At 45.7% G+C, this 72,089-nt stretch overlaps 1 pseudogene across 1 annotated transcript; it reads left to right on the top strand.

Annotated features, from left to right (window-relative positions):
• The first annotated feature begins 31,804 nt into the window (after window positions 1-31,804).
• On the top strand, window positions 31,805-44,452 carry LOC143808031 (receptor-transporting protein 4-like; annotated as a pseudogene). The gene is made up of 3 exons (XR_013221862.1): window positions 31,805-31,932; window positions 40,909-41,082; window positions 42,930-44,452. The product of XR_013221862.1 is annotated as a receptor-transporting protein 4-like (transcript).
• The last annotated feature ends 27,637 nt before the right edge of the window (window positions 44,453-72,089 follow it).

Below are 72,089 nucleotides of genomic sequence, written 5' to 3' on the forward strand. Positions count from 1 at the left end.
CCCACTGTTTTTTTATGTATTTTTTGTTTTTTAAGGGAGACTTTAGAAACCCAATAATATTTAAAAAAATAAATAAATAGGCTTTCTATGGCCCACTGAATGAGAGAGAGAGGTGGCACACCCAGGAGTCAAGACTGGCACACAAGCTGAAAGGGCAATATTACTCTCCCACTGTTTTTTTATGTATTTTTTGTTTTTTAAGGGAGACTTTAGAAACCCAATAATATTAAAAAAAAAAAAAAAAAAAAGGCTTTCTATGGCCCACTGAATGAGAGAGAGAGGTGGCACACCCAGGAGTCAAGACTGGCACACAAGCTGAAAGGGCAATATTACTCTCCCACTGTTTTTTTATTTATTTTTTTTTTCAGGGAGACTTTAGAAACCAAATAATAAGAAAAAAAAAAAATAAATAAATAGGCTTTCTATAGCCCACTGAATGAGAGATAGCACACACAGCAGTGGCACACAAGCCCTGACTGAGGCCAATATTTTTCTCCCACTGATTGATGTAGTGTTTTTGTGTTGAGGTAGAATTTAGAACACAAATCACGGAAAAAATAAATAGGCTTTCTATGGCCCACTCAGTGAGAGATGGCACACACAGGGATGGCACTGTAGCAGAAATGCCAATCTTAATCTCCCACAAAAAAAAAAAAAAAAAAAACAGGGACTGTCCTACAATTACTATCTCCCTGCAGTAATCTAAGCCAGGTATGGCAGGCAGCAATAGGAGTGGACTGATGCACAAATTAAATAAAAAGTGTGGACAAACAAAAAAGATAGCTGTGCAGAAAGGAAGGAACAAGAGGATATGTGCTTTGAAAAAAGCAGTTGGTTTCCACAGTGGCGTACACACAGCAATACAGCTATCACGGAGCCTTCTAGGGCAGCCCAATGAGCTACAGCGCTGAGGGGAAAAAAAAAAAATAGCTTCCACAGTCCCTGCACACCGAAGGTGGTGTTGGACAGTGGAAATCGCTGCAGCACAAGCGGTTTGGTGGTTAGTGGACCCTGCCTAACGCTATCCCTGCTTCTGACGAAGCGGCAGCAACCTGTCCCTAAGCTCAGATCAGCAGCAGTAAGATGGCGGTCGGCGGGAACGCCCCTTTATAGCCCCTGTGACGCCGCAGACAGCAAGCCAATCACTGCAATGCCCTTCTCTAAGATGGTGGGGACCAGGATCTATGTCATCACGCTGCCCACACTCTGCGTTCACCTTCATTGGCTGAGAAATGGCGCTTTTCGCGTCATTGAAACGCGACTTTGGCGCGAAAGTCGCGTACCGCATGGCCGACAAGCACAGGGGTCGGATCGGGTTTCATGAGACGCCGACTTAGCCAAAAGTCGGCGACTTTTGAAAATGATCGACCCGTTTCGCTCAACCCTACTGACCACAAATTTATTAAAAAATCTATTAATGAATTATGGCATATAATAAGAGAGGATAAAATACTTGGTAAACTGGTGCCACAACATCCTAAAATTATTTTTAGGAGAGCACCAAGCCTGAAAAACAAATTGGCTCCCAGCAGACTTCTTGATGAAAGAAAAAAATCATTTGTTGCACAAAAACCAGGGATTTTTAAATGTTTTCACAAAAAATGTCTATGTTGTGGTATTATAGCCCATACCAGTACAGGATTCAAACATCCTTCCTTTCCTTATTCTTTTCCAATCAGTCATGTCTTCACCTGCACCACTTCCTTTGTTATTTACATTATCACTTGTCCTTGCAACAAGATATATGTTGGTAGGACTACACAACCACTTCACCTCCGTATGAATTCACACCGACACAATATTAAAACAGGTTATCTAAAACATGGTCTTTCTAGACATTTCAATATCGCACATAATTGTAATCCTTTATTATTTCGTGTTCACCCCATTGATCACGTTCCTGCACATGTTTCTAATCGTACACAGTCACTTAATAGGAAAGAAATTTTTTGGATATATACCTTGAATTCCCTTGAACCTGAAGGGCTAAATGTAATAGCAGACATCCTCTAACCTATCAGGAACCGGTGGCACAATGACTTGAGGAGCTTAAATAATAGAATTACCATACAAGGGTCCCCGGTTCGAATACTTGTTGTGCTACCTGAGATCCCTGCCTTTTATACTCAGCTCCCAGTTTATTTTTTATTTATTTTAATAATTTTTTTTTCATCTTTTCATGTTTCTGTTTGTCTTTTTAATAAATTTTCGTTTTAGGTTATTGATATCAATGTGTATTGCCTTTGTATTACCATATATATATGTTTTTAACTAGTTCAAGTACTATAATATAGGGGCATTGTCGCCCCTCCCCTTCCTTTCTTTTCTATAAATATACTCCATATTGTGTTATGTATTACATGCCCTGAGGAAGAGAGCAGGAACGCTCTTGAAACGCGTAGGCTAAAATATACCATTTTAAATATATCCCGTGAGCGCGGTCTTCATTTTGCCTAAGACTACTGAAGCCTAATTGGAGCAAGTTTAATTTCTGAAGTTGAGTGAGTTTGGAGGGAGCAGGAGCAATTGCCGCACACACAGCAGGGGAGCAGCTGGCGTTACTCAACCCCACTAACACAGGAGCTAGTGTTTTTCTCTGTGCAGACAGCACTTCCGGGCAGCAACTGGTGGTGTTGGAGCCCAGGGATTGCAGGAGGAGCAGACTGGAAGTATTGCCACACACACAGCAGGGGAGCAGCTGGTGTTACTGAACCCCAATAACACAGCAGCAAGTGTTGACTGTGCAGACAGCACTTCCGAGCAGCAACTGGCAGTGTTGGAGCCCAGGGAATGCAGGAGAAGCAGAGTGTAGGCTGAGGCCTAATTGGAGCAAGTTTAACCCCCCACAGGCAATTGTAACTGAGCCACCTTGTGCAGCACTAATGCCGCACAAGTAAAAGGTGGCTCTTTTATTTATGCTCCTTGCAAACGCAAAACTAAACACTTATAAAATGTGTCCCCTCATACCATGAAACCGTCCCGGAGGTGGGACTTTCCTTCGTAATGAGACGCAACACAGCCGTCATTCCTCCCCCTTGGTGCCGGTCGCCACCTCTTCAGCGTTGTTTGAATCTGTCCCGGAGCCTGCGCTGTTATGTTAAACCTTTGGCATGCGCACTGAGCGCTGCCCATCTTCTGACATCATTTGGTGTCAGGCTGACTGCACCTGTGCGGCCGCGCTTACCGAGAACCCGCCTCGCAGTGTCTTCTGATTTATTCACACTGCAGGGCTGGGATTCCTGGGCATACACAGTGCATCTCTTCGCCTCTCACTCATCTCCTTCCGCCTTCTTCAGACTGTGTGGTGTCATGGCCATGGCATGCGAATAGGGATCAGCTGACAGCACACAGTTTGAAGAAGGCGGAGGGAGATGAGTGAGAGCCTGAGGTGAAGATATGCACTGCACATGCCCATGAATCACAGCCCCGCAGTGTGAATACATCATAAGACACTGCGAGGTGGGATCTCGGTCAGCGCGGCCACACAGGCGCAGTCAGCCTGACACCAAATGATGTCAGAAGACGGGCAGCGCTCACTGCGCATGCCCAAGGTTTAACATAACAGCGCAGGCTCCGGGACAGATTCAAACTACGCTGAGGATGAGGCGCACGGCACCGAGGGGGGAGGAATGATGGCTGTGTTGTGTCTCATTTCAAAGGAAAGTCCCACCTCTGCGACGGTTTCACGGTATGAGGGGACACATGTTTTAAGTGTTAAGTTCAGCGTGTGCAAGGAGCATGACTAAAAGAGCCACCTTTTCCTTGTGCAGCATTACTGCTGGACAAGATGGCTCTTTCAGTTACAAATGCCTGGGGGGATAGGTTCCCTTTAATATCTGTTGTAGTGTCAGCGTGGAGGTAGCAGGACACATTGCCGGATACACAGCAGGAGATCAGCTGACGTTACTGAAACCCTATATCACTGGGTCATGTGTTGACTGTGCAGACGGCACTTCTGAGCAGCAACTGGCAGTGTTGGAGCCCAGGGATTGCAGTTCAGGTGGTAGAAACATGAACACAACAGGAGACCTGGATACTGTTGCCAACCAATTATTTAATCTGGAAGAGGAGTGTCAAAGTCCTGCGAGATCCAGGCCTTGTTAATTTTCAGAAAAGTAAGCCGGTCAACGTTATCGGAGAATAGTCGCATGCCACGGTCCGTTAGTACACCACCTGCGGCACTAAAGACGCGTTCCGATAATACACTAGCAGCAGGGCAAGCCAGCACCTCCAATGCATACTGGCTAAGCTATGGCCATGTATCCAGCTTAGAGACCCAAAACTTGAAGGGGGAAGAGCCGTCTGGGAGTACACTGAGAGGGCAAGACATGTAGTCTGTCACCATCTGATGGAAACGTTGCCTCCTGCTAAATGGAGCTGTCTGTGATGGTGTAGACATTTGTGGCGGGCACACAGAACTTTGCCACATTTGGGCCATACTAGTCTTCCCTTGTGCTGAGGCGCTGCTTCTGCTCTGCACTGAGCTGCTTTGTAAATCACTAGCAGCACTGCTCTTGGTTGGACTGGCGAAGATGATGGACTGCACCAGTGTGTCTTGGTACTCCCGCATTTTACACTCCCGGTTCAACGGTGTTATGAGGCTTTGACATTTGTCCCGGTAGCGAGGATCTAGGAGGGTGTACACCCAATAATCAGCCGTGTTGATAATGTGGGCAATGCGGCGGTCGTTTCTCAGGCACTGCAGCATGAAATCAACCATGTGCTGCAGACTGCCAACTGGCCAAGAAACGCTGTCTCCTGCTTGAGGCGTGATCTCGGCCTGCTCTGCATCATCCCACCCTCGCTCTACATACTGACTACCGGAGATTTGTGTAACTACCTCCTCTGGACAGATGTCTTCCTCCTCCATTGTCTCCTCCTCATGCTCCTCACAAAGTGTCCCCTGCCTAGCCTTGTGAGGAAACACGTTGCGCAGACTGTTCAGAAGCAGATGGCATTTGTTACTCCTCATCCTCCACCTCTTCCACAACCTCCTCCCTTAGTGCTTGCAGTGTTCTTTCAAGCAAGCAGATAAGGGGGATAGTCATGCTGACTAGTGCATCATCTGCACTCGCTATCCGCGTGGAATCATCGAAGGCACGCAAAACCTGGCAGATGTCCTTCATAGTGGCCCACTCAGTGGTTGTTTGTGAAGTCTGAACGGTGCGCAGTGTGGCTTCTTTGCGCCTGATGCAGCTGGTACTCCATTACTGCTGGCTGCTGCTGCTCACAAAACTGCTCCAACATATGTAACGTAGAATTCCACCTGGTGGGTAGGTCACATATGATTCGATGTTCCGGAAGGCGGAATCGGTGCTGCAGAGCTGCAATGCGCGATCTTGCCATGCTGGAACTCCGCAAGTGAGCACACTCTAGTCGGACCTTGTGCAGCAGTGCATCAAGATCTGGATAGTCCCTCAAAAAACTCAGCACGACCAAGTTGAGCACATGTGCCAGACATGGGATGTGAGTGAGGTTGCCTAGGGCCAGAGCTGCCACCAGATTTCGGCCATTGTCACACACTACCATGCCTGGCTGGAGATTCGCTGGCACAAACCACACGTCGCTCTCCTGCTTGATGGCATTCCAGAGATCCTGCGCTGTGTGGCTTCAATTCCCCAAAGAAATTAATTTCAAGACAGCCTGTTGACGTTTCGCCACGGCTGTGCTCATATCGGTCATAACAGGTAAACATTCACGGGTCCATGTGGAGGTGGACTGTGACGGCTCCTGCAGCGATGATTCTGAGGAACTTGTGTATGAGGAGGAGTCAATGCATACAGACTGGATTCCTGCAATCCTTGGAGTGGGCAGGACACGTCCTGCGCCACTTGCACGATCTGTACCCGGCTCAACAACATTAACCCAATGGGCAGTGAGGGAAAGGTATCGCCCCTGTCCATGGTGACTGGTCCACACATCGGTGGTGAGGTTGACCTTGCTACTGACGGCGTTCAGTAGCGCGTGTTTTATGTGTCCCTCCACATGCTTGTGCAGGGCAGAGATGGCTTGCCTGCTGAAATAAAAGCGGCTGGGCACATTTTACTGTGGGACTGCCAATGCCATCTGTGGTGAATTCCGTTCTCGGGCTCCCTCCTGTGGTCATGAGTGGTACTTTGTGAGTTCTGTTCATGGGCTCCCTCTGGTGGCTTTGAGTTTTACGGCTGGTCTGTAGCTGGACCCCAGCTGCCTCGTTTCCAGCTAGGCTTGCTGCCTATTTAACTCCATCTGGACCTTTACTTGTTGCCTACTGTTGTTGTATTCAGTACTGGTTCAGATCTCTCTGGGACTTCCCTTGTGACCTGTCTCCTCGTAGAGAAGCTAAGTTCATGCTAGTCCATTTTTGTTCATTGCTTTCTGAAAATGTATCTCAGTATATGATGAGTTCAGTCCAGCTTGCTTATATGCTACTTGATTGCTAGCTGGAAGCTCTGGGGTGCGGAGTTGCGCCCCTCACATCGTGAGTCGGTGTGGGGGTCTTTTTGTATTCTCTGCGTGGATAATTTTTGTAGTATTTTATACTGACCGCACAGATTCCTTGCTATCTTCTGACTATTTAGTTATTAGCGGGCCTCATTTGCTAAAACCTGTTTTCACTTCTATGTTTGTGTTTTCCCCTTATCTCACCGTTATTATTTGTGGGGGGCTGCTCTCACTTTGGGGAAAATTTCTCTGAGGCAAGTGAGGCTTTGTTTCTCTTTAGGGGTAGCTAGTTTCTCAGGCTGTGAAGAGGCGTCTAGGCCGAGTCAGGTACGCTCCACGGCTGCCTATAGTGTGTGTTTGATAGGATCAGGATTGCGGTCAGTAAAGTTCCCTCATTCCCAGAGCTTGTCCTTATTTTTGGTTTACTTATCTGGTCAGTTCATGTGTTCCTAACCACCAGAACCATAACAGCCATCAAGTTACGGAAGCTGTCAGTCTCCACCAGCCTGAATGACAACATTTCAAGGGACAGTAGTTTTGCAATGCCAGCATTCAGAGCCTGTGTTCGGGGGTGGTTTGCCGAGAATGGACGCCTTTTCTCCCATGCCTATGCTACTGATGGCTGTAGTAGACTGGGCTGGGAGTGTGAGGATGACTGGGAATGTGGTGCTGCGGGTGGAATTACTGTGGGTCTCTGGACAACAGTGCCAGAGGTTCTTCCATGGCGATCCTGGGAGGAAGCCGCACCAGCTGTGTGTGAGCTGGAGGAAGAGGCAATGCGAGCTGAAGAGGTGGTAGCTGCCGCTGTTGGTTTTCCTACGTCTTCAGTGTGTTTTTGTAACTCCACCGCGTGCCTGGTCCGCACATGTTTCCACATATTTGTGGTATTGAGGTTGCTGACATTTCTTCCTCTTTTGACTTTCTGATGACACAGTTTGCATTTGACAAAGCAAATGCAAATGTCATCTGCAAACCTGTCGAAAAAGGACCAGGCACTGCAAGTCTTGGGAGCGCCCGTTTTGGCTTTTGGAAGAGGCGTGCTCCTAACGGGTGCCAAAGTGGAGGCTACAGGCTGCGCAGTCTTCCCCCTCCCTCTCCCTCTTTGACCCGTTCTTGGAATCTCTTCCTCAGAGCTGCTCCCACCACCTTCCTGTACCTCACGCCACGATGGGTCAAGGACCTCATCATCTACACTACCCTCTGCCACCAACTGCTCCTCCTCGGTAGTCTCGGCAGCACAGTACGCACCAGAAAGTGGCACCTGAGTGTCATCATCAGATGCGTACTGCGGTGTGGTGACCGGAGGCACTGGCCCACCTGCCTCTTCAGAGTCAGAGAGACAAAGCTGTTGGGCATCACTGCACACTGCCTCTTCTTCCATTTCTCCAATGCTGCTTGGCTGGCCCCTTGTTTCCAAGCCAAGAGATTCAGAGAACAGAAGTAGAGATGGCTCCTGTTCTGGGCTCTCTGACTGCCTGGGCAATTTGGCAGGTGGTGAAGAGACAGATGGTTGCTCTCCAGTGCTGTTTGCCTGAGATGATGTGGCACTAATTGAAGTCGATGCGTTAGCTGCCATCCATCCGAAAATGGCTTCAATTTGTTCTTCACGCAGCAGCGGTGTACGGCGATCTCCTACAAAGCTGCGCATGAAGGACTGTTCCCTGCTGAAACTGGGTGATGATGAGTCGCCGATTCCCCCCAGCAGGCACAGAATCCCCACGTCCTCTCCCTGCTCTGTGCCCACGCCCACGCCCACGTGCCTTACTCCCTGCCTTCTTCAACTTGGTTGACTGATAAAGATAAGCAGAAAAGTACAAAGAGCTTAGTGTGGTTATTCCTGAACAGCTCCTAACAGGTATAAGAAACACTAATTTTCTAAAGTGTGGACTAGACTTTAATATGAGCTAATGTGGCCTACACAACTGTAAGGTGGTGTGTTTGTGAACTTTATTATTATTGTTTTTTTTTGCAGAACTGACTATAGAGTGAGCTGCACTGACACAGAGACCGTGCAGACAGCCGTAAACGGCGCTGCAAGGCCAAAAAAAGCTCCTCTATGTAATCCTATATAGTGTTTTTCCACAATTTAGCTGGATACGGGTGGAAAGCCACTAATAGGAAATATTTGAAAAAATGTGCAGCAGCCTGCACTAATAGCAAAAAAGGACAATGGATAGAACGGTATGAGGCAGTGACGCACCCTGAGCTGAATACAACCAGCTGTGGGTGCACACAGACTACAGAACGATGTGCACTCACACGGAGACCGTGCAGACAGCCGTAAACGGCGCTGCAAGGCCAGAAAAAGCTCCTCTATGTAATCCTATGTAGTGTTTTTCCACAATTTAGCCGGATACGGGTGGAAAGACACTAATAGGAAATATTTGAAAAAATGTGCAGCAGCCTGCACTAACAGCAAAAAAGGACAATGGATAGAACGGTATGAGGCAGTGACGCACCCTGAGCTGAATACAACCAGCTGTGGGTGCACACAGACTACAGAACGATGTGCACTCACACGGAGACCGTGCAGACAGCCGTAAACGGCGCTGCAAGGCCAAAATAAGCTCCTCTATGTAATCCTATGTAGTGTTTTTTAACAATTTAGCTGGATACGGGTGGAAAGCCACTAATAGGAAATATTTGAAAAAATGTGCAGCAACCTGCACTAATAGCAAAAAAGGACAATGGATAGAACGGTATGAGGCAGTGACGCACCCTGAGCTGAATACAACCGGCTGTGGCAGCACACAGAGCGATGTGCACTCACACACACACAGAGACCTTGCAGACAGCTGTGAACAGCGCTGCAAGGCAAAAGCAAGGTTCTCACACAGCGGTTGCTAAATTAGCCTGGGTAAAGCACAATGAAGCAAGTCGCTATCTCTATACTGGCCCTCAGTCAGAACACAGCGTCCTGTCTCTAACTGAATTCCCAGCAGAGTGAGCCCTAAGTGGCGGCAGCGACTTTTATAGTGCATCATGACATCATTTCAGCAGCCAATCACAGCCATGCCAGTACTTCCATGCCCACCATGCAGAACAGGATTTCTAATCAGTCCTCATTGGCTGAATTCGGGCAGTTTGAATTCTGGGAACTTCCAATTCCGGTATCCGATATACGGAAAATATGGGAACTCGGTATCGGAATTCTGCCGATACCCGATACTTGCGGTATCGGAATGCTCAACAATAGTGATAAATGAAAGTGAACAAAATGTGAAGTTGGTTTTTGTCAAAGGTCAATGTATGTAAAGGAGATTGCCTCAGGGTATATTCTGGGAGAATAGTGAAATAAAAAATGTGCTGAATTGCAGCAATGCAAAATCCCACTTATAATATATAAACCACCAATTTAATGTGTAATAAATTTGACAATTGTGTGACAAATATCATGCAAGTATGCCGTATACCCAGTGATTACATAGAACCCTATAAGGGAGCGCAAGTCCGTAACATCCAGTCTACTAAGAACTTCAAAAAGTATTATCGATAGCACAAAGTCAATTATTAGGAATATAATTAATAAGAATGCTCTCCTAATAACGTTCTATCTAGAAAGGAGGAGGACCTGTGCTTCTAGCTCCTCCCTCCTGCCATCTTCATAGAATCTCATCAGTAGCAGCTGCCATCTCCTTTCTCAGTAATTGGAAAGTGTTCACTGAATACAGATTTTACCTCAGAATTGAGAATCGTGATAATGCAAAGCAAATTTCTCGAATGAGATATATTAGCTTATTTTTCATATGTTCTGTGATTTACTAAATAAAAATTAAAACAATGGTTATTCTTTAACCCCTTCATGACCGTGGGATTTTTCGTTTTTCCGTGTTCGTTTTTCGCTCTCCTCCTTCCCAGAGCCATAACTTTTATATTTTGCTGTCAATTTGGCCAGGTGAGGGCTTATTTTTTGTGGGACGAGTTGTACTTTTGAATGACATCATTGGTTTTACCATGTCGTGTACTAGAAAACGGGAAAAAAATTCCAAGTGCAGTGAAATTGCAAAAAAAAGTGCAGTCCCACACTGGTTTTTTGTTTGGCTTTTTTGCTAGGTTCACTAAATGCTAAAAGTGACCTGCCAATATGATTCTCCAGGTCAGTACGAGTTCATAGACACCTAACATGACTAGGTTATTTTTCACCTAAGTGGTGAAAAAAAATTCCAAACTTTGCAAAAAAAAAATAAAAATTGCGCCATTTTCCGATACTCGTAGCGTCTCCATTGTTCGTGATCTGGGGTCAGGTGAGGGCTTATTTCTTGCGTGCCGAGCTGGCGTTTTTAATGATAGCATTTTGGTGCAGATACATTCTTTTGATCGCCCGTTATTGCATTTTAAATCAATATTGCGGCGACCAAAAAAACGTAATTCTGGCGTTTCGAATTTTTTTCTCGTTACGCTGTTTAGCAATCAGGTTAATGCTTTTCTTTTATTGATAGATCGGGCAATTCTGAACGCGGCGATACCAAATATGTGTAGGTTTGATTTTTTTTTTATTGATTTATTTTGATTGGGGCGAAAGGGGGGTGATTTAAACTTTTATGTTTTTTTTATTTTTTTCACATTTTTTTTTACTTTTTTTTTTAACTTTTGCCATGCTTCAATAGCCTCCATGGGAGGCTAGAAGCAGGCACAACGCGATCGCCTCTGCTATATGCTATATAACGCGATCAGCTCTGCAGCAGAAATGTAGGTGTGCTGTGAGCGCCGACCACAGGGTGGCGCTCACAGCTACTGAGGATCAGTAACCATAGAGGTCTCAAGGACCTCTATGGTTACCATTCAGAAGCATGGTGACGGGGGTCGGCGATGACGTCATTTCCAGCCGCCTGGCTGGATGCGGTAGTTAAATGCCGCTGTCTCCGTTTGACAGCGGCATTTAACTAGTTAATGGGCGCGGGTAGATCGCGATTCTGCCCGCGCCTATTGCGGGCACATGTCAGCTGTTCCTAACAGCTGACATGTCCCGGCTTTGATGCGGGCTCACCGCGGAGCCCTGCATCAAAGCAGGGGAGCCGACATCGGGCGGTATAGTACGTCCGATGTCGGTAAGGGGTTAAGGCTAAATAGGTTAACTCCTATAAATACCAGCCAGAAGCTGGCATTCACAGAAATACTTTCATGACAGACAAGGGAGTCTTCAGCAGATCGCCGTCTGTCATAGCAACCCATCGGTGCTCACTGGTTGTGTCATGGGGTTCGTTGATGTTAATGACGATGGCATCCAACAGCCTAAGGCTAGGGTCACATTGCGTTAGGGCAGTCCGTTTAGCGCATAGCGCTAAGGACTGCGCTAACGCAATGTCCCAAAAGGGATCGCATTAGCCGATCCCGCTAGCGCAGATCCCCGAATGACGGCACATCGCTAGCGCACGCCCAATGTGGGCGTGCACTAGCAATGCGTTCGCCATTACAGGCAATGGCGGCATTAACGGACTACGTTAACACCGCGTTATGCCACGGTGTAACGTAGTCCGTTAAACGCGGTCACATAACGCAATGTGACCCTAGCCTAACAGCGACTTTTAAATGCAGAAGATGGCTGATTGACACAACCATAATCTGCAGCATTATCTGCCGGGAATGGAGTGGGATCAGCTCCTGAGCTCTCTCCAGTCTCCATTCATCATCTGCTGACTAGCCAGAGCAGGTTGTTAAAGGGTTAACATACAGATGGTGCCAGCTATCTTGTTCTTTTTTATATCACTGGTGTATTTATTTAGTGACACACCTCAGTGAAAATTGCTGACAAATATTACTGCATGTGAAGGAAGCTGCTGAGTCTTCATGAGCCTTTGAGTCAAACTTTCTTGAATTCATGAGGGTGATATTCTCTCCTGGAAGAAATCTTTGCACAATAAGGCTGCCGTCACACTAGCAGTACTTAGCCAGTATTTTACATCAGTATTTATAAGCCAAAACCAGGAGTGGGTGATAAATGCAGAAGTGGTGACGTGTTTCTATTATACTTTTCCTCTATTTGTTGCACTCCTGGTTTTGGCTTACAAATACTGATGTAAAATGCTGACCAAATACTGATAGTGTGACAGCAGCCTAAGGGCTTGTTCACACGATCCTTTTTTCACTGCGGATTTTTCAGGTCCTTTTTCGGGAAAATCGGCAGTGAAAAACGGCGGTGCTTTTCCCTGCGGATTTGTGTCCTTTTTCTACTGAGGATTCCACTGCGGGTTTCCAACTGCAGTTTCCTATTGGTGCTGTTGGAAACCCGCAGCGGAATCCGCAGAAAGAATTGACATGGTACTTCTTTTTTTCTGCAGGCAAATCCGCGCGGATTTGCCTGTGGAAAAAAGGATCGTCGGCACAGCGGGTTTTGTTTTCCATTGGGTTACATTATACTGTAACCTGCATGGAAAAAGGATGCGGATCCGCAGCTGCAATTCCGCTGCGGATCCGCAGCAAAAACCGCACCGTGTGAACATAGCCTAAGTCTTTTTCATGTACTGTATGTGGAGTGCCCGCTAGAACGTGGGGTACTCGATACCGGGTTGGTTTTTAAAGGGATGTGTCATGTTGGCAGCGACCCAGTCTGTGACCCTGGGCATCCAAGTTAAAGGGAATATCTTTAAAGGGGTTGTGGTGAATAAAGAATAAAGTTTGTTCGTGACGCCACCTGTGGTATTCGGTCAGGGATGACTGATGCTGCATAAAGGGGTCCACTGGGGATGATGTTATTGCAGCAGGGATGGTATGGCTTCCCACCGGTGAAGCATAGTTCCCAGGGCTCCCGTAGTAGGCAAAGATGACAGTCGGTGTAGTGCCGGAAAGAACTGGAGGACACAAGGTTGCAGTCTCTTTACCTTTTACTGGTGGTATGCAGCCACAGTCCAGGGTATGGATCACAGGTAGTGTTGAGCATTCCGATACCGCAAGTATCGGGTATCGGGAGATATTTGCGGTATCGGAATTCCGATACCGAGATCCGATACTTGCCGCGTATCGGATACCGGAATCGGATGTTCCCAGGATTCAAACTGCACGAATTCAGCCAATGAGTAATGATTACAAGTGTGGGCACATCCTGTTCAGCATGGTGGGCATGTAACTACTGGCAAGGCTGTGATTGGCTGCTGAAATGATGTCATGATGCACTATAAAAAACGCTGCCGCCCTTTCTGGCTCACTCTGCTGTGAATTCAGTTAGGCATAGGACGCTGTGTTCTGACTGAGGGCCAGTTGAGATAGCGATTTCCTTCATTGTGCTTTTCCCAGGCTAATTTAGCAACCGCTGTGTGTTCACCTTGCTTTTGCCTTGCAGCGCTGTTTTCACAGCGATCTGCAAGGTTTTTTTTTTGTGTGTGTGTGGGTGAGTGCAGCCCAATCTGTAGTCTGTGTGAAGCCATAGCAGGTTGTATTCAGCTCAGGGTGGAACACTGACTCATACTGTTCTATCCATTTTCGTTTTTTGCAAATAGTGCAGGCTGCTGCACATTTAAAAAAAAAAATCCTATTAGTGGCTTTCCACTCGTATCCAGCTAAATTGTGGAAAAACACTACATAGGATAACGTAGAGGAGGTTTTTTGGGCCTTGCAGCGCTGTTTACGGCTGTCTGCACGGTCTTCGTGTGACTGCAGCTCGCCCTGTAGTCTGTGTGCAGACACAGCCGGTTGTATCCAGCTCAGGGTGCGTCACTGCGTCATACCGTAAAATACATTGTCTTTTTTTTGTAAATAGTGCAGGCTGCTGCACATTTTTTCAAAAAATTCCTATTAGTGGCTTTCCACCTGTATCCAGCTAAATTGTGGAAAAACACTACATAGGATAACGTAGAGGAGTTTTTTTGGGCCTTGCAGCGCCGTTTACGGCTGTCTGCACGGTCTCCGTGTGAGTGCAGCTCGCCCTGTAGTCTGTGTGCAGCCATAGCCGGTTGTATTCAGCTCAGGGTGGTTCACTGACTCATACTGTACTATCCATTTTCCTTTTTTGCAAATAGTGCAGGCTGCTCCACATTTTTTTTAACAATTCCTATTAGTGGCTTTCCACCCGTATCCAGCTAAATTGTGGAAAAACACTACATAGGATAACATAGAGGAGGTTTTTTGGGCCTTGCAGCGCCGTTTACGGCTGTCTGCACGGTATCCGTGTGACTGCAGCTCGCCCTGTAGTCAGTTCTGCCAAAAAAAAAAAAAATAATAATAAAGTTCACCAAACACACCACTTTACAGTTGTGTAGGCCACATTAGCTCATATTAAAGTCTAGTCCACACTTTAGAAAATTAGTGTTTCTTATACCTGTTAGGAGCTGTTCAGGAATAAGCACACTAAGGCCTTAGTACTTTTCTGCTTATCTTTATCAGTCAACCAAGATGAAGAAGGCAGTGAGTAAGGCACGTGGGCGTGGGCGCGGAGCAGGGAGAGGACGTGGGGATTCTGTGCCTGCTGCGTGCACCAGCGACTCATCATCACCCAGTTTCAGCAGGGAACAGACCTTCATGCGCAGCTTTGTCGGAGAGCGCCGTACACCGCTGATGCGTGAAGACCAAATTGAAGCCGTTGTCGGATGGATGGCAGCTAACGCATTCACTTCAATTAGTGCGACATCCTCTCAGGCACAGAGCACTGGAGAGCAGCCATCTGTATCTTCACCACCTGCCAAATTCCCCAGGCAGTCAGAGAGCCCAGGACAGGAGCCATCTCTACTTCTGTTCTCTGAATCTCTTGGCTTGAAAACAAGGGGCCAGCCAAGCAGCATTGGAGAAATGGAAGAAGAGGCAGTGTGCAGTGATGCGCAACAGCTTTGTCTCCCTGACTCTGAAGAGGCGGGTGGGCCAGTGCCTCCGGTCACCACACCGCAGTACGCATTTGATGACGACACTCAGGTGCCACTTTCTGGTCGGTTGGTTGGACCTAGGCCAACCAACAGCGGCAGCTACCACCTCTTCAGCTCGTGTTGCCTCTTCCTCCAGCTCACACACAGCTGGTGCGGCTTCCTCCCAGGATCGCCATGGAAGAACCTCTGGCACTGTTGTCCAGAGACCCACTGTAATTCCACCCGCAGCACCACGTTCCCAGTCATCCTCACACTCCCAGCCCAGTCTACAGCCATCGGTAGTACAGGCATGGGAGAAAAGGCAGCCTTTCTCGGCAAACCACCCACGAGCACAGGCTCTGACTGCAGGCATTGCCAAACTTCTGTCACTGGAAATGCTGTCATTCAGGCTGGTGGAGACTGACAGCTTCCGTGACTTGATGTCATTGGCAATCCCACAGTACAATGTGCCCAGCCGCTTTTTTTTCAGCAGGCAAGCCATCCCTGCCGTGCACAAGCATGTGGAGGGACACATAAAACACGCGCTACTGAACGCCATCAGTAACAAGGTCCACCTCACCACCGATGCGTGGACCAGTCACCATGGACAGGGGCGATACCTTTCCCTCACTGCCCATTGGGTTAATGTTGTTGAGCCGGGTACAGATCGTGCGAGTGGCGCAGGACGTGTCCTGCCCACTCCAAGGATTGCAGGAATCCAGTCTGTACGCATTGACTCCTCCTCATACACAAGTTCCTCAGAATCATCGCTGCAGGAGCCATCACAGTCCACCTTCACATGGACCCGTGAACGTTTGCCTGTTATGACGGACATGAGCACAGCCGTGGCCAAACGTCAACAGGCCGTCTTGAAATTAATTTCTTTGGGGAATCGAAGCCACACAGCGCAGGAGCTCTGGAATGCCATCAAGCAGGAGAGCGATGTGTGGTTTGTGGCAGCGAATCTTCAGCCAGGCATGGTAGTGTGTGACAATGGCCGAAATCTGGTGGCAGCTCTGGGCCTCGGCAACCTCACTCACATCCCATGTCTGGCACATGTGCTCAACTTGGTCGTGCAGAGTTTTTTGAGGGACTATCTGGATCTTGATGCACTGCTGCACACAGAGAGTGTGCTCACTTGCGGCGTTCCAGCACGGCAAGATCACGCATTGCAGCTCTGCAGCGCCGATTCCACCTTCCGGAACATCGCATCATATGTGACCTACCTACCAGGTGGAATTCCACGTTACATATGTTGGAGCGGTTGTGTGAGCAGCAGCAAGCAGTAATGGAGTACCAGCTGCATCAGGCGCAAAGAAGTCGCACTCCGCGCCGTTCAGACTTCACAACCACAGAGTGGGCCACTATGAAGGACGTCTGCCAGGTTTTGCGTCCCTTCGATTATTCCACGCGGATGGCGAGTGCAGATGATGCACTAGTCAGCATGACTGTCCCCCTTATCTGCCTGCTTCAACAAACACTGCAAGTGCTAAGGGATGATGTTGTGGAAGAGGTGGAGGATGAGGAGTCACCATTTACATCAGGTTCTGGACAGTCAGCGCCACGTGGTTCCTCGCAAACGCATAGGCACGGGACACTTTGTGAGGAAGATGAGGAGGAGTCAATGGAGGAGGAAGACATCCGTCCAGAGGAGGGAGTTACACAATTGTCCAGTAGTTAGTGTGTACAGCGAGGGTGGGGTGATGAAGAGCGGGCAGAGATCACGCCTCAAGCCGGGGACAGCGTTTCTTGGACAGTTGGCAGTCTGCAGCACATGGTTGATTACATGCTGCAGTGCCTGAGAAACGACCGCCGCATTGCCCACATTCTCAACATGTCTGACTATTGGGTGTTCACCCTCCTCGATCCTCGCTACCGGGACAACGTACAAAGCCTCATCACACCGTTGAACCGGGAGCATAAATTGCGGGAGTACCAAGACACACTGGTGAATTCCATCATCTTCTCTAGTCCAACTGCGAGCAGTGCTGCTAGTGCTTTACAAAGCAGCTCAGTGCGTCGAGGCAGGGGAGGAGGCTCTACACAAAGAGGGAGCAGAAGCAGTGCCTCTGCCCAAGGCAAGACCAGTATGGCCCAACTGTGGCACAGTTTTGTGTGCCCGCCACAAATGTCTACACCATCACAGGCGCCTCCAGTCAGCAGGGGGCAGCGGTTCCGTCAGATGGTGACAGACTACATGTCTTGCCCTCTTACTGTACTCCCAGACGGCTCTTCCCCTTTCAAGTTTTGGGTCTCTAAGCTGGATACATGGCCAGAGCTAAGCCAGTATGCATTGGAGGTGCTGGCTTGCCCTGTGGCTAGTGTATTATCAGAACGTGTCTTTAGTGCCGCAGGTGGTGTACTAACAGACCGTCGCATGCGACTATCCTCCGATAACGTTGACCGGCTTACATTTCTGAAAATGAACCAGGCCTGGAACTCGCAGGAATTTTCCACTCCTCTTCCTGATAAAATAATTGGGTGACTGTCTACAGTATCCAGGTTTCCTGTTGTGTTCATCCTTCTACCACCTGAACTGTAATTCCTGGGCTCTAACACCACCAGTTGAGGCTCAGAAGTGCCGTCCGCACAGTAAAAACATACGACCCAGTGTTATTGGGTTTCAGTAACGTCAGCTGATCCCCAGCTGTGTAGCTGGCAATGTGTCTTGCGACCACCATGCTGACACAACAAATGAAACTGAAGTGAACCTATCCCCCCCAGGTGTTTGTTACTGAAAGTGACACCTTGTGCAGCAGTAATGCTGCACAAGGAAAAGGTAGCTCTTTTAGTTTTGCTCCTTGCACACGCAGAACTTAACACTAATAAAATGTGTCAACTGATACCGTAAAACAGTCCCGGAGGTGGGACTTTCCTTTGTAATTTGACGCAGCACAGCCGTCATTCCTACCCCCTTGGTGCCGTGCGCCGCCTCCTCAGCGTCGTTTGATTCTGTCCCGGAGCCTGCGCTGTTATGTTATCCCTTGGCCAGGCACACTTAGCGCTGCCCGTCTTCTGACATCATTTGATGTCAGGCTGACTTCGCCTGTGTGGCCGCGCTGCCCGAGATCCCGCCTCGCAGTGTCTTCTGATTTAATCACACTGCGGGCCTGGGATCCATGGGCATGTGCAGTGCGTATCTTCACCTCCGCCTCTCAGTCTTCTCCCTTCTTCAGACTGTGCGCCGTCAGCTGATCCCTAATAGCATGCCACGGCCGTGACGCCGCACAGTCTGAAGAAGCCGGAGGGAGGGGAGTGAGAGGCGAGGATATGCACTGCACATGCCCATGGATCCCAGGCCCACAGTGGGATTACATTAGACGACACTGCGAGGCGGGATCTCGGGCAGCGCGGCCACACAGGCACAGCCAGCCTGACACCAAATGATGTCAGAAGACTGGCAGCGCTAAGTGCGCCTGGCCAAGGGATAACATAGCGCAGGCTCCGTGACAGAATCAAACAACGCTGAGGAGGCGGTGCATGGCGCCAAGGGGGTTGGAATGATGGCTGTACTGCGTCACATTACGAAGAAAAGTCCCACCTCTGGGACGGTCTCACGGTATCAGGGGACACATTTTATAAGTGTTTAGTTCTGTGTTTGCAAGAAGCATAATTAAAAGAGCCACCTTTTCCTTTTGCATCCATAGTGCTGCACAAGATGGCTCTTTCAACTACAAACGCCTTGGGGGGGTTAAAGGTTCCCTTTCGATTTGCTCCAATCAGGCTTTGGCCTACACTGTGTTCCTGTGCTCCTCCTGCTGTCCCTGGGCTTCAACATCGCTAGTTGCTGTCCTGAAGTGCTGTCTGCACAGTTAACACTTGCTGCCGTGTTATTGCGGTTCGGTAACGTCAGCTGCTCCCCTGCTGTGTGTGCGGCAATCCCTCCGATCTGCTCCTCCTGCTGTCCCTGGGCTTTAACACCGCTAGTTGCTGTCCGGAAGTGCTGTCTGCACAGTTAACTGTTATGACCTGGTGGTTAAGAAGCAACATGGGACGAGCTCTGAGGAGGTGGTATCTGTACTGACCGCAGTTCCTGATCCTAACACCAACACTAGAAGTAGCCGTGGGATGTTCCTGTCACTCCCTAGACACCTCGTCACAGCCTGAGAACTAACTACCCCTAAAGATGGAAACAGAAAGCTATCTTGCCTCAGAGAAAATCCCCAAAGGAAAGATAGCCCCCCACAAATATTGACTGTGAGTGGAGAGGGAAATGGCATACACAGAATGAAAACAGGATTTAGCAAAGGAGGCCACGTCTAACTAGATAGACAGAACAGGAAAGAATACTGTGCGGTCAGTATTAAAAGCTAAAAAATCCACACAGAGTTTACAAAAAATCTCCACACCGACTCACGGTGTGGAGGGCAAATCTGCTTCCCCAGAGCTTCCAGCTAAGCTGAATATATCATACTGACAAGCTGGACAAGAAAAAACATAACATGAGCTGAACGATTAAGTCCACAGAAAGTGGACAACCAAAAGAACAAGCAAGGACTTATCTTTGCTGAAATGGACAGGCTATCAGAGAAATCCACGGAGAGATCTGAATCCAACCAAGAAACATTGACAGCTGGCACTGGCTGAAGACTAGAGCCAGGCTAAATAGCAGAGCCAGGACAGACGATCAGTGGAAGCAGCTGCTAATGCTAAACCCAAGGAGCAGCAGTTCCACTTAAAACCACCGGAGGGAGCCCAAGGGCAGAATTCACAAAAATGCCATTTACAACCACCGGAGGGAGCCCAAGAACAGAATTCACAACAGTACCCCCCCCTTGAGGAGGGGTCACCGAACCCTCACTAGAGCCCCCAGGCCGATCAGGACAAGCCAAGTGAAAAGCACGAACCAAATCGGCAGCATGGACATCGGAGGCAACAACCCAAGAATTATCCTCCTGGCCATAACCCTTCCACTTGACCAGATACTGAAGCTTCCGCCTCGAAAAACGATATTCCAACTCCCCCTCAACCAACACCGGAGCAGGAGGATCAACAGAGGGAACCACAGGCACCACGTATCTCCGCAACAAAGATCTATGGAAAACATTATGGATGGAAAAAGAAGCTGGAAGGGCCAAACGAAAAGATACCGGATTGATAATCTCAGAAATCTTATAAGGACCAATAAAGCGAGGCTTGAACTTAGGGGAAGAAACCTTCATAGGAACATGACGAGAAGATAACCAGACTAAATCCCCAACACGAAGCCGGGAACCAACACACCGACGACGGTTAGCAAAACGTTGAGCCTTTTCCTGAGACAATGTCAAATTGTCCACCATATGAGTCCAAATCTGCTGTAACCTGTCCACCACAGAATCCACACCAGGACAGTCAGAAGGCTCAACCTGCCCTGAAGAAAAATGAGGATGAAAACCAAAATTACAAAAAAAAGGCGAAACCAAAGTAGCCGAACTAGCCCGATTATTAAGAGCAAACTCGGCCAACGGCAAGAAGGTCACCCAATCATCCTGATCAGCAGACACAAAGCATCTCAAATAGGTTTCCAAGGTCTGATTGGTTCGCTCAGTTTCGCCATTTGTCTGAGGATGAAATGCTGAAAAAAAAGACAAATCAATGCCCATTCTAGCACAAAAGGACCGCCAAAACCTAGAAACAAACTGGGAACCTCTGTCAGACACAATATTCTCCGGAATGCCATGCAAACGAACCACACAACAAACAGTTTCCCCACTGGACAGCGGTCAGGTTTATCAGCCTGAAATTCCCGAAGCACCCGCCGAAAATCAGGGGAGATGGCAGAAAGAATCACCCCTTCCTTGAGAATACCAACCGGCTCAAGGACTCCTGGAGAATCAGGCAAAAAACTCCTAGAGAGGGCATCAGCCTTCACATTCTTAGATCCCGGAAGATACGAGACCACAAAATCAAAACGGGAGAAAAACAGGGACCATCGAGCTTGTCTAGGATTCAACCGCTTGGCAGACTCGAGGTAAATCAGATTCTTATGATCGGTCAAGACCACAACGCGATGCTTGGCTCCCTCAAGCCAATGTCGCCACTCCTCGAATGCCCACTTCATAGCCAACAACTCCCAATTGCCGACATCATAATTACGCTCCGCAGGCGAAAACTTTCTGGAGAAGAAGGCACACGGTTTCATCAAAGAACCATCAGAACTTCTCTGAGACAAAATGGCCCCTGCCCCAATCTCAGAAGCGTCAACCTCAACCTGAAAAGGAAGAGAAGCATCCGGCTGATGCAACACAAGGGCAGAAGTAAATCGACGTTTAAACTCCTGAAAGGCCTCAACAGCCGCAGAGGACCAATTCATCACATCAGCGCCTTTCTTCGTCAAATCGGTCAGGGGCTTAACCACACTGGAAAAGTTAGCAATGAAACGGCGATAAAAATTAGCAAAGCCCAAAAATTTCTGAAGGCTCTTCACAGATGTGGGTTGAATCCAATCATGAATGGCCTGGACCTTAACAGGATCCATTTCTATAGCCGAGGGAGAAAAAATGAAACCCAAAAAAGAAACCTTCTGAACTCCAAAAAGGCACTTAGACCCCTTCACAAACAAAGCATTAGCACGAAGGATCTGAAATACCATCCTGACCTGTTTTACATGAGACTCCCAATCATCGGAAAAAATCAAAATATCATCCAAATATACAATCATGAATTTATCAAGATAATTCCGTAAGATATCATGCATAAAGGACTGAAACACAGATGGAGCATTAGAGAGCCCGAATGGCATCACAAGGTATTCAAAATGGCCTTTGGGCGTATTAAATGCTGTTTTCCATTCGTCACCCTGTTTAATACGAACAAGATTATACGCCCCTCGAAGGTCAATCTTAGTGAACCAACTAGCCCCATTAATCCAAGCAAACAAATCAGAAAGCAAAGGTAAAGGGTATTGGAATTTGACCGGGATCTTATTGAGAAGGCGATAATCAATACAGGGTCTCAAGGAGCCATCCTTCTTGGCAACAAAAAAGAATCCCGCTCCCAACGGTGACGAAGACGGCCGAATATGCCCCTTCTCCAAAGACTCCTTAACATAACTCCGCATGGCGGCATGCTCTGGCACAGACAGATTGAAAAGTCGGCCCTTAGGGAACTTACAGCCCGGAATCAAGTTAATGGCACAATCACAATTCCTATGAGGAGGAAGGGAACTGGACTTGGGCTCATTAAATACATCCTGGAAATCTGACAAAAACTCAGGAACTTCAGAAGAAGGGGAAGAAGAAATTGACATCAAAGGAACATCACTATGTACACATTGACAACCCCAACTAGTCACAGACATAGATTTCCAATCCAGCACCGGATTATGTACCTGTAACCATGGAAAACCCAGCACAACAACATCATGCAAATTATGCAACACCAGAAAACAACAATCTTCCTGATGTGCTGGAGCCATGTACATGTTCAACTGTGTCCAGTACTGAGGTTTATTCTTGGCCAATGGTGTAGCATCAATCCCCCTTAAGGGAATAGGGCTCTGCAAAGGCTGCAAGGAAAAACCACAGCGTCTGGCAAACTCTAAGTCCATTAAGTTCAGGGCAGCGCCTGAATCCACAAATGCCATAACAGAAAAGGACGATAATGAGCAAATCAGGCGAACAGACAAGAGAAATTTAGGCTGTACAGTACTGATGGTAACAGACCTAGCGACCCTCTTAGTACGCTTAGAGCAATCAGAAATAACATGAGCAGAATCACCACAGTAAAAACACAGCCCATTCTGACATCTGTATCCCTGCCGTTCTGCTCTAGTCAAAATCCTATCACATTGCATAGGCTCAGGACTCTGCTCAGAGGACACTGCCATATTTTGCACAACCTTGCTCTCGCGCAGGCGCCGATCAATCTGAATGGCTAGAGACATTGATTCGCTCAAACCAGCAGGAGTGGGGAACCCCACCATAACATCTTTAAGGGCTTCAGAAAGACCCTTTCTGAAAATTGCTGCCAGGGCATACTCATTCCATTTAGTGAGCACAGACCACTTTCTAAATTTCTGGCAGTATACTTCTGCCGCTTCCTGACCCTGACACAGAGCCAGCAAGGTTTTTTCTGCCTGATCCACAGAATTAGGTTAGTCATACAGCAATCCGAGCGCTTGAAAAAATGCGTCTATATTAAGCAATGCAGGATCCCCTGACTCAAGGGAGAATGCCCAATCCTGAGGGTCTCCACGCAGCAGAGAAATGACAATCTTCACCTGCTGAATGGGGTCACCAGAGGAACGGGGTCTCAAAGCAAAAAACAATCTGCAGTTATTTTTAAAGTTCAAAAATTTGGATCTATCCCCAAAAAACAAATCAGGAGCAGGAATTCTAGGCTCTAAAGCCGGAGTGTGAACAACACAATCTTGGATACTCTGTACCCTTACAGCGAGTTGATCCACTCGAGAGAACAAACCCTGAACATCCATGTCAGCGCCAAAATCCTGAACCACCCAGAGATTAAGGGGAAAAAAAGACAAAACAAAAAAAATGGCTCAGAACTTTTTTTTTCCCTCTTTTGAGATGCATTCAACACATTGTGTGCCAGCTGTACTGTTATGACCTGGTGGTTAATGAGAAACATGGGACGAGCTCTGAGGAGGTGGTATCTGTACTGACCGCAGTTCCTGATCCTAACACCAACACTAGAAGTAGCCGTGGGATGTTCCTGTCACTCCCTAGACACCTCGTCACAGCCTGAGAACTAACTACCCCTAAAGATGGAAACAGAAAGCTATCTTGCCTCAGAGAAAATCCCCAAAGGAAAGATAGCCCCCCACAAATATTAACTGTGAGTGGAGAGGGAAATGACATACACAGAATGAAAACAGGATTTAGCAAAGGAGGCCACGTCTAACTAGATAGACAGAACAGGAAAGAATATTGTGCGGTCAGTATTAAAAGCTAAAAAATCCACACAGAGTTTACAAAAAATCTCCACACCGACTCACGGTGTGGAGGGCAAATCTGCTTCCCCAGAGCTTCCAGCTAAGCTGAATATATCATACTGACAAGCTGGACAAGAAAAAAACATAACATGTGCTGAACGATTAAGTCCACAGAAAGTGGACAACCAAAAGAACAAGCAAGGACTTATCTTTGCTGAAATGGAAAGGCTATCAGAAAAATCCAAGGAGCGATCCGAATCCAACCAAGAAACATTGACAGCTGGCACTGGCTGAAGACTAGAGCCAGGCTAAATAGCAGAGCCAGGAGAGACGATCAGTGGAAGCAGCTGCTAATGCTAAACCCAAGGAGCAGCAGTTCCACTTAAAACCACCGGAGGGAGCCCAAGGGCAGAATTCACAAAAATGCCATTTACAACCACCGGAGGGAGCCCAAGAACGGAATTCACAACAGTTAACACTTGCTGCCGTGTTATTGGGGTTCAGTAACGTCAGCTGCTCCCCTGCTGTGTGTGCGGCAATCCCTCCGATCTGCTCCTCCTGCTGTCCCTGGGCTTCAACGCCGCTAGTTGCTGTCTGGAAGTGCTGTCTGCACAGTTAACACTTGCTGCCGTGTTATTGGGGTTCAGTAACGTCAGCTGCTCCCCTGCTGTGTGTGCGGCAATCCCTCCGATCTGCTCCTCCTGCTGTCCCTTGGCTTCAACACCGCTAGTTTCTGTCTGGAAGTGCTGTCTGCACAGTTAACACTTGCTGCCGTGTTATTGGGGTTCAGTAATGTTAGCTTCTCCCCTGCTGTGTGTGCGGCAATCCCTCCGATCTGCTCCTCCTGCTGTCCCTGGGCTTCAACACCGCTAGTTGCTGTCCGGAAGTGCTGTCTGCACAGTTAACACTTGCTGCAGTGTTATTGGGGTTCAGTAACATCAGCTGCTCCCCTGCTGTGTGTGCGGCAACGTGTCATGCGACCACCACGCTGGCACACTTACAGACATTTACATGCCTCCAGTGCAGGCTTCGGCCTACACTCTGCTCCTCCTGCTGTCCCTGGGCTCAAACACCGCTGGTTGCTGCCCGGAAGTGCTGTTTGCACAGAGACAAACACCTCGCCAATGTGTTAGTGGGGTTCAGTAACGCCTGCTGCTCCCCTGCCGTATATCCGGCAACGTGTCATGCGACCGCCATGCTGGCACAACTTCTGAAATTTAAGGGAACCTGTCCCCCCCAGGCGTTTGTTACTGAAAGAGCCACCTTGTGCAGCAGTAAGGCTGCACAAGGAAAAGGTGCCTCTTTTCGTTGTGCTCCTTGCACATGCTGAACCTAACACTTATGAAATGAGTCTCCACACACCGTTAAACTGTCCCGGAGGTGGGACTTTCCTTTGTAATGGGACGCAGCACAGCCGTCATTCCTACCCCCTTGGCGCCGTGCGCCCCCTCCACAGCGTTGTTTGATTCTGGCCCGGAGCCTGCGCTGTTATGTTATCCCTTGGTCAGGCACACTTAGCGCTGCCCGTCTTCTGACATCATTTGGTGTCAGGCTTACTGCGCCTGTGCGGCCGCGCTACCCGAGATCCCGCCTCGCAGTGTCTTCTGATTTAATCACACTGCGGGCCTGGGATCCATGGGCATGTGCAGTGCGTATCTTCACCTCCGCCTCTCAGTCTTCTCCCTCTGCCTTCTTCAGACTGTGCGCCATCAGCTGATCCTTAATAGCATGCCACGGCCGTGACGCCGCACAGTCTGAAGAAGCTGGAGGGAGGGGAGTGAGAGGCGAGGATATGCACTGCACGTGCCCATGGATCCCAGGCCCGCAGTGGGATTACATTAGACGACACTGTGAGGCGGGATCATGGTGCAGCGCGGCCGCACAGGCACAGCCAAATGATGTCAGAAGATGGGCAGCGCTAAGTGCGCCTGGCCAAGGGATAACATAATAGCGCAGGCTCCGGGACAGAATCAAACTACACTGTGGAGGGGGCGCACGGTGCCAAGGGGGTAGGAATGACGGCTGTGCTGCATCCCATTACAAAGGAAAGTCCAACCTCCGGGACGGTTTTACGGTGTGAGGGGACACATTTCATAAGTGTCTAGATCAGCGTTTGCAAGGAGCATAATTAAAAGAGCCAGCTGTTCCTTTTGCAGCATTAGTGCTGTACAAGATGGCTCTTTCAGCAACAAACGCCTTGGGGGGGGGTTAAAGGTTCCCTTTAACCATGCTCCAGTGCAGGCTTCGGCCTACACTCTGCTCCTTCTGCTGTCCCAGGGCTCTATCACTGCCAGTTGGTGCCCGGAAGTGCTGGCTGCACAGAGAAAAACACCCGCCACTGTGTCAGTGGGGTTCAGCAATGCCAGCTGTTCCCCTGCTGTGTAGCCGGCATTGTGTCCTGCAAATGCCACGCAGACACAAGAACTGAAATTGAAGGGAACCTGTCCCCCCCCAGGCATTTGAATATATAACAGCCACCTTGTACAGCAGTAATGCTGCATTTGTACAAGGTGGCTCATTCAGTTATTGTCCTTGCACACGTCGAACTCAACACGTATTAAATGAGTCCCATGAGACCATTAAACCGTCCCTGAGGTGTGACTTTCCTTTGTAATGACACACTGCAACCCCCTTGGTAGCGCTTCCCGTCTTCTGACATCATTGGTTGGCTGGCTACGCCTCTGCGGCTGCCCTGGCCGACACAACGCCCCTCCGTGTCTTATTTATGTAGACTGCGAGGGTGTGATTGATGGGCATGAGCAGTGCATATCTTCGCCTGTCACTCTTCTCCTTCCGCCTTCTTCAGACTGTACGGCTTCATGGCCGTGGCATGCGATAAGGGATCAGCTGACGCCGCACAGTCTGAAGCAGGTGTAAGGACACGAGTGAGAGGCGAACATATGTACTGCGCAAGGCCATGAATCCCAGCCCTGCTGTGTGAATTAATGAAAAGACACTGCGCGGCTGGGATTCATGGGCGTCGCGAACCGCACCAGCCGACATGAAATGATGTCAGAAGACGGGCAGCGCTAACAGCGCAAGGCCAAGGGATAACACGACAGCGCAGACTCCTGTACAGCAAAATGTGACGCTCAGGAGGCCGCGCCCAGCACCAAGGTGGTATTTTTGACAGCTGTGCTGCGTCTCACTACGAAGGGAACTCCCGCCTCCAAGACAATTTGACTGTATAAGGGGCTAAATGTTATACGTGTTTCATTCAGCGTGTGCAAGGAACAAAATTAAAAGAGCAACCTTTGACTTGTGCAGCAATACTGCTGCCCAAGGTGTAGCTCTTCTAGTTTGTAACACCTGAGGGGGGGGTTAAAGGTTACCTTTAAAATTGGTTCAATTAAGCTTCAGCCTACACTCTGCCCCTCCTGCAGACCCTGGGCTCTAACACCGCCAGTTGGTGCCCGGAAGTGCTGGCTGCACAGAGCAAAACACCCGCCAATGTGTCAGTGGGGTTCAGCAACGCCAGCTGTTCACCTGCTGTGTAGCCGGCAACGTGTCCTGCAAAAGCCACGCAGACACAAAGCTGCCACCAGTGCAGGCTTCGGCCTACACTCTGCTCCCTCTGCTCCTCCTGCTGACCCTGGGCTCTAACACCGCCAGTTGGCGCCCGGAAGTGCTGGCTGCACAGAGAAAAACACCCGCCAATGTGTCAGTGGGGTTCAGCAACGCCAGCTGTTCCCCTGCTGTGTAGCCGGCATCGTGTCCTGCAAACGCCACGCAGACACAACAGACCTCCAAATGCCTCAGTGCAGGCTTCGGCCTACACTCTGCTCCCCCTGCTGACCCTTTGCTCCAACACCACTAGTTGGGGCTCTAGGAAGACAAGCTTGAATAGGTCACCATCCTGGTTCCAGTACTGTCAGCTGGTTCCGTGCAGAGCCTTTGGCTTAGGTGCCTCCTTCTGGGTATCCGAGTTCCACCAACGTCAGGTGGTCCTTGGTAGTGCTTTCAGGCATGGGTACCTCCTGCTTAGTAACCGGGTTCCAGTAACGTCAGCTGGTCCTCGGTAGTTCCATTGGCTCTTGGACCTTCGGGTAGCCATCCTAGTTCCAGTTCCATCAGCTGTTTCTCTGCATTTTCTCAGCCTTCTTGTACCTTCTGCTACATTTCCAAGTTCAAGTCCCTAAAGACGATGACCCGGAAGACCACCCCTAAGATGACGACGACACCAGAGACGACAACCACTGAGATGACGATGACCCTGGAGATGATGACCCTGAAGACCACCCCGATGACGACAACGACGACGACCCCGGAGATGACGACCCCGGAGACGACGACCCTGCAGACGACAACATGGAAGACCGAGAAGCAGAAGAACAAGAGGCTGCAGAACAAAGAGCAGAAGAACATTAAGCATAACACTAAATATCAGAGCAAAAGATATTATCTAAATTATAAGTAGAAGAGGACTAAGCAGTGTATGGGGGTGAGTCCGTTCCTCCTCATGATGCCCCTGGATAAAGCCTGATGCTGCAGGCCAAACTGAACGCGGACAAATGTAACTCTTTTGTGACAGGCAGAACGGAAGGTGTAATCTTCAAACTTTTATAGATAACAACTACGGGAATGCCTGTCACAAATAAGAATATGATGAAGAAGTTGAATATGAAGAAGAATAATAGTTAAATAAAAAGAATATGAACAATGTAGCATAAAAAAAGTAATAGGTAGAAGATGAAGAAGAAGATGAATAAGGTGAAGAAGAAGTTGATGTCAAAGATGCTGATGATGATGAAGAAGAAAGTGTGGGAGAAGTAAAAAAGAGGGTGAAGGGCGTGGAAGTAGTGAAACATCAATATCTGACAAAATAAAAAAAATCTTAACATAGTCAATATCTTTGTAACTCCGAACGTCTTAAAAAAAAAATTAAAATTCCTGCTATTCTATTTGATTGGGCTAAACCTCTATGCCTTTAATGTCTCTGCCACCTCCCCCAATACATCCTACATTATTCTTAGGAATTATTCAAGGAAAGAAAGGGTTTATTTTAATTCTGATATTTTCGTCCCATTGACTTGCATTGGTATCGGGTACCGGTATCGGCAAGATCCAATACTTTGCCGGTATCGGCCGATACTTTCCGATACCGGTACTTTCCGATATCGGAAGGTATCGCTCAACACTAATCACAGGTGATGGAGAGGTCCGGCCGGCCTGGAAGTGATTCTGAATCTCCCTAGCCAGGTGGGGCTGGAAGCCTTCCTTAATGTGCTGTGCTGTAGTCCCTTGCTGCCTAAGGCTTCACATAAGGTCCTCAATTTCTCTCTCTGTCCCTTTAAGTAGGACACTAATCTGTATGGCAGGCAACTCAAGCCTTTTTACAGGTGTCCCAGGTTACAGCCACTGAGGGCTCTATATGCTTCTGTGTCTTCGGATGTAATGGTGGACAGGCGACTTGAAATCTCCTGCCCTCCGGTTTCTGCTGTGGGGCATACAGTTACCCCCATAACCTCGGAATCCTAGCTTACGGTTACTTGCGCTGATTCTGGAGTGAGCCTGTTCGCAGCTCCACTTCCAGTATCTTTCCTCTCCTTTGCGTTTTCTCCCCTAGTAGTCTCTCACAGACTGCTCTGTCCTTCTCTTCTCTTTCCAGGAGCTGCAGAACCTTGTGTCTGCACGGCCCCAGCTTTCCATTCCTCACTCCTTACTCCTCTCTGACACTGACCCTAACTCCTCCTCCAGCCAGAATGTATAGGGAAGCCACCCAAAAACTGGATCAGAGCTCCCCCTTCTGGCCTGGATTGAGAAGAGTGTTGTGTGTACGTGCTACCTGTTAAAGGGATCCTCCTTGCTTCCAAGCATGGCATCACCCTCCACCGTGAGGAAGGCAATACCACTGTGACAACCAAACTCCTGGGGTGTCACTTTTTTTAACCCCCTCACGACATGAACTGTACATGTACGGGGCATGTCAGGTCTCCCCCTTTGACGTAGGCTCCTACCATGAGCCTGCATCTTTTCCAGCACATGTCAGCTCATTTCATCAGCTGACATGTACACCTTACAGCCGCGGGTGGAATCGCAATCCACATCCTGCTGTTAACATGGTAATTGCCACTGTAAATCTCTGAAAGTGGCATTTAACATGCACATGCCGGAGACACCTCACAAACCCCGCCCATTGGTGCCCTTGTCATGTGACTGCTGGTCGCCGATGGATTGGCATGACCACCCGGGGTCAGCAGGAGACCCCTGTGGTTTTCATAGCTGGATAGCTATGAGCGCCACCCAGCGATCGGCGCTCATAGCAGATGATCATTTTAGCTACACATAACAGGGCTGAAGCCCTGATATGTGTAGCACAGGCGATCGGATGATCACAACTTCTATTCTCCTATAGAGAGAGATAGTAAAAAGTAAAAATAAAAGTTGTTAAAATATTTTAAAAAATGTATAAAAAAGTTTACATCACCCCCAATTCTAAGTAAAATAATAAAAAAAAAACATTTGGTGTCGTCGTTTTCAGAATCACTGGATCTATCAATATATAAACACAATGAATCCAAACGGTAAACAACATTACAAGAAAAAAAATCAAAACTCCAGAATTATGTTTTTTTGGTCTCCGCAGCATTGCATTAATATGCAGTAATAGGCGATCAAAACATCTTATCTACACCAAAATGGTATCAATCAAAACGTCAACTCCACACGTAAAAAAATAAGCCATCACCCAGCCCCAGTTCCTAGAAAATGGAAACATTACGAGTCTCAGAAAATGATGCAATTTATTTTATTTTATTTTTTTTACAAATTTTGGATTTTTTTTGCATCACTTAAATAAAAAACAACCTAGACATGTTTGGTACCTTCGAACTCGTAATGACCTGGACAATCATAATGGCAGCTCAGTTTTAACATTTGGGGAACATGGTAAAAAAAACAAAAGCATTATTGTGGAATTGGCACTTCTTTCGCAATTTCACCACACATGGATTTTTTATTCCTGGTTTTCCAGTACTTTATATGGTAAAATGAATGGTGTCATTGAAAAGTATAACTTGTCCCACAAAAAACAAGCTCTCACATGGCCAAATTGACGTAAAAATAAAAAAGTTATGGCTCTGGGAAGAAGGGGAGCAAAGAAACAGAAATGCAAAAACGAAAATGGCCCTGGCTTGAAGGGGGTAAGGTATTTTTTTATGCAGGATTTTAATGGTTTTGATTGCCCTTTTATTTTGTTTTACGTTATGTACACATAAGTACTATTGAGCGATATATGGAGAAAAATACCAGACCTACAGCATGCTGTATTTTGAAGAAAAAAAAGGCAAAAAAACACCACCGATCCCTAAATAGCAGACTGATGTGTTGGTAGACTTCAATATTTTACTCTAACCTGTTGATTGACATCTTCCTGCAGCATTTTGCAAGCAAAGAAACAAAAATGCCTCCAAACACTAGATGCTGTAAGTAAAAGCGCCCTGTGTAAGCTTTTATATTTGGGGGGTTGGGTTGGGGAACATTTTTATTATAAGTCTATTAAGTTATTTTCCCCAACTTTTCCTTTGGAGGTGATTGTAGTTCACATGTGTACGGTATATGGTGACTGCACCTTCCCTTTTCTTGAAAAATATATAAAAAAAATACCTCAAACATTTTATTACATTGATTACAAAAGTCATCTACATAAAGTCTTTTTTAGATCATTCTTTTTTTTCTAGGCCAATAGATTGTCTAACTACCAGCATCATTCCTTGGGAGAACTGAAACCTGAGTAGTTTCGTTTCTGAGAAACCAGTATTATCCCAGAGGAGGAGGAGACGACGCTGCAGATATTAAGCCAAAGTCTTTCCAACGTTTCACACGAAAGAGGAAAGAAAGAAAACTCCGACATTTACAGCAAAACAGGTAAAATTATAAAGCTGCACACAACAAAACCTTTACTTCTAGCTAAATTCAAGTGAATATATAACTTGTTTTTACATATTTTGTTGTACTTCTAAGGTTTGTTCTTGTATGATGCTTTGCTATGCAAGTTCCTCTGGATTTAATACACCTTAAAATTATTTTCTTCTTTTATAAAACACAATTTACAAAAGTGAGAACACTATTTGTAATCTGGGTGCTACTTCTTTAACACTGCATGTCTTCTTTGTACCCATTCCTAATGTGCACAGTTATTCTCCTTAGGGCTCATACTCGCGAGCAAAATGGACGAGTGCAATCCGAAAAAAAAATCGTTATTCAATAGGTGACATCTCATTTGCGATTTTTTTTTCTCAGCCGAAATCGGACTGAGAAAAAAATCGCAGCATGCTGCGATTTGCTGCGAGTCTCGCCAATGCAAGTCAATGGGTGCGATAAAAAAAACTCACGGAATACGGACCATGCGTTTTCCGTCCGTTTTTTACAGATACCTTACCATTTTGTGCCATAGAACACTGTAAATGGTCCTGTAAATGATTGTATAAAAGTAGTTGCTGAGAAAAAAAAAAACATTGCATACGGATGTAAAACGGATGGTGCGATTAAAAATCGCATTGAACTCGCATGACAATCGCATAGTTTTGTACACTGCCAGCTAATAAACCCATTGGCATGTTAAAGATTTTTCTGGTCTCCTATTGTTTGGGTTCTTTACTGTACATATACCCAAGGACTCCACACCTTTAGTCCAGGGGTGATCACTTTATTCGGTGGCTTTCATGTGCAGCACATTGGATGGCCATGGTTTTCATTGTACGTTTGATGTATTGTAGTTTAATCACACTGGTTGGCATGGAACTTGAAAACCATAATGGGACTAAAAAAAATTAGATGCCAGTTTAATAAAAAAAAAAACCTCTAACCCACAAAAGAATTACATTATTTGACACACAATAAGGGTATGTTCACATACTGGGCTTTTGTTTTTCATTTTTCTCCATGTAGGGGAGGAATGGATATCATTAAAATAATTGACATGCTGTGTTTATTAAAGAGGAAAAATGCAGGACAATTTATGCAAGGGGAAAAAAATCTAAGTTTGAATGAGATGTTTTAGAAATCCCATTAATTTTGCTACTATGCAAACTCAGCTTTTTTTCTGCCTGAAAAAAAACAAATGGAAAAAACACATCTAAATGCTTTGCTAGTGTTATCACGTTCTGATTGTAAGGGTCATATGGCATATTAGACTATGTGCAGTCACTGAAATGATTTCTCTGCTGTACAATAATTACCATAAGGGCTCACTTGCATGAAATACGGCCGAGTCTCGCATGGTAACACTCGGTTCTGCCGCCGGCACTCCAGCGAGCGGCCACATAGCAATACATGGAGCCGCACGCTCCGCTCCCAAGTGTCGGCGGCAGAGCCGGGTGTTACCATGCGAGACTCGGCCGTATTTCACTCAATTGAGTATGAGCCCTAAGGCTGCCGTCACACTAGCTGTATTTGGTCGGTATTTTACATCAGTATGTGTAAGCCAAAACCAGGAGTGGAACAACTAGAGGAAAAGTATAATAGAAACCCGTCACCACTTCTGTATTTATCACCCACTCCTGGTTTTGGCTTACAAATACTGATGTAAATTACTGACCAAATACTGCTAGTGTGACGGCAGCCTTACACTGAGACAGTGGAGCGTCTGCAGAAATTGGGGATAGGTATATTGACAGCGACAGCGGAGTGTATTACTGATTAGAGGCAAGTTAGGCTGCTACAAGGACTAATGTAAGTAACATTGTTCACCCCACACTTGTGGTTAGGCTCCATTCACATGTGTTTCACATACTTGTGTTTTTCATGGCTAGAACACATAGCCATTAAAGTCTATGACTTGTTGTGAAGCACGGGGTTTTCAAAATGAAAGCCTTTTATAGATGCAAAAAAATGCCTTAGGAGTTTATTTTAAGCCACCTTTTTCCTCAGCAAAAGAAAATAACATTAAGTAAAAAATCCACATTTTGCTCAACAAAAGCCTTTTACTTCAGGCTGTTGCATATCCATTTACCATGATCACAAAATCAGACCTCACAACTATCCACACTTATTGCTGGCTATTATGGAAACTCCCACAATTCCTTGCAGTATTCACTATATAACACCAGAAGGCTCCTGGCCTGTCTGAGCAGAAATCTTGCTGTAACTAGACTAGTGCAGGTAAGGGAATGTGTTACATACATACACAATTAGATTCTGGTTTGACTTTTCCTCTAAGTCATGTGAAGAGGCTCAATAAAGGGTCAACATTGACTGTTAGGATTGCTACTTCCAATAGGTGGCACTAGAGTTCTGGTCCTCTTCCTTTCTGAAGAGACAATTTGCAAACACAATTATTTACCTGCCTGTTGTGAATTCTGCTCTTGGGTTCCCTCCGGTGGTTGTTGGTGGTAATGCAGTTGTCCCTGGGTTGCAATCTTGGTCAGGTGTCTCTGCTGATTGCAGCTCTGACTGGGATATTTAGGTGTGCAGGATTCAGTAGTCCTTGCCAGTTGTCCATTGTTCTTGGAGGTTTTGCACCTCTGTCTGGTTCCTCCTGCCCTACTGCCAAGTCAGCAAAGATAAGTGTCTGGTTTTTGTTTCTGCAGCACACATGCTGTGTGCTTTACTATTCAGTGCTTTTCATTGTTTTTTCTTGTCCAGCTTAGACTGTGTTAGGATTTTTTCAGTCAAGTTGGATTCTCAGGAAATGCAGATATACATTCCATGTCTTTAGTTAGATGGTGGAATTTTTGTATTATCTGCTGTGGATATTTTTAGGGTTTTAATACTGACCGCTTAGTATTCTGTCCTATCCTTTCCTATTTAGCTAGAGTAGCCTCTTTTGCTAAATCCTGCTTTCTGCCTGCGTGTGTCTATCCTCTCCTACTCACAGTCAATATTTGTGGGGGGCTGCCTATCCTTTGGGGTTCTGCTCTGAGGCAAGATAGAATTCCCATTTCCATCTATAGGGGTATTTAGTCCTCCGGCTGTGTCGAGGTGTCCAGGATGTGTTAGGTACACCCCACGGCTACTTCTAGTTGCGGTGTCAGTTTAGGGTTTGCGGTCAGTACAGGTTCCACCTTCTTCAGAGAAAGTCTCATGCTGCTCCTAGGTCACCGAATCACTACACCTGCCTAGACCTCCAAACAAATGCACTATTAGGAAGCAGTGGACCCATGTGGTTAAGATGGCCGCCCTCTTAACCACATGGGTCCACTGCTTCCTAATAGTGCATTTGTTTGCAGGTCTAGGCAGGTAAACATCTCTGCCTTTTTGGCTGTTTTTTCTGAATTTCTGGAGGATCTCTGAATCCTCTTTTTGTGTTTTCACTGTTTAGAAACACAATTGTTTAAAGGGAACCTGTCAGCAGGATTGTGCACAGTAACATACACAAAGTCAGGTTGGTGCCATTATACTGATTAAAATGATACCTTGGTTGATGAAATCCGTCTTGTGGTTGTTGTTTAATCTTTATTTCCAGTTTTGAGTTAATGATATGCTCGTGCTCCGGGGTGGCCTGTGGGGGGGACTTCATGTGGTGCTCTGATTAGATATTCATCTGTATGGCTTATGACCTGTCGCTGATCCCTCACTGACCTGCCCCCTAGTTTACATACTGAATATAATATGGTTTTTTTGGGAAAAAACAATTTGACCGGTGGTAGCATGATACGGGGATAATATGCATATTTTCATTTTATTTAGACATAGTTTTTGAAAAATAAATAAATTGTCTAAATAAAACACAAATATGCATATTACCCACGTATCATGCAACAGCTCTGGCACCTGCCTGCCTATTATAATATATAGGGGCAGGTCACTGAGGGATCAGTGAACTGAGAAATAGCAAAAAATGCAGAATTAAAACATAACTTTTACTCAACAATTTAAAAATAGCATAATACTAATAGAACAATTAGTAGCATAGACAACATAGACAATATGTATAAAATAGTTAAAGCCCATATCCCTGTAGAGGAAAAAATTTGATGACAGTGGTCACATAGTATAGAGGGCAAATGCATTCATTTTTCATGCATGCAAATTATATCCTTCGTAACAAGGTGGTCGTACAATGTACTCAAGTGACAACGCAAAAAAGTGGAGCAAAAACATCCATAACATCATAATTAAGAAATGTATATAAAGTTTATTTGGGAGTTAAATCAGTACAAAAATATATCCACACCATAAATGGGTGCTATATGCATGGTGCACAACAAGGAGGGCAATAAAGAGAGGACATGACAGTAACCAGGTTAACAGCAGGGAAACACAGGGTAAATCACATCAATTACATAGGTTTGTAACAGGAACCCTGTTGAGGAAGCGATCACGCGAAATGGGCGTCCAGGGGCACCAGGCCAGCCGGGGACACTTCTTTCGAATACAGAGTAATGGGTAAGCGTGACCTATGTCATGGCATATATAGTGTATGCTGTTGATGTTAATTAATGCTTGGATACCAGTTGGACCATGTTATATAGGGATCATCTGCTTACAAACCTATGTAATTGATGTGATTTACCCTGTGTTTCCCTGCTGTTAACCTGGTTACTGTCATGTCCTCTCTTTATTGCCCTCCTTGTTGTGCACCATGCATATAGCACCCATTTATGGTGTGGATATATTTTTGTACTGATTTAACTCCCAAATAAACTTTATATACATTTCTTAATTATGATGTTATGGATGTTTTTGCTCCACTTTTTTGCGTTGTTCCTTGTTCGGAGCTGTCCTGTTGTGTTGGCACCTGCTGAGTGCCTGGGGAGAGCTAACTTAGTCTGCTCTCTTTTATTCTCTACTCTAGCGCTTCATGATCCTGTTAATAAATGTACTCAAGTGGCAATAAAATTGGAACAATCTCACCAGTTTTTTTTATTTCTATCAAAATTGGCCAGTCAAGTCAATGATTCTGTGAAAGCCCCACTGCACCGATTTTTTTTTAAAATAAATGCCTTATAGGAGAAAAATAACCTTTTACATTTTTATTTAATAGAATCAGAATGGATACCAAATGTGTGGTAAAAACATAGAAAAATGTTTAGAATTCAGAGTCCTCAGTGGTTGATACCTTTTAATGGCTAACTGAAAAGATGGTAACAAATTGAAAGCTTTCAGGTGCTTCATGCCACCTGTCTTATCCATGTGTTTTTTTTTTTTGTTCTGTGCTATGTTGTGCATAAATATGTGATTCTTCAGAATTTATTTTAGTCTATGCCTGATGAAGAGACCTGTGTAGTCTTGAAAGCTTGCAATTTGTTACCATCTTTTCAGTTAGCCATTAAAGGTATCAACCACTGAGGACTCTCAATTCTAAACATTTTTCTATCTACTGGCTAACACGGTACCAAGATATATATCTTTCCTGTATCAAAATGGAGGATACCAGAATGTACCACATCTTTATGGAACTAAAACCACTTCTGAAGAAACGTGCACAAATGGACAGCGACATTTTTTTCCTATCTAAATGCAAAAAGGAGAATCTAATTCCCAAAGGACTCTGGATTACAAACCCAATTCTTCATACCTACAATACCCATTATGCACAAAACCTGTGTCACAGGACTTCTGAGAGATTAAGGAATCATCTTTTGCATGTCTGCTACAGCATAAAGTGTACAGTCCAAGGGCAATTTGAAACTCTGAGGAAAACACTTACAGAAGACGCAGAGCAAAAATTACAACAATATTACAACAAACTACGGGCCCTTCTGATTCATAACAAGGAAAAGAAACTGCACAGATTGCGCCTCAATTCAGGACTCTATGCAAACAGATACAAAACAAAGCCAAAACCTGACAACTTGGACAACCACTCCATTCCAGGCACAAAAGCATCTAACTGTGTCATTAATCTCTCAGACTATAAGCCCAACAAAGTGGAGCTGGCCGTGCTTTCCAGAGGACTCTCATTTTGTCCTACTAAGGCCCTGGATAAAACTGAACTCTGCAGTGATATGGAACATTTTTTCAGGAGACTGCGCTTGAGGGAATATTTCAATGATACAGAAGATTCAGAACCCACCTGGACTGAAGTAAAAGGGATCCTAACAACAAAGAAGAGGTCAGACTGGACACCTCAACCTGGACGCAACCCTCATTTGGATAAATATATAGACTTTTTCAGACATGTGATAAAATCCACTATCATAGACACCAACAGGAAACAAGCATCCAACATCAGTGCCCAGGAGAGAAAGGCCATACAGTCTCTGAAAACCAACAAAGAAATCATCATCAAACCTGCTGACAAGCGAGGTGCAATAGTCATGATGAACACATTAGACTATATGAAGGAAGCAAACAGACAACTTTTGGACACACGCTACTACAAAAAATTGGAGTCGGATCCTACACAGGACTACTACAAGGAACTAAACAAGTTGGTATCTTGTCTGCCCGACGAATCCATAAGAGCCAATGACCTGATACCAGAAAGTCCAAGAACAGGGACATTCTACATGCTTCCCAAAATCCTCAAATCTGGAAATCCAGGAAGACCGATTATTTCATGTGTGGGCACCCTTACTGAGCAGGTATCTGGATGAGTAGAGGGTGTTCTTAAACCCCTGGTAAAGGACACACCCAGCTTCATTCAGGACACAACTGACCTATTGAATAAACTATCAGCAATAGGTCCTCTACCAGAAGGAACCATCCTGGCCACCATGGATGTGGAATCTTTGTACTCCAATATCCCACACCAGGATGGATTAAATGCCTGCAAATTCTTCCTGGAAAACACAGGGACTGATTCAAATTCTGTGGTGAAACTTATAAAATTCATCCTCAACCACAATTACTTTGAATTTGACAAGAAGATCTATCTACAGGAGACTGGCACAGCAATGGGAAGTAAAATGGCCCCACAGTATGCAAATCTTTTCATGGCCAAGCTTGAAAGCGACTTTTTGTCCTCATGTCCCATCAGGCCTCTGGCATACTACCACTACATTGATGACATTTTAATCATCTGGACAGAGTCTGAACCACAGCTAAAGATGTTCCATGAACAGTTTAATCAATTTCAACCTACCATCAACTTGACACTCAACTACTCCTGTACTGAAACTAACTTTTTGGACACCATCATTAAGCTGCAGAACAATGAAATAGACATCCCTGTATCAGAAGCCAATCGACCGTCCAACATACCTTAAATGGGACAGTTTCCATCCAAAACACATAAAAAACTCCATTGTCTACAGCCAAGCCGTCAGATACAATCGTATATGTTCCAACCCAATGGATAGGGATGAGCACCTTGGTCGCCTCAGAAAGACCTTTTTGAATTAGGGCCACCATCCAAGAACAATTGAAAACCAGATTACAAGAGCCACCAGAATATCAAGGAATCACCTGCTACATTACAAAGCTAAAGAAGAAAATAACCGGGTGCCTCTAGTAGTTACCTACAATCCAAATCTGGAGGTGCTAAGTGGAGCTGCACGGAAATTACAACCTTTACTACAAAAAGATGCCCGCTTACGATCCATTTTTCCAGACCCCCCACTACTGTGTTTTAGACAGCCCCCAAATCTAAGAAGCATCATTGTCAAGAGCTCCCTGTCCTCTCCAACAGCTGCAGGTACCTTTCCCTGCAATCAAAAAAAATGTAAAACCTGTCCATTTATAATGACCACGGACAAGATGAAGATCCCCAACTCACATCAGGACTACAAGATACCAGGTACTTTCAGCTGCATCACTTCTAATGTGGTGTACCTAATTATTTGTACTAAATGTCCAACTGGGGGTCTGTATGTGGGGGAGACTGGGCAAAAGCTTAGAACAAAAATGAATTCTCACCGCCACACAATAAGAGAAAAAAGAATGGATCTACCTGTGGCAATACATTTCTGTCTCCCAAATCATAGCATTATGGACATGAAATTACTTGTATTGAAAGGTAACTTCAAAACACAGAGAGACAGAAGAGTCTGGGAATATAAACTGATGATGACCTTTGACACTTTCACTGCAGGAATGAATGTGTCGCATGGATTTATGTCTTTCTACATCAACTAAGGAACTTGCCCCTCAAACTATAAGGGGTCATCACAACAGAGACCCCAATCAGGACAATAAAACATTCCTTATCTAAGAACTGGCCCAACATTTATGGACATAACTGTTTATCACATATGGTAATTCTGCTTCATGTCACCTGTCTTATCCATGTGTTTTTTTTTTGTTTGTTTTTGTTCTGTGCTATATTGTGCATAAATATGTGATTCTTCAGAATTTGTATTAGTCTATGCCTGATGAAGAGACCTGTGTAGTCTCGAAAGCTTGCAATTTGTTACCATCTTTTCAGTTAGCCATTAAAAGGTATCAACCACTGAGGACTCTCAATTCTAAACATTTTTCTATCTACTGGCTAACACGGTACAAAGATATATATCTTTCCTGTGGTAAAAACATAGATACACGTCAAATACATATAAAAAATATCTATTTAAAAAAACAAACCCCAGACTTCTGAATAAATGTGATTGAAGTACAACTTGGTAAAACTCTTCAATGTACCAGACTGTGACGTCTGCCCCGGTATTCTGATATGGCACTAGTCTCACTTCTGCATATCATTTCACAAATCTTACTGCCCCCTCCCCATGTCAGTGCTTGATTTGAGGAGTGACATGTGTGAAGAGGGCTGATTGCTGGGCGTAGTTCATTAGCTTCATTGGCGCCCTTCTCCATTATGATTTATGTAGACACATGCAGTGTGAGGGAAATGTTCTCTTCCATGGAAAACAAATGAAAATAGGATATACCCAGACCTGCATCCGGCCCTGAAATGAAGACAATGTGGCAGATATTACAATATTTTTTACAAGGATTTTTTAAGCCAATTTTAAACATTGTATTCATGTTATATAATATTACCAGGGTTTTGTTTTATTGCAGAAGAACTAGAAAATCCTATTAAATTGGAGTGAGAATGAATAATATAGCTTGGATTGAAGATTTCGCCAGTGAGATAGGCAATTCAGGAGTTCCTCATGGATGGAGTTTACATGTGGACAAAAACCTTCAGAAAAAGAATGATGCTAAATACTTTTCACAGACAACATTTGGCAGGTAAATAAAGAACTTAAAGCTTTAAAAACATTTAGAAAGCATTGGGGGTACTTTGCTCTATTTTTGGGAACCCTATGTAAAAATGAGGTGCATTGTGGTCCATCCTCACTAATCCCCATCAATTGTGCAAATACCTGCTTGATGAATTCAATTGTTAGTCACGCATAGCAAATTACAATAAAAAAAGGATATAAGCAAAACAACAAGCACATATAGTTAAACATCACACACCATGCAATAAAAATTTGTTATCCAATAGCCGTAGTTGATAAAGTGAATACCACGGTTCGCAGGCACAGTTCGTTATTTACAAAGACCAATGGTTATTGGAGTTGTCCATATAATATTTTTTTGTTGATTTTAGCTAAACCCTTTATACGGACAATTCTTTAATAGTTATTAGCCACAGCTAGGCCGGTTACTGTCTCTGGAATTATGGTTCTTGTACACGCTTGTTTCTTGCATGCCGTGAACATTTGCAGAATTAATTTAAAAGGATGCAATCACCAGAAAATTATCTATTGCGTAATTACATTTTTGTGCTGCATGCATCTTTTTTTAAATTGTAGAAATTCACCGCACTCTCAAGTGGATTAATTATGTAAAGGATTACATTCGTTTAATGGGAGCGTAACAGAATATTACAGTATATGCGATAAACAACGTTTCGGCTCAACCAGAGCCTTTGTCACGTGTTCGCTGTAGAAAAAAAGAAAATACGCAAAAAAATACAAACAAAGTAAATGACATGAAATAATACAACAAAACAATAATGAGTCATATTGGGGGTAAAGGGAAGAAGAAAAGAGATATGTCCACTGATAGACAAACGAAGACGTCTGTGGAAGTGACGATCAGGGATCAAACATCGGTGTGAATACAAAAAAACTTTTTTTCTGTGCATCCTGTGGATAGGAATAATAGTGGCATAATAAGCGCCAATAATGAAATATATACAACGCAGGAGAAAGGAAATAATAAAATTGCAGGTGCCACATATTATATACATTTCAATCATTATATCCAGATACATATAATAGTAGGTGCCAACAGGGCCTGTCATAGAGAATAGATGCACAGGTAATTACCTTATTAGATTATAGATTAGTGCTCAGAGAGGGAAGAGTCCCAGCGGTGTAATGTTCTGTAGAGAATAGTGGATAAGGGTTAGCTGAAGTGATTTAATGGAGGATTTTTTTGCGTATTTTCTTTTTTTCTACAGCGAACACGTGACAAAGGCTCTGGTTGAGCCGAAACGTTGTTTATTGCATATACTGTAATATTCTGTTACGCTCCCATTAAACGAATGTAATCCTTTACATAATTAATCCACTTGAGAGTGCGGAGAATTTCTATAATTCTGCTATTGGGACCACAGGTCCATTGCACCAGCACCTCACCTGAATTAAGGCTGAGTGCACACCAAAAAAATCTCTTTCTACTCTTTTTTTAAATTGGCAATTATTTTTTTTTTCATATCATATTTATAAAAAAAAAAAATACTAATCCTGTAATTTTCAGACTGCATGGGTAACGGAAATAAAATGATACAGTGTAAAATATACCAGTTACATTTTTGTAAGAAGGCAATGAGGGACGTGAGCTACTTGCCACTCCCCAACCTATTGTCTTAAGGGATGCAGCAAGCCTGGATTGATCGCTCTCGCTCTCTCAGGGCGCAATAGCAGCTGGCACATGCCTTTGACAATGCAAAAAATAATAATCTCTGGGCCAAAACTGCATTTCCATGAAGGATGTTGACAGTTATATCATTTTCTACATTTTAATAGAAAACTGTAAATGGCGATGTGTTTCTAATACGTATGCTTTTTTCTATCTTTCTCTAGATTTCTCTGCTTAAATTGTTAACGCAATTGGAGCTCATCAAAAGTCTTCATCTTGTTCTGTATGAAGCTGACCCATTTTCAGCCACGTGGCAATGTGGCAATGAGGATTTTCAAACAGGGATGTAAAAAATGCACAAAAATGCAAGAGCCTATGATACACTCTGAAAACATAGAAAGAGTCATCAGCAATGTAGTTAGTCATATTCAGAAGGCATTTTATGGGAAACAAAATGCAAATGATGACCGTCCACCAAACATTTATGGTCCTCTGGATGGCCCACATGATGAAGAGCATTGTGAGGCTTGCCAGTTGAATTTGTGCGATAGGCAGATGACCTGTCAAGAAACATCATCATCACTTGGTTTGCTTTCTGCTCTTGTAGGTATTGGTGCTGGTGCATTAGCACTAATGTACCTATCTAAAAATTACACATCCAATGAGAGACAAAAAAATAACCGGCACTGAACAAGTTGCGTGGTAATTGAAATGCTACAAGTGTGATCCAATCAGGCTGGACGAGCACAGTTTCCAATAAAGCGAGGGTGGTGCCTTGCAAATACAGTCCGTGAATCAAATGCATAAAAAGAAGAAAAAAATGCAGCACTCACCCACGGGCTTCAACAACATATATGTCCTTTATTTAGCATTAAAAGCCATTCTGGACATGGTGCGGCATCGGCAGGAGTGCACAAGGGAGCGGGAGAGTGCAGAGATAGGACTACGGCCGTTTCGCGCTCAGGCGCTTCTATGGGTCCATGGACCCATGTCCAGGAGGATGCACTAGCTCTCATGTATCAGCACAGCTTCATTTCTGTAGTGATTTTCTCATCGTATGCTTTCTTCCCCATCTACAAGCTTTTTGTCTGCCGTCACTAAGTATATAAATACTTTCCCACTCTCCACACTCTGATTTGTTATGTATTGCTCACTCCCTACTTCTAGCTTTATCTTTGAAAAAAAAAAGGAAGGGGGAGATGTGCCAGAGATTTGGTCGATTTTTTGTAAAGTTTTGAAGCCTAGTTAGGTGAAAGGCTGACATATACTTTGATGTAGAAAAAATGTAAAATTTTAAATGCATGCTACTTAGAAAGTTTCACATGACAATCAAGCGACTCCAGCATTCACCGCTGATGTAAAGCTTCTCATTATTGCATCATTTGGTCATAGGATGTAACAGATTGGCATCAGCTGTTTCGTGTAGCTCCACATTTGCATTAGCCCTAAAGGAAGCATGAAGACATACAAAACATCTGTTGCCAGTCTGTTACTTTGCATCGGTGGGTTGTGTTGTGTAAGAGAAGCTTTTCATCAGTGGTGAGTGTCGCAGAATTTTTCAGTTGTGTTGGATTTATAAAATCTTTGTTAACTTGATGTATAGCAGTACCTGTGTTTCTTGTTTCTTAACTGGGTGTTTCTAAATAGGAAGAAACTAAAAAATAAAAATAAATCCATGTAAATGTATAATATATAATGAAGTAATACATAGATTTGTACATCTCATGAATAAACATTAAGGCATCAACATGTCTGCTGATTTATACATTTTCATTTATATTTTTTTTTATAATTTTGCTTTACAAATGTTTAAAATCCAATTCTTCTAACGAAATAATGATCACTTTGGAGGATTATTCAGTTTAGTCAAGCCAAACTTTTGTCTCTCACCCCATTTTAAGTGACATTACGCATTCAGAAAGTGGCACTAACTGGCAATCACTGATTCGCTTCAGTCAAAATCTTTATTTTATCCCAGGAATTGAAGAAAAAATAATGTGTGGGATAAAATTCTATCTGTGTGGGATTCATGCAGCGTGAATCATGGGCAGCATGAACCAGACACTGCCTGCGTTATTGAACCTGTGTATGTTTTAATCTGAAACAATACGATGTTTCAGAGACAGCATACTTTGAAAAGCTGCACTGGGCCTATGGGTCCTATTTATCAGTGTTTTACGCCAGTTTTCTGGTGTGGTACACAGTTGTGAAAAAATTTTGCGACTTTTGGCACATTTGCACTGTTTCTGCTCCCGAGCATGGGTGGGGCATGAAAACAGCACTTGACTGCCAAATTAATAAAAAATTATGCCACTTTAGTAGCGTTTACGCTACAAATGTTACTCCAGTCCCTGATTAAAGTTTTACTTCTGGCGAGGCACACAGAGGAGCTTGCGACATAGAAGATGCACTGAATTCATCGAGTGGCGCATCTTACCTCACCACACCTCTCCACTAAGAGGGGCATATAATAATGCTAGTCTTAATGAATCTTCATCTACAATATATGTCTCACATGACTAGTCCCAGAGGTCCTGGAGGCTATTTCCTTCCCGTCTTCCGAATCACCCTGCTCCCCTTCCCATCCTGCCAACGGGGTCTGGCTTTGGACTAGTGCTTTGAGGTGTATATAGTCCAATTTGGCTTTTCAAAGTGTGTTTTTTTTTTTTAAATACTACAGCATACATAGCTGCTACAGTATAATGCAGCTGGTGTCTGATTCATGCAGTTCGAATGACTGAGATACAACATAATGGAATATATTCTGAGGCTTTGTCCACGCAATGCATTTGCAATGTCTTTTTAATGCTATTTTTAAAAACTAGGTAAAAACATGACAATTTTACAGCATTTAAAAAAAACCCAAACAATTCATTGTGACTGCACTGTGTGAACACCGCCTCATGGTTTATTTTCCTGCAAATTCATTTTTTAATGCAGTTTTTGGCCTTGAGAGGGGAAGGACCAGGACTGTGGCTGAATGCATGCTGCCAAACTACACACCCACACCCATGATTCAGCTGCTTGCGTTCATCTGCACATTTTTTATGGTTGAAACATTTATGCTTCACACATTTTATGTTTCATACATGGTTTACATGTAAATCTTTCACCCTAACTCCCACATCTTAAACCAAACCTCTGTCATGCAACGTGTAGAAAAGGCTAAGTGCAACATGAAGGAATAAGGGAAAGGGAACCAAACACTAGAGAAGGGGGAGTGGAGACCCCTAGGCAGCTCTAACGTCACCCTGTGTGCCCTGTCATCCCTATATAGGTTTTGCACCTATTGCCTAGCAGTATACCTAATCCTTGCCTGACCCTGGTGATAAGCCCTGCAATGGGAAGGACAGGATGAGCGCTAGTCTGTCACCACTACAACTAAAGACAGATGAGGTAAACAAACAAGGGAAACACTTAGCTAGAGTAGACTCAGAGAAAAACACGGATGTCCTCCAAACACTAGAGAGGAAAATAGCTGACTGCTATAGCTCCAAGCTGCAAAAGGGAACTGGAAATAGAAATATCACCCGCAATTTTCCAGCTGCAAGCTGGAAGTTACAAAAAACCCTGTACATGTGTTTCAGCTAGAGCCAGGGGAAGATTGTCACTGGTCCTAGAGTCAGAAGGCTCAGGAAGAAGTCTGCAAAGTAAACTGCTGAGGCCTTCTGCAGTCTGATGCAGAGCAACAGTCTGCAGCCGCTTACACACCAGTGACAACCTCCCCTGTACAGAATGGTAACCCGTCTAATCCTAGATATTATTCATCATCTGTACAATAGGTGGGCGAATCTTCCAGAATTTCTGTAACCCCTTAGTGACAGAGCCAATTTGGTACTTAATGACCGAGCCAATTTTTACAATTCTGACCACTGTCACTTTATGAGGTTATAACTCTGGAACGCTTCAACAGATCCTGCTGATTCTGAGATTGTTTTTTCGTGACATATTGTACTTCATGATAGTGGTAACATTTCTTCGATATTACTTGCGCTTATTTATGAAAAAAATGGAAATATGGCGAGAATTTTAAAAATTTTGCAATTTTCAAACTTTGTATTTCTATGCCCTTAAATCAGAGAGATATGTCACAAAAAAAGTTAATAAATAACATTTCCCACATGTCTACTTTACATAAGCACAATTTTGGAAACAAATTTTTTTTTTGTTAGGGAGTTATAAGGGTTAAAACTTGACCAAATGATTATTAAGCTGAGTTATGAAATATTGAAATGATGTGCTCCCTTATTGGAAGTCATTTTACAGAACTGTAGGAGGAACACTTCCTATCTTTCTGCATCCCTTACAACATCATGGCCTGGGAAGGACCAAAGACCTCTTCTCAACCTATGCAGATGTAAGGTACTAGCAGGAACGCGGGATGCAATGACAAGCAGGAAGCAGAGCAAGAGTTAATGCGTTATATATATATACCGTAAATGTCTCAACAGTAAATACTCCATGCAGGGAGAAAGGGGGTGTAAACATACAGCCTCACAATGTGTATATAGCAATAAAGTAACTGCAACGCGTGAAATAATGGGTTAACTTATCAGTCTCTGGTTCCTGGATGATGGTGGCTGGAAAATCCCACAATAGCGCCGTAGGTGGCGCGTGACGTCTCTGAGCCTGTCCTGGAGAAAAATGAAGCACTGTCTCTGTACGGCGGAGAAGTATCCTGGTCTTCTTACTCGTGGTCTTGTGATCCTGGAACGGGGTGCAGAACTGGGAAGGGTCTGATGCACTGCCAAAGTAGTACAAAGTCCTGGAGTGGAGGCCACAATCTCACTGCTGCGAACTGTATGCGACGCTGGATCAGCGTTGCAAAGAGAGTCAGTAGGTGTCTGATGGACCGACCAGTTAGTGCTGTTAGGGTCGGGGATTAACGGTGAGTTAGTCTCTGGAGATCCACAGTCTCTATGCGTGGGGGATGGAACACTGTAAAGTGGGCCTGTCAGTTGGCATCAGTCTGTGGAGAGGGAGTCAACCTTCTCCTGTAGCACACGGTGGGTACCCGCCAAAAGCCCTGTTCCCCTTTATCTCTCACCTGCCACCAGCAGTCAGGTGCATAGGTCTACTCCAGTACTCATCATTAAACTGCTGTAGCAGCTGTGTGATTTTGTAAGTTTCTACTTTTCCAGGAAACGGTGCCACTCCTGTCCATGGGCTGTGTCTGGAATTGCAGAATAGCTGTCTTTATTTGATTAAAATTACCGTATTTTTTGGCATATAAGACGCACTTTTTCCCCCCAAAAAAAGGGGGGAAAATGGGGGGTGCGTCTTATATTCGCAATGCAGGCTTACCGTGGACCGTGGCGGCAGAGGTGCGGCGGCAGAGGTGTGGCGGCAGAGGTGTGGAGATGAGGAGGCGCAGTGAGCGGGGTCCCTTTCCCCGGTGAGGTGATGCAGCAGCCCCGGTAATGCAGCAGGGCTGGGTGAATCCTGTTGTTATCGGTGCGCGCGGCCATCTTCCTGAGGCCGCGCGTTCGCAGATGGAGCTCTGCTGCCCGAGGCTTCAGGAAAATGGCCGCGGGATGCCGCGCGTGCGCAGATGGGGATCGCGGCGGCCATTTTCCTGAAGCCCCGGGCAGCAGAGCTCCATCTGCGAACGCGCGGCCTCAGGAAGATGGCCGCGCGCACCGATAACAACAGGATTCACCCGGCCCTGCTGCATTACCGGGGCTGCTGCATCACCTCACCGGGGAAAGGGACCCCGCTCACTGCGCCTCCTCATCTCCACACCTCTGCCACCACGGTAACAACAGGATTTACCCGGCCCTGCTGCATTACCGGGGCTGCTGCATCACCTCACCGGGGAAAGGGACCCCGCTCACTGCGCCTCCTCGTCTCCACACCTCTGCCACCGCGGTAACAACAGGATTCACCCGGCTCTGCTGCATTACCGGGCTGCTGCATCACCTCACCGGGGAAAGGGACCCCACTAACGCCATACTTCTCACTGTGCCTCCTCATCCCAACACCTCTGCCGGTAACCACTGCTGCCACCCTCCCATGGACACCAGGCCGTGGCGTCACCCACCTAAGCAGGAAGGGACCCTGCTCAGGTGCACGCCGTACCGCCTCACCCCACCTCTGCCGACACCATGCCTCCTGTGACCCTGCTCTGCCACCACCAGCCCACAGGTAAGATACTGTAAATTCGGACAATAAGACGGACCCCCATCTTATAAAAAATCTTTTTTTCTGCAATTTTCACCCCAAATTTGGGGTGCGTCTTATGGTCCGGTGCGTCTTATAGTCCGCAAAATACGGTAAAATGCAGTAAAAGATGCATTCATGTGTTTTTCTGGGAAAAAAGGAAAACATAAACCCTGGTGTCATAGATAAAACTTGTAAAATCCATAAAGACATTTCCGGAGAGGGAACATATCACTCTCACATTGAAAATATGGTATTAATTGTAACTGGGGAAGTCAGAAAGAGCTGACACTTCAACCTCCATTGAAGTAGGATATCCTGCTGTAAACAGGTACAGTGGGGGAAATAAGTATTTGATCCCTTGCTGATTTTGTAAGTTTGCCCACTGACAAAGACATGAACAATCTATATTTTTAAGGGTAGGCTAATTTTAACATTGAGAGATAGAATATCAAAAATAAAATCTAGAAAATCAAATTGCATAAATTATGTACATTTATTTTCAAATTGCAGCGAGAAATAAGTATTTGATCCCCTACCAACCATTAAGAGTTCTGGCTGCTACCGACTAATTAGACACTCCTAATCAACTCATTACCTGCATTAAAGACAGCTGTCTTACATAGTCACCGTTATAAAAGACTCCTGTCCTGTCCAATTAATCAGTCAAACTCTAACCTCTACAACATGGGCAAGACCAAAGAGCTTTATAAGGATGTCAGGGACAAGATTACAGACCAGCACAAAGCTGGAATGGGCTACAAAACCATAAGTAAGACGTTGGATGAGAAGGAGACAACTGTTGGTGCAATAGTAAGAAAATGGAAGAAATACAAAATGACTGTCGACATCAGTCTGGGGCACCATGCAAAATCTCACCTCATGGGGTATCCTAGATATTGAAGAAGGTGACCACAGTCCCCAAGAAAACCATTGGTAACTAGTGTTGAGCGATACCGTCCGATACTTGAAAGTATCGGTATCGGAAAGTATCGGCCGATACCGGCAAAGTATCGGATCTAATCCGATACCGATACCCGATACCAATACAAGTCAATGGGACACCAAGTATCGGACGGTATCCTGTATGATTCCCAGGGTCTGAAGGAGAGGAAACTCTCCTTCAGGCCCTGGGATCCATATCAATGTGTAAAAGAAAGAATTAAAATAAAAAATAGGGATATACTCACCTCTCTGACGCAGCCTGGACTTTACTGCCGTAACCGGGAGCCGTTGTACCTAAGAATGCGCGCTTGAAGGGCCTTAGATGAGGTCACTGCGCTCTGATTGGTCCGTAGCGGTCGCGTGACCGCTACGCGACCAATCACAAAGCCGTGACGCCACCTAAGGTCTTTCAAGTGCTTGAAATACCTTAGGTGATGTCACGGCTTTGTGATTGGTCGCGTAGCGGTCACGCGACCGCTACACGACCAATCAGAAGCTGCGGACGTCTTCTAAGGTATTTCAAGCACTTGAAAGACCTTAGGTGACGTCACGGCTTTGTGATTGGTTGTGTAGTTGTCACGCGACCGCTACGGACCAATCAGAGTGCCGTGACCTCATCTAAGGCCCTTCAAGCGCGCATTCTTAGGTACAACGGCTCACGGTTACGGCGGTAAAGTCCAGGCTGCGTCGGAGAGGTGAGTATATCCCTATTTTTTATTTGAATTCTTTCTTTTACACATTGATATTAATCCCGATACCGATTCCCGATATCACAAAAATATCGGATCTCGGAATCGGAATTCCGATACCGGCAAGTATCGGCCGATACCCGATACTTGCGGTATCGGAATGCTCAACACTATTGGTAACATATTACGCCGTAGTCCTGTGCCCTTAGCAGAGAAACATCCCCAAGGCATAATGTTTCCCCTTCCATGCTTGACAGTAGGGACAGTTTTCTTTTTTGGGTCAAAGGCAACATTTCTCTTCCTCTAGACATGGCGAGTTGAGTTAATGCCAAAGACCTCTATTTTTATCTCATCTGACCACAGCACCCTCTCCCAATCAGTCACAGAATCATCCAGGTGTTCATTGACAAACTTCACATGGGCCTGCACATGTGCCTTCTTGAGCAGGGGGACCTTGCGGGCACTGCTGGATTTTAAACCTTTACGGTATAATGTGTTACCAATTATTTTCTTGGTGACTGTGGTCCCAGCTGCCTTGAGATCATTAACAAGTTCCCCCCGTGTAATTTTAGGCTGATCTCTCACCTTCCTCATGAATACCCTACGAGGCGAGATTTTGCATGATGCCCCAAATCGATGTCGATTGACAGTCATTTTGTATTTCTTTCATTTTCTTACTATTACACCAACAGTTGTCTCCTTCTCACTCGGCGTCTTTCTTACGGTTTTGTAGCCTATTCCAGCTTTGTGCAGGTCTATGATCTTGTCCCTGACATCCTTTTAAAGCTGTTTGGTCTTGGCTATGTTGTATAGGTTAGAGTCTGACTAATTTTATAAAGGTGACTATGTAAGACAGCTGTCTTTAATGCAGCTAACAAGTTGATTAGGAGCGTCTGACTGGTTTGTAGTAGCCAGAACTCTTAATGGTTGATAGGGGATCAAATACTTATTTCTCACTGCAAAATGCAAATAAATTTATATAATTTATACAATGTGATTTACCCTTAAAATTATAGACTGTTCATGTCTTTGTCAGTGGGCAAACTTACAAAATCAGCAAGGGATCAAATGCTTATTTCCCCCATTGTATAATATGATGGCCCCAGATTTCCTCATATATACATATGATGGCCCCAGTTCTCACATATACTCACATATACAGTATGATGGCCCCACTCTAACATACATATATATTGTATATAGTTTGATGGCCCTAGTTCCCCATATACAGTGGGGAAAAAATTATTTAGTCAGCCATGAATTGTGCAAGTTCTCCCACTTAAAAAGATGAGAGAGGCCTGTAATTGACATCATAGGTAGACCACAGCTATGAGAGTCAAAATGAGAAAACAATTCCAGAAAATCAACTTGTCTGATTTGGCAAGATTTATTTTGCAAAATATGGTGGAAAATAAGTATTTGGTCATTAACAAAAGTTCATCTCAATATTTTGCTATATACCCTTTGCTGGCAATGACAGTAGTCAAACGTTTTCTGTAAGGCTACTTTCACACTAGTGTCGTTTGGCCTCCATCGCAATGCGTCGTTTTGGAGAAAAAATGCATCCTGCAAAAGTGCTTGCAGGATGCGTTTTTTCTCCATTGACTTGCATTAGCAACGCATTGCGACGGATTGCCACACGTCTCATCCATCGTGCGACGGATGCCTCTTGTTTTGGCAGACAGTCGGCACAAAAAAACGCTACATGTAATGTTTTTTTGTGCGTCGTGTCCGCCATTTCCGACCGTGCATGCGCAGCCAGAACTCCGCCCACTCCTCCCCGGACCTTACAATGGGGCAGCGGATGCGTTGAAAAACTGCATCCGCTGCCCCCGTTGTGCGGCGCTTTCAACGCTAGCGTTGTTGCGATGTGCAGTGCATGACGCTAGTGTGAAAGTAGCCTTAGTCTTCACAAGGTTGGCAGACACTGTTGGTGATATGTTGACACATTCTTCCATGCAGATCTTCTCTAGAGCAGTGATGTTTTGGGCCTGTCACTGGGCAACACAGACTTTCAACTCCCTCCGAAGGTTTTCTATGGGGTTGAGACTGGCTAGGCCACTCCAGGACCTTCATATGCTTCTTTCAAAGCCACTACTTCATTGCCCTGGCAGTGTGCTTGGGATCATTATCATGCTGAAGGACCCATCCACGTTTCATCTTCAATGCCCTTGCTAATTGAAGGAGGTTTGCACTCAAAATCTCACAATACTTGGCCTCATTCATTCTTTCATGTACACGGATCAGTCATCCTGGTCCCTTTGCAGAGAACAGCCCCAAAGCATGATGTTGCCATCCCCATGCTTCACAGTAGGTATGGTGTTCTTTGGATGCAACTCAGCATTCTGTCTCCTCCAAAGACGATGAGTTATGTTTCTACCAAACAGTTCTACTTTGGTTTCATCAGACCATATGACATTCTCCCAATACTCTTCTGGATAATTCAAATGCTCTCTAGCAAACTTCAGATGGGCCCGGACATGTTCTGGTTTAAGCAGGGGGACACATCTGGCACTGAAGGATCTGAGTCCCTGGCGGAGTAGGGTGGTACTGATGGTAGCCTTTGTGTTATGAACTGGTGGTTTAGGAGCAACATGGGACGTGCTCTGGAGGAGGTGGTACCTGTACTGACCGCGGTTCCTGAGCTTAACACAACACTAGAAGTAGCCGTGGGATGTTCCTGTCACTCCCTAGACACCTCGTCACAGCCGGAGGACTAACTATCCCAAAAGATAGAAACAGGAAAGCTATCTTGCCTCAGAGAATATCCCCAAAGGATAGGACAGCCCCCCACAAATATTGACTGTGAGTGGAGAGGGAAATGACATACGCAGAATGAAACCAGGATGTAGCAAAGGAGGCCAGTCTAGCTAGATAGATAGAACAGGACAGAATACTGTGTGGTCAGTATTAAAAACTAGAAAAATCCACCACAGAGTTTACAAAAATCTCCACACCTGACTAAAGGTGTGGAGGGCAAATCTGCTTCCCAGAGCTTCCAGCTTAACTGAATAAATCCATACTGACAAGCTGGACTAGAAAAAACATAGAAAGTGCAGAAAGATTAAGTCCACAACAAGTGGGCTGCAAAAGAACAAAGCAAGGACTTAACTTTGCTGAACTGGTCAGAATATCAGGGAAATCCAAGCAGAGATGTGAATCCAACCAGGAACCATTGACAACTGGCACAGGCTGAAGGATAGAACCAGGCTAAATAGCCGAGCCAGAAAGACAATCAGTGGAAGCAGCTGCTGACTACTAAATCCAAGGAGCAGCAGTACCACTTAAAACCACCGGAGAGAGCCCAAGAGCAGAACTCACAAAAGTGCCACTTACAACCACCGGAGGGAGCCCAAGAGCGGAATTCACAACAGTACCCCCCCTTGAGGAGGGGTCACCGAACCCTCACCAGAGCCCCCAGGCCAATCAGGATGAGCCAAGTGAAAAGCACGAACCAAATCGGCGACATGGACATCGGAGGCAACAACCCAAGAATTATCCTCCTGGCCATAACCCTTCCACTTGACAAGATACTGAAGCCTCCGCCTCGAAAAAGGAGAATCCAAAATTTTCTCCACCACATATTCCAACTCCCCATCAACCAACACCGGGGCAGGAGGATCAACAGAGGGAACAACGGGCACCACATATCTCCGCAACAAAGATCTATGGAAAACATTATGGATGGCAAAAGAGGCTGGAAGGGCCAAACGAAAAGATACCGGATTGATAATCTTAGAAATCTTATAAGGACCAATAAACCGAGGCTTGAACTTAGGGGAAGAAACCTTCATAGGAACATGACGAGAAGATAACCAGACTAAATCCCCCCCCCAGAAGCCGGGGACCAACACACCGACGGCGGTTAGCAAAACGTTGAGCCTTTTCCTGAGACAACGTCAAATTGTCTACCACATGAGTCCAAATCTGCTGCATCCTGTCCACCACAGAATCCACACCAGGACAATCAGAAGGCTCAACCTGCCCCGAAGAAAAACGAGGATGAAAACCAAAATTACAAAAGAAATGCGAAACCAAAGTAGCCGAACTAGCCCGATTATTCAGGGCAAACTCGGCCAACGGCAAGAAAGCCACCCAATCATCCTGGTCAGCAGACACAAAGCATCTCAAATAGGTTTCCAAGGTCTGATTAGTTCGCTCAGTTTGGCCATTTGTCTGAGGATGAAACGCCGAAGAAAAAGACAAATCAATGCCCATCCTAGCACAAAAGGCCCGCCAAAACCTAGAAACAAACTGGGAACCTCTGTCAGACACAATATTCTCCGGAATGCCATGCAAACGAACCACATGCTGAAAAAACAATGGAACCAAATCAGAGGAGGAAGGCAATTTAGGCAAAGGTACCAAATGGACCATTTTAGAGAACCGGTCACAAACCACCCAGATAACAGACATCTTCTGGGAAACAGGAAGATCCTAAATAAAATCCATGGAAATATGTGTCCAGGGCCTCTCACTATATTGGTAACATATTACGCCGTAGTCCTGTGCCCTTAGCAGAGAAACATCCCCAAGGCATAATGTTTCCTCTTCCATGCTTGACAGTAGGGACAGTTTTCTTTTTTGGGTCAAAGGCAACATTTCTCTTCCTCTAGACATGGCGAGTTGAGTTAATGCCAAAGACCTCTATTTTTATCTCATCTGACCACAGCACCCTCTCCCAATCAGTCACAGAATCATCCAGGTGTTCATTGACAAACTTCGGATGGGCCTGCACATGTGCCTTCTTGAGCAGGGGGACCTTGCGGGCACTGCTGGATTTAAAACCTTTACAGTATAATGTGTTACCAATTATTTTCTTGGTGACTGTGGTCCCAGCTGCCTTGAGATCATTAACAAGTTCCCCCCGTGTAATTTTAGGCTGATCTCTCACCTTCCTCATGAATACCCTACGAGGCGAGATTTTGCATGATGCCCCAAATCGATGTCGATTGACAGTCATTTTGTATTTCTTTCATTTTCTTACTATTACACCAATAGTTGTCTCCTTCTCACTCGGTGTCTTCCTTACGGTTTTGTAGCCTATTCCAGCTTTGTGCAGGTCTATGATCTTGTCCCTGACATCCTTTTAAAGCTGTTTGGTCTTGGCTATGTTGTATAGGTTAGAGTCTGACTAATTTTATAAAGGCGACTATGTAAGACAGCTGTCTTTAATGCAGCTAACAAGTTGATTAGGAGCGTCTGACTGGTTTGTAGTAGCCAGAACTCTTAATGGTTGATAGGGGATCAAATACTTATTTCTCACTGCAAAATGCAAATAAATTTATATAATTTATACAATGTGATTTTCTAGATTTTATTTTTTATATTCTATCTCTCAATATTAAAATTAATTTACCCTTAAAATTATAGACTGTTCATGTCTTTGTCAGTGGGCAAACTTACAAAATCAGCAAGGGATCAAATGCTTATTTCCCCCATTGTATAATATGATGGCCCCAGATTTCCTCATATATACAATATGATGGCCCCAGTTCTCACATATACTCACATATACAGTATGATGGCCCCACTCTAACATACATATATATTGTATATAGTTTGATGGCCCTAGTTCCCCATATACAGTGGGGAAAAAATTATTTAGTCAGCCATGAATTGTGCAAGTTCTCCCACTTAAAAAGATGAGAGAGGCCTGTAATTGACATCATAGGTAGACCACAGCTATGAGAGTCAAAATGAGAAAACAATTCCAGAAAATCAACTTGTCTGATTTGGCAAGATTTATTTTGCAAAATATGGTGGAAAATAAGTATTTGGTCATTAACAAAAGTTCATCTCAATATTTTGCTATATACCCTTTGCTGGCAATGACAGTAGTCAAACGTTTTCTGTAAGGCTACTTTCACACTAGTGTCGTTTGGCCTCCATCGCAATGCGTCGTTTTGGAGAAAAAATGCATCCTGCAAAAGTGCTTGCAGGATGCGTTTTTTCTCCATTGACTTGCATTAGCAACGCATTGCGACGGATTGCCACACGTCGCATCCATCCATTGCGACGGATGCGTCGTGTTTTGGCAGACAGTCGGCACAAAAAAACGCTACATGTAATGTTTTTTTGTGCGTCGTGTCCGCCATTTCCGACCGTGCATGCGCAGCCAGAACTCCGCCCACTCCTCCCCGGACCTTACAATGGGGCAGCGGATGCGTTGAAAAACTGCATCCGCTGCCCCCGTTGTGCGGCGCTTTCAACGCTAGCGTCGTTGCGATGTGCAGTGCATGACGCTAGTGTGAAAGTAGCCTTAGTCTTCACAAGGTTGGCAGACACTGTTGGTGATATGTTGACACATTCTTCCATGCAGATCTTCTCTAGAGCAGTGATGTTTTGGGCCTGTCACTGGGCAACACAGACTTTCAACTCCCTCCAAAGGTTTTCTATGGGGTTGAGACTGGCTAGGCCACTCCAGGACCTTCATATGCTTCTTTCAAAGCCACTACTTCATTGCCCTGGCAGTGTGCTTGGGATCATTATCATGCTGAAGGACCCATCCACGTTTCATCTTCAATGCCCTTGCTAATTGAAGGAGGTTTGCACTCAAAATCTCACAATACTTGGCCTCATTCATTCTTTCATGTACACGGATCAGTCATCCTGGTCCCTTTGCAGAGAACAGCCCCAAAGCATGATGTTGCCATCCCCATGCTTCACAGTAGGTATGGTGTTCTTTGGATGCAACTCAGCATTCTGTCTCCTCCAAAGATGATGAGTTATGTTTCTACCAAACAGTTCAACTTTGGTTTCATCAGACCATATGACATTCTCCCAATACTCTTCTGGATAATTCAAACGCTCTCTAGCCGTGGGATGTTCCTGTCACTCCCTAGACACCTCGTCACAGCCGGAGGACTAACTACCCCAAAAGATAGAAACAGGAAAGCTATCTTGCCTCAGAGAATATCCCCAAAGGATAGGACAGCCCCCCACAAATATTGACTGTGAGTGGAGAGGGAAATGACATACGCAGAATGAAACCAGGATGTAGCAAAGGAGGCCAGTCTAGCTAGATAGATAGAACAGGACAGAATACTGTGCGGTCAGTATTAAAAACTAGAAAAATCCACCACAGAGTTTACAAAAATCTCCACACCTGACTAAAGGTGTGGAGGGCAAATCTGCTTCCCAGAGCTTCCAGCTTAACTGAATAAATCCATACTGACAAGCTGGACTAGAAAAAACATAGAAAGTGCAGAAAGATTAAGTCCACAACAAGTGGACTGCAAAAGAACAAAGCAAGGACTTAACTTTGCTGAACTGGTCAGAATATCAGGGAAATCCAAGTAGAGATGTGAATCCAACCAGGAACCATTGACAACTGGCACAGGCTGAAGGATAGAACCAGGCTAAATAGCCGAGCCAGAAAGACAATCAGTGGAAGCAGCTGCTGACTACTAAATCCAAGGAGCAGCAGTACCACTTAAAACCACCGGAGAGAGCCCAAGAGCAGAACTCACAAAAGTGCCACTTACAACCACCGGAGGGAGCCCAAGAGCGGAATTCACAACAGTACCCCCCCTTGAGGAGGGGTTACCGAACCCTCACCAGAGCCCCCAGGCCAATCAGGACGAGCCAAGTGAAAAGCACGAACCAAATCGGCGACATGGACATCGGAGGCAACAACCCAAGAATTATCCTCCTGGCCATAACCCTTCCACTTGACAAGATACTGAAGCCTCCGCCTCGAAAAAGGAGAATCCAAAATTTTCTCCACCACATATTCCAACTCCCCATCAACCAACACCGGGGCAGGAGGATCAACAGAGAGAACAACGGGCACCACATATCTCCGCAACAAAGATCTATGGAAAACATTATGGATGGCAAAAGAGGCTGGAAGGGCCAAACGAAAAGATACCGGATTGATAATCTTAGAAATCCTATAAGGACCAATAAACCGAGGCTTGAACTTAGGGGAAGAAACCTTCATAGGAACATGACGAGAAGATAACCAGACTAAATCCCCCCCCAGAAGCCGGGGACCAACACACCGACGGCGGTTAGCAAAACGTTGAGCCTTTTCCTGAGACAACGTCAAATTGTCTACCACATGAGTCCAAATCTGCTGCATCCTGTCCACCACAGAATCCACACCAGGACAATCAGAAGGCTCAACCTGCCCCGAAGAAAAACGAGGATGAAAACCAAAATTACAAAAGAAAGGCGAAACCAAAGTAGCCGAACTAGCCCGATTATTAAGGGCAAACTCGGCCAACGGCAAGAAAGCCACACAATCATCCTGGTCAGCAGACACAAAGCATCTCAAATAGGTTTCCAAGGTCTGATTAGTTCGCTCAGTTTGGCCATTTGTCTGAGGATGAAAAGCCGAAGAAAAAGACAAATCAATGCCCATCCTAGCACAAAAGGCCCGCCAAAACCTAGAAACAAACTGGGAACCTCTGTCAGACACAATATTCTCCGGAATGCCATGCAAACGAACCACATGCTGAAAAAACAATGGAACCAAATCAGAGGAGGAAGGCAATTTAGGCAAAGGTACCAAATGGACCATTTTAGAGAACCGGTCACAAACCACCCAGATAACAGACATCTTCTGGGAAACAGGAAGATCCGAAATAAAATCCATGGAAATATGTGTCCATGGCCTCTCAGGGACCGGCAAAGGCAAAAGCAACCCACTAACGCGGGAACAGCAAGGCTTGGCCTGGGCACAAGTCCCACAGGACTGCACAAAAGAACGCACATCCCGCGACAAGGAATGCCACCAAAAGGCCCTAGCAACCAAATCTCTGGTACCAAAAATCCCAGGATGACCAGCCAACACCGAACAATGAACCTCAGAAATTACCTTACTTATCCATCTATCAGGAACAAACAGCTTCCCCACAGGACAGCGGTCAGGTTTATCAGCCTGAAATTCCTGAAGCACCCGCCGTAAATCAGGGGAGATGGCAGAAAGAATCACCCCTTCCTTAAGAATGCCAACCGGCTCAAGGACTCCAGGAGAATCAGGCAAAAAACTCCTAGAAAGGGCATCAGCCTTAACATTCTTAGATCCCGGAAGATACGAGACCACAAAATCAAAATGGGAGAAAAACAGGGACCATCGAGCCTGTCTAGGGTTCAGCCGCTTGGCCGACTCGAGGTAAATCAGATTCTTATGATCGGTCAAGACCACAACACGGTGCTTGGCTCCCTCAAGCCAATGTCGCCACTCCTCAAATGCCCACTTCATGGCCAACAACTCCCGATTGCCGACATCATAATTGCGCTCCGCAGGCGAAAACTTTCTGGAAAGAAAGGCACACGGTTTCATCAAAGAACCATCAGAACTCCTCTGAGACAAAACGGCCCCTGCCCCAATCGCAGAAGCGTCAACCTCAACCTGAAAAGGAAGAGAAACATCCGGCTGACGCAACACACGGGCTGAAGTAAATCAGCGTTTAAGCTCCTGAAAGGCGTCAACAGCCGCAGAGGACCAATTCGTCACATCAGCACCTTTCTTCGTCAAATCGGTCAGGGGCTTAACCACACTGGAAAAGTTGGCAATGAAACGGCGATAAAAATTAGCAAAGCCCAAAAATTTCTGAAGACTCTTCACAGATGTGGGTTGAATCCAGTCATGAATGGCTTGGACCTTAACAGGATCCATTTGTATAGACGAGGGAGAAAAAATAAAACCCAAAAAAGAGACCTTCTGAACTCCAAATAGGCACTTAGACCCCTTCACAAATAAAGCATTATCACGAAGGATCTGGAATACCATCCTGACCTGCTTCACATGAGACTCCCAATCATCAGAAAAAATCAAAATATCATCCAAATACACAATCATGAATTTATCAAGATAATTGCGGAAAATATCATGCATGAAGGACTGAAATACAGAAGGAGCATTAGAGAGCCCGAAAGGTATTCAAAATGGCCTTCGGGCATATTAAATGCAGTTTTCCATTCGTCACCCTGTTTAATACGAACAAGATTATATGCCCCTCGAAGGTCAATCTTAGTAAACCAACTAGCCCCCTTGATCCGAGCAAACAAATCAGAAAGCAAAGGTAAAGAGTATTGGAATTTGACCGTGATCTTATTAAGAAGGCGATAATCAATACAGGGTCTCAAGGAGCCATCCTTCTTGGCAACAAAAAAGAATCCCGCTCCCAATGGTGAGGAAGACGGCTGAATATGCCCCTTCTGTAAAGATTCCTTAACATAACTCCGCATAGCGGCATGCTCTGGCACAGACAGATTGAAAAGTCAGCCCTTAGGGAACTTACAGCCAGGAATCAAGTTAATAGCACAATCACAGTCCCTATGTGGAGGAAGGGAACTGGACTTGGGCTCATCAAATACATCCTGGAAATCCGACAAAAACTCAGGAACTTCAGAAGAGGGGGAAGAGGAAATTGACATCAAAGGTAACGTCACTATGTACCCCTTGACAACCCCAACTAGTCACAGACATAGATTTCCAATCCAGCACCGGATTATGTCCCTGTAACCATGGAAAACCCAGTACAACAACATCATGCAAATTATGCAACACCAGAAAATGGCAATCTTCCTGATGTGCTGGAGCCATGCACATGGTCAGCTGAGTCCAATACTGAGGTTTATCCTTGGCCAACGGTGTAGCATCAATGCCCCTCAAAGGAATAGGGCTCTGCAAAGGCTGCAAGGAAAAACCACAGCGCCTGGCGAATTACAAGTCCATCAAGTTCAGGGCAGCGCCTGAATCCACAAATGCCATGACAGAAAAGGACGATAATGAGCAAATCAAGGTCACAGATAAGAGAAATTTAGGCTGTACAGTACTGATGGTAACAGACCTAGCGACCCTCTACGTTCACATTTGCGTTGTGCGCCGCAGCGTCGGCGTTGCAACGCACAACGCAAATAAAAACGCAGCAAAACGCATGCAAAACGCTGCGTTTTGCAACGCATGCGTCCTTTTTTTGGTTGATTTTGGACACAGCAAAAATGCAACTTGCTGCGTCCTCTGTGCACGGACACGTGCGCCGCAGTGACGCATGCGTCGCAAAACGCAAGTGCAACGCATGTCCATGCGCCCCCATGTTAAATATAGGGGCGCATGACGCATGCGGCGACGCTGCGGCGCCCGATGCTGCGGCGCAGACCGCAAATGTGAACGTAGACTTAGTACGCTTAGGGCAATCAGAAATAACATGAGCAGAATCACCACAGTAAAAACACAGCCTATTCTGGCGACTGAATCCCTGCCGTTCTGCTCTAGTCAAAATCCTATCACATTGCATAGGCTCAGGACTCTGCTCAGAGGATACTGCCATATGGTGCACAACTTTGCGCTCGCGCAGGCGCCGATCAATCTGAATGGCTAGAGACATAGATTCGCTCAAACCAGCAGGCGTGGGGAACCCCACCATAACATCTTTAAGGGCTTCAGAAAGACCCTTTCTGAAAATTGCTGCCAGAGCCTCCTCATTCCATTTAGTGAGCACAGACCATTTTCTAAATTTCTGGCAGTATACTTCTGCCACTTCCTGACCCTGACACAGGGCCAACAAGGTCTTTTCTGCATGATCCACAGAATTAGGTTCATCATTAGTGTTGAGCATTCCGATACCGCAAGTATCGGGTATCGGCCGATACTTGCGGGTATCGGAATTCCGATACCGAGATCCGATACTTTTGTGGTATCGGGAATCGGTATCGGGATTAATATCAATGTGTAAAAGAAAGAATTAAAATAAAAAATAGGGATATACTCACCTCTCCGACGCAGCCTGGACTTTACCACCGTAACCGGGAGCCGTTGTACCTAAAAATGCGCGCTTGAAGGGCCTTAGATGACGTCACGGCGCTCTGATTGGTCCGTAGCGGTCGCGTGACCGCTACGCGACCAATCACAAAGCAGTGACATCACCTAAGGTCTTTCAAGCGCTTGAAAGACCTTAGGTGACGTCACTGATTTGTGATTGGTCGCGTAGCGGTCACGCGACCGCTACGGACAAAACAGAGTGCCGTGACGTCTTCTAAGGCCCTTCAAGCGCGCATTTTTAGGTACAACGGCTCCCGGTTAGGGCGGTAAAGTCCAGGCTGCGTCGGAGAGGTGAGTATATCCCTATTTTTTATTTTAATTCTTTCTTTTACACATTGATATGGATCCCAGGGCCTGAATGAGAGTTTCCTCTCCTTCAGACCCTGGGAACCATACAGGATACCGTCCAATACTTGGTGTCCCATTGACTTGTATTGGTATCGGGTATCGGTATCGGATTAGATCCGATACTTTGCCGGTATCGGCCGATACTTTCCGATACCGATACTTTCAAGTATCAGACGGTATCGCTCAACACTATTCGTCATACAATAATCCGAGCGCTTGAAAAAATGCGTCTACATTAAGCAATGCCGGATCCCCTGATTCAAGGGAGAATGCGCAGTCCTGTCATCACGCAGCAGAGAGATGACAATTTTAACCTGTTGAATGGAATCACCAGAGGAACGGGGTTTCAAGGCAAAAAACAATTTGCAGTTATTTTTAAAGTTCAAAAACTTGGATCTGTCCCCAAAAAACAAATCAGGGGTTGGAATTCTAGGCTGTAAAGCCGGAGTCTGGACAACATAATCTTGGATACTCTGTACTCTTGCAGCAAGTTGATCCACAGGAGAAAACAAACGCTGAACATCCATGCCAGCGCCAAAATCCTGAATCACCCAGAGATTAAGAGGAAAAAAAAGACAAAACAGACTGCAGAAAAAAAATGGCTCAGAACTTCCTTTTCCTTCTTTTGAGATGCATTTAATTCATTTTTGGCCAGTTGTACTGTTATGAACTGGTGGTTTAGGAGCAACATGGGACGTGCTCTGGAGGAGGTGGTACCTGTACTGACCACGGTTCCTGAGCTTAACACAACACTAGAAGTAGCCGTGGGATGTTCCTGTCACTCCCTAGACACCTCGTCACTAGGGTTGAGCGACTTTCATTTTTTTAAGATCGAGTCTGGTTTTGTGAAACCCGATTTAGTCCAGAGTCGAGTCGAGTGAAGTCGGCCGATTATCGCTAAAAGTCGGGGATCGACCAAAACACGAAACCCAATGCAAGTCAATGGGGAAGCATAGCCGGCAGTGAGTGGAGGCCAGGAAAACACCTACAGTGCACATTTTACTGCCAAAAACATCCATTCTTGTTTTCTGAAGCTTGTCAATCTTAATTAACTTTATAATAATAGTTGGGCACTGGAAATTGGGGGTCATTTGGCAAAAGTTGTGGGGGTAGGGCTGGTTCAAGGTTTTAGTGGGCCCAGGAAACATGGACTACGTCATGGCGGTGGAGCAGGGAGAGGTAAGTATTTCAACGTTGCAAGTGCTGTGATCCTGAGCAAGCAGGGGGGGCCCACTCGTTCGCATTGGCACTGGCACAGGGCCCCTCAAAGTACGGCGGTGTGTTTGCATGGCGGGGGCGCCTCCCACCAGCAGCGACACTTTTGCGTACTCTGAGTGGCCCTGTGCCAGTGACGTCGCCAACGAGTATGCCCCCCCACCTGATGAAGGAACCTGCACTTTCATCTGCACCTTCCGCTTTGTCCCTGTGTAAGGTGGTATAATATGCGGGAAGGGGAACCTTACTTTCAGCAGGGTCAGATTCTGGCTGTGTAGAGTACAAGGGGAATGTAGTGGTCTAGGTCAATGTACCAGCAGACTCATCTAGCAGTGGCTGGGCAATGGGCAGGATGATGAGGAAACAGATATAGGGCCAAAGAATAAAGTAGGCTAAATGCAGATCAAAATTGGTAACAGGACTAAACAGGCGGCATTGCTTTGTTCAGTGGAGTAGCAAACCCAAGAGCAGCAGACACTGTTTCAAGGGCCTAACCACACTAGTAGGCCAAATGCAGTTTAATATCTGATAGTATAGGCCGAAAGCCAGAATGTGGAAGCTCAGCTTTGTTCAGTTGAGGACAACACCAGGGAGGGGCAGACACCGTTAGTAGGCCCTAACCACCATTTTGTTTTTTAAAAAACACTTAATGAGAGCCAGAAGGTTGAAGCTCAGCTTTATTCAGTTGAGGGCAACACCAGGGAGGGGCAGACACCGTTAGTAGGCCCTAAACACCATTTTGTTTTTTAAAAAACACTTAATGAGAGCCAGAAGGTTGAAGCTCAGCTTTATTCAGTTGAGGGCAACACCAGGCAGGGGCAGACACCGTTAGTAGGCCGGAACCACCATTTTGTTTTTTAAAAAACACTTAATGAGAGCCAGAAGGTTGAAGCTCAGCTTTATTCAGTTGAGGGCAACACCAGGCAGGGGCAGACACCGTTAGTAGGCCGGAACCAGCAATGTGTTTAAAAACAGCAGTTAATCAGAGCCGGAAGGTAGAAGCTCAGCTTTATTCAGTTGAGGGCAACACCAGGGAGGGGCAGAAGCCATTAGTAGGCCCTAACCACCATTTTGTTTTTTAAAAAACACTTAATGAGAGCCAGAAGGTTGAAGCTCAGCTTTATTCAGTTGAGGGCAACACCAGGGAGGGGCAGACACCGTTAGTAGGCCCTAACCACCATTTTGTTTTTTAAAAAACACTTAATGAGAGCCAGAAGGTTGAAGCTCAGCTTTATTCAGTTGAGGGCAACACCAGGGAGGGGCAGACACCGTTAGTAGGCCCTAAACACCATTTTGTTTTTTAAAAAACACTTAATGAGAGCCAGAAGGTTGAAGCTCAGCTTTATTCAGTTGAGGGCAACACCAGGCAGGGGCAGACACCGTTAGTAGGCCGGAACCACCATTTTGTTTTTTAAAAAACACTTAATGAGAGCCAGAAGGTTGAAGCTCAGCTTTATTCAGTTGAGGGCAACACCAGGCAGGGGCAGACACCGTTAGTAGGCCGGAACCAGCAATGTGTTTAAAAACAGCAGTTAATCAGAGCCGGAAGGTAGAAGCTCAGCTTTATTCAGTTGAGGGCAACACCAGGGAGGGGCAGAAGCCGTTAGTAGGCCCTAACCACCATTTTGTTTTTTAAAAAACACTTAATGAGAGCCAGAAGGTTGAAGCTCAGCTTTATTCAGTTGAGGGCAACACCAGGGAGGGGCAGACACCGTTAGTAGGCCCTAACCACCATTTTGTTTTTTAAAAAACACTTAATGAGAGCCAGAAGGTTGAAGCTCAGCTTTATTCAGTTGAGGGCAACACCAGGCAGGGGCAGACACCGTTAGTAGGCCGGAACCAGCAATGTGTTTAAAAACAGACGTTAATCAGAGCCGGAAGGTAGAAGCTCAGCTTTATTCAGTTGAGGGCAACACCAGGGAGGGACAGAAGCCGTTAGTAGGCCCTAACCACCATTTTGTTTTTTAAAAAACACTTAATGAGAGCCAGAAGGTTGAAGCTCAGCTTTATTCAGTTGAGGGCAACACCAGGCAGGGGCAGACACCGTTAGTAGGCCGGAACCACCATTTTGTTTTTTAAAAAACACTTAATGAGAGCCAGAAGGTTGAAGCTCAGCTTTATTCAGTTGAGGGCAACACCAGGCAGGGGCAGACACCGTTAGTAGGCCGGAACCAGCAATGTGTTTAAAAACAGCAGTTAATCAGAGCCGGAAGGTAGAAGCTCAGCTTTATTCAGTTGAGGGCAACACCAGGGAGGGACAGAAGCCGTTAGTAGGCCCTAACCACCATTTTGTTTTTTAAAAAACACTTAATGAGAGCCAGAAGGTTGAAGCTCAGCTTTATTCAGTTGAGGGCAACACCAGGCAGGGGCAGACACCGTTAGTAGGCCGGAACCACCATTTTGTTTTTTAAAAAACACTTAATGAGAGCCAGAAGGTTGAAGCTCAGCTTTATTCAGTTGAGGGCAACACCAGGCAGGGGCAGACACCGTTAGTAGGCCGGAACCAGCAATGTGTTTAAAAACAGCAGTTAATCAGAGCCGGAAGGTAGAAGCTCAGCTTTATTCAGTTGAGGGCAACACCAGGGAGGGGCAGAAGCCGTTAGTAGGCCCTAACCACCATTTTGTTTTTTAAAAAACACTTAATGAGAGCCAGAAGGTTGAAGCTCAGCTTTATTCAGTTGAGGGCAACACCAGGCAGGGGCAGACACCGTTAGTAGGCCGGAACCAGCAATGTGTTTAAAAACAGCAGTTAATCAGAGCCGGAAGGTAGAAGCTCAGCTTTATTCAGTTGAGGGCAACACCAGGGAGGGGCAGAAGCCGTTAGTAGGCCCTAACCACCATTTTGTTTTTTAAAAAACACTTAATGAGAGCCAGAAGGTAGAAGCTCAGCTTTATTCAGTTGAGGGCAACACCAGGCAGGGGCAGACACCGTTAGTAGGCCGGAACCAGCAATGTGTTTAAAAACAGCAGTTAATCAGAGCCGGAAGGTAGAAGCTCAGCTTTATTCACTTGAGGGCAACACCAGGGAGGGACAGAAGCCGTTAGTAGGCCCTAACCACCATTTTGTTTTTTAAAAAACACTTAATGAGAGCCAGAAGGTTGAAGCTCAGCTTTATTCAGTTGAGGGCAACACCAGGCAGGGGCAGACACCGTTAGTAGGCCGGAACCACCATTTTGTTTTTTAAAAAACACTTAATGAGAGCCAGAAGGTTGAAGCTCAGCTTTATTCAGTTGAGGGCAACACCAGGCAGGGGCAGACACCGTTAGTAGGCCGGAACCAGCAATGTGTTTAAAAACAGCAGTTAATCAGAACCGGAAGGTAGAAGCTCAGCTTTATTCAGTTGAGGGCAACACCAGGGAGGGACAGAATCCGTTAGTAGGCCCTAACCACCATTTTGTTTTTTAAAAAACACTTAATGAGAGCCAGAAGGTTGAAGCTCAGCTTTATTCAGTTGAGGGCAACACCAGGCAGGGGCAGACACCGTTAGTAGGCCGGAACCACCATTTTGTTTAAAAACAGCAGTTAATCAGAGCCGGAAGGTAGAAGCTCAGCTTTATTCAGTTGAGGGCAACACCAGGGAGGGGCAGAAGCCGTTAGTAGGCCCTAACCACCATTTTGTTTTTTAAAAAACACTTAATGAGAGCCAGAAGGTTGAAGCTCAGCTTTATTCAGTTGAGGGCAACACCAGGCAGGGGCAGACACCGTTAGTAGGCCGGAACCAGCAATGTGTTTAAAAACAGCAGTTAATCAGAGCCGGAAGGTAGAAGCTCAGCTTTATTCAGTTGAGGGCAACACCAGGGAGGGGCAGAAGCCGTTAGTAGGCCCTAACCACCATTTTGTTTTTTAAAAAACACTTAATGAGAGCCAGAAGGTTGAAGCTCAGCTTTATTCAGTTGAGGGCAACACCAGGCAGGGGCAGACACCGTTAGTAGGCCGGAACCAGCAATGTGTTTAAAAACAGCAGTTAATCAGAGCCGGAAGGTAGAAGCTCAGCTTTATTCAGTTGAGGGCAACACCAGGGAGGGACAGAAGCCGTTAGTAGGCCCTAACCACCATTTTGTTTTTTAAAAAACACTTAATGAGAGCCAGAAGGTTGAAGCTCAGCTTTATTCAGTTGAGGGCAACACCAGGCAGGGGCAGACACCGTTAGTAGGCCGGAACCACCATTTTGTTTAAAAACAGCAGTTAATCAGAGCCGGAAGGTAGAAGCTCAGCTTTATTCAGTTGAGGGCAACACCAGGGAGGGACAGAAGCCGTTAGTAGGCCCTAACCACCATTTTGTTTTTTAAAAAACACTTAATGAGAGCCAGAAGGTTGAAGCTCAGCTTTATTCAGTTGAGGGCAACACCAGGCAGGGGCAGACACCGTTAGTAGGCCGGAACCACCATTTTGTTTAAAAACAGCAGTTAATCAGAGCCGGAAGGTAGAAGCTCAGCTTTATTCAGTTGAGGGCAACACCAGGGAGGGGCAGAAGCCGTTAGTAGGCCCTAACCACCATTTTGTTTTTTAAAAAACACTTAATGAGAGCCAGAAGGTTGAAGCTCAGCTTTATTCAGTTGAGGACAACTTGAATTAGGGACTGCATACAGACTTAGCAGGCTGTCCCCTGTGTGGACCATGCATCCAATACATTAACCCATTGAGCCTCAAAGGACACGTAACCTTCCGTGGCCATGCCTACAGGTCCATGTGTCTGTTGTCAGGTGTACCTTTGTCAGTGTAGGCCTATTGGAAGGAGGGACCGCAGACAGGCTTCAAAGGCCTAACACAATAAAATGGGCTGGCTGTAGGCACTTTAAAATTGGTTCCAGGGGTACACGGGCAGCAGTGGTCTGGTCAGTGGAGGCCTAGTGGAAGGAGGGACCGCAGACAGGCTTCGAAGGCCTAACACAATAAAATGGGCTGGCTGTAGGCACTTTAAAATTGGTTCCAGGGGTACACGGGCAGCAGTGGTCTGGTCAGTGGAGGCCTAGTGGAAGGAGGGACCGCAGACAGGCTTCGAAGGCCTAACACAATAAAATGGGCTGGCTGTGGGCACTTTAAAATTGGTTCCAGGGGTACACGGGCAGCAGTGGTCTGGTCAGTGGAGGCCTAGTGGAAGGAGGGACCGCAGACAGGCTATCAAAGGCCTAAAATAACAAACAATAGGCTCATGGCAGTTTTACAGCGGTTACATGGATACACGGGCAGGCAGCTGGTGATGAGTGGAGGAGTATTTAAAGTAGGGACCGCAGACAGGCTATCAAAGGCCTAAAATAACAAACAATAGGCTCATGGCAGTTTTACAGCGGTTACATGGATACACGGGCAGGCAGCTGGTGATGAGTGGAGGAGTATTTAAAGTAGGGACCGCAGACAGGCTATCAAAGGCCTAAAATAACAAACAATAGGCTCATGGCAGTTTTACAGCGGTTACATGGATACACAGGCAGCTGGTGATGAGTGGAGGAGTATTTAAAGTAGGGACCGCAGACAGGCTATCAAAGGCCTAAAATAACAAACAATAGGCTCATGGCAGTTTTACAGCGGTTACATGGATACACAGGCAGCTGGTGATGAGTGGAGGAGTATTTAAAGTAGGGACCGCAGACAGGCTATCAAAGGCCTAAAATAACAAACAATAGGCTCATGGCAGTTTTACAGCGGTTACATGGATACACAGGCAGCTTGGTGGTGAGTGGAGGAGTATTTAAAGTAGGGACCGCAGACAGGCTATCAAAGGCCTAAAATAACAAACAATAGGCTCATGGCAGTTTTACAGCAGTTACATGGATACACGGGCAGGCAGCTGGTGATGAGTGGAGGAGTATTTAAAGTAGGGACCGCAGACAGGCTATCAAAGGCCTAAAATAACAAACAATAGGCTCATGGCAGTTTTACAGCGGTTACATGGATACACAGGCAGCTGGTGATGAGTGGAGGAGTATTTAAAGTAGGGACCGCAGACAGGCTATCAAAGGCCTAAAATAACAAACAATAGGCTCATGGCAGTTTTACAGCAGTTACATGGATACACAGGCAGCTTGGTGGTGAGTGGAGGAGTATTTAAAGTAGGGACCGCAGACAGGCTATCAAAGGCCTAAAATAACAAACAATAGGCTCATGGCAGTTTTACAGCGGTTACATGGATACACGGGCAGGCAGCTGGTGATGAGTGGAGGAGTATTTAAAGTAGGGACCGCAGACAGGCTATCAAAGGCCTAAAATAACAAACAATAGGCTCATGGCAGTTTTACAGCGGTTACATGGATACACGGGCAGGCAGCTGGTGATGAGTGGAGGAGTATTTAAAGTAGGGACCGCAGACAGGCTATCAAAGGCCTAAAATAACAAACAATAGGCTCATGGCAGTTTTACAGCGGTTACATGGATACACAGGCAGCTTGGTGGTGAGTGGAGGAGTATTTAAAGTAGGGACCGCAGACAGGCTATCAAAGGCCTAAAATAACAAACAATAGGCTCATGGCAGTTTTACAGCGGTTACATGGATACACGGGCAGGCAGCTGGTGATGAGTGGAGGAGTATTTAAAGTAGGGACCGCAGACAGGCTATCAAAGGCCTAAAATAACAAACAATAGGCTCATGGCAGTTTTACAGCGGTTACATGGATACACGGGCAGGCAGCTGGTGATGAGTGGAGGAGTATTTAAAGTAGGGACCGCAGACAGGCTATCAAAGGCCTAAAATAACAAACAATAGGCTCATGGCAGCTTTACAGCGGTTACATGGATACACAGGCAGCTTGGTGGTGAGTGGAGGAGTAGTGCAAGGAGTGTCTGTCCCAGTACTCCCAAAATATAAATAGATGTTAATGTCTCGCAAAACAACCAAAACAAAAAAAAAGGTGGCATACTTAGGTACAGGGGTGGGCTCATCTACTGAGTTTCTGACATAGTAATTTGGCAGTAACTATTTAATGGTGCCAATATAGGACACAGACACAGACTACTTTAAGTTGCATCATAGATGTCTACAAATTTGTATTGTCAGTGCCAGACATTGAATGATGTCAGCGAATAGACTAAAGATTGGTGGAGCTGTGCGACATAATTTTGCACGTGGTAGAGCACATTTTGAGCTGGGGTAGGGGGGAACTCTCTTGAGGCCGGCGGGACCGCCCCAGGGCCCCTCATGTTACAACGGTGTGTCTGACATTGGGTGCGCACCGCCACCGCCAGAGACACTACATTGTACTATGAGGGACCCAGTAGCAATGCCGTCAACCAAAAGCGAGCACACCCACCTCTTCAGACAAACAGCAGTCTCACGGGTGCTTGCGCCAAGTCGCGATACCACGGCCCCGTGTGGGGAGTTTTGCCATTTAGGGAGGTGTAAACATGTCGTATGCTGTACAATCAGCTGCAGCAAATTAGACATTAGAAAAGTAATTCACAGGCAAGAGCTTTTCATAGGAAAGCTAGGTGTCGGCCGGGCAAGGTGGGGCAAAAGATTTCGAAATCCAGTTGTGGTTCATTTTAATGAATGTTAGATCGTCAACATTTTGGGTAGCCAGACGAGTCCTTTTTTCGGTTAATATTGAACCTGCAGCACTGAATACTCTTTCTGATAGGACACTTGCTGCCGGGCAAGCAAGCTCCTGCAATGCATATTCTGCCAATTCTGGCCAGGTGTCTAATTTGGAGGCCCAGTAATCAAATGGGAATGACGGTTGAGGGAGAACATCGATAAGGGATGAAAAATAGTTAGTAACCATACTGGACAAATGTTGTCTCCTGTCACTTTCAATTGATGCAGCAGTACCTGTCCTGTCTGCGGTCATAGCAAAATCACTCCACAACCTGGTCAGAAAACCCCTCTGTCCAACGCCACTTCTGATGTGTGCACCCCTAACACTCCTAGTCTGCTGCCCCCTGGAGCTCGTGTGAGAACGATCACGTGCGCTGTGTGCTGGGAATGCCTGAAGCAAACGGTCAACAAGAGTTGATTGTTTGGTTGCTAATATTAGTTCCAAGTTCTCATGTGGCATAATATTTTGCAATTTGCCTTTATAGCGTGGATCAAGGAGGCAGGCCAACCAGTAATCGTCATCGTTCATCATTTTCGTAATGCGTGTGTCCCTTTTTAGGATACGTAATGCATAATCCGCCATGTGGGCCAAAGTTCCAGTTGTCAAATCTCCGGTTGTGATTGGTTGAGGGGCAGTTGCAGGCAAATCTACGTCACTTGTGTCCCTCAAAAAACCAGAACCCGGCTGTGACACGCAACCAATTTCCTGTGCCCCCGGGAAAG

The sequence above is a fragment of the Ranitomeya variabilis genome, chromosome 2, assembly GCF_051348905.1.
Source record: "Ranitomeya variabilis isolate aRanVar5 chromosome 2, aRanVar5.hap1, whole genome shotgun sequence".
NCBI lineage: Eukaryota > Metazoa > Chordata > Amphibia > Anura > Dendrobatidae > Ranitomeya > Ranitomeya variabilis.